The sequence below is a fragment of the Ranitomeya variabilis genome, chromosome 1 (assembly GCF_051348905.1).
Source record: "Ranitomeya variabilis isolate aRanVar5 chromosome 1, aRanVar5.hap1, whole genome shotgun sequence".
Taxonomy (NCBI): Eukaryota; Metazoa; Chordata; class Amphibia; order Anura; family Dendrobatidae; genus Ranitomeya; species Ranitomeya variabilis.
In genome coordinates, this window is record NC_135232.1 from 1,144,720,669 (window position 1) to 1,144,792,757 (window position 72,089).

The 72,089-nt window shown below is 43.5% G+C and overlaps 1 protein-coding gene across 1 annotated transcript; it reads right to left on the reverse strand.

Moving 5' to 3' along the window:
* Positions 1–9,943: 9,943 nt before the first annotated feature.
* Positions 9,944–34,837, reverse strand: LOC143800906 (vomeronasal type-2 receptor 26-like). The gene is made up of 3 exons (XM_077281219.1): positions 34,631–34,837; positions 31,297–31,420; positions 9,944–10,851 (listed from the first exon to the last, which is right to left on the reverse strand). Exons 1-3 carry the CDS (start codon positions 34,835–34,837, stop codon positions 9,944–9,946), a joined length of 1,239 nt encoding a protein of 412 aa, XP_077137334.1.
* Positions 34,838–72,089: the final 37,252 nt, after the last annotated feature.

The following is a 72,089-nucleotide window of genomic DNA, read 5'->3' on the forward strand; positions in this document are numbered from 1 at the left end:
GTATCAGTAATCAATTTAATACATTTTGATTCGCTATGATTTTGGTGTAATGTCTATTTAACACGCTTTATGCGATTTTAATTAATTATCTGGTGGTCAAATAAATATTATTGGCGCTATAGGTTTATGAAAATGTCAATAAAAAGAGAATAAATATTATTGGTACACTTTTGATATTATTATCAACTTGTTGGAAGCGTATCAGTAATCAATTTAATACAATTTGATCCGCTATGATTTTGGTGTAATGTCTATTTAACACGCTTTATGCGATTTTAATTAATTATCTGGTGGTCAAATAAATATTATTGGCGCTATAGGTTTATGAAAATGTCAATAAAAAGAGAATAAATATTATTGGTACACTTTTGATATTATTATCAACTTGTTGGGAGCGTATCAGTAATCAATTTAATACAATTTGATCCGCTATGATTTTGGTGTAATGTCTATTTAACACGCTTTATGCGATTTTAATTAATTATCTGGTGGTCAAATAAATATTATTGGGGCTATAGGTTTATGAAAATGTCAATAAAAAGAGAATAAATATTATTGGTACACTTTTGATATTATTATCAACTTGTTGGAAGCGTATCAGTAATCAATTTAATACATTTTGATTCGCTATGATTTTGGTGTAATGTCTATTTAACACGCTTTATGCGATTTTAATTAATTATCTGGTGGTCAAATAAATATTATTGGCGCTATAGGTTTATGAAAATGTCAATAAAAAGAGAATAAATATTATTGGTACACTTTTGATATTATTATCAACTTGTTGGAAGCGTATCAGTAATCAATTTAATACAATTTGATCCGCTATGATTTTGGTGTAATGTCTATTTAACACGCTTTATGCGATTTTAATTAATTATCTGGTGGTCAAATAAATATTATTGGCGCTATAGGTTTATGAAAATGTCAATAAAAAGAGAATAAATATTATTGGTACACTTTTGATATTATTATCAATTTGTTGGAAGAGTATCAGTAACCAATTTAATACATTTTATACTCGCTATGATGTCTATTTAACACATTTTATCCGTTTTTAATTAATTATCTGCAGGCCAAATAAATATTATTGGGACTAGTGGAGTGTTTGTATCTGCATCACAGAAACTCTTAGCATCTGTTAGCTATTATAGTACTAGAATCCTTCAAGCTCACAGCAGAATAATACTGTAGAAACACAGCCTCACTCTCCCTATCCGTGGATTATCAAACAAGACTAATCTTAATATAGCATATAAACATCTAATATAAAACAATTACTGGGATAATATTCACTGTATTAACAAATTAAACTATATCAAAAAGGGAGAGCCAGACATGGAGGACAGCTGGCTGACAGGGAGGGGTGGGGTACACACTTTTCTGACTGCAGCCCCTGCAGTCTGTACACAGACTCACCCAGAATTGAGTAACAGATTTTATTTCGTCAACATTTTCAAATTTAACTCGTTCTAATTGTAATTATCAATTTAATCAAAACTGCACTTGTCTTCACTGGTCTAAATAATTGTTTAAATTCTTAGAGGACGTTCAAGGGCGACAGCTGCTAGCAAATTCTGTGTTTGGTCAGCTAGTGGGAATTCTACCATGCTTTACTTCACACAGTAAACTATTTTTAGCCATCCTCTGCTTGCGCTGTTATTTGGGGTACCAGAGAAACAGCTGCGGGGAGCCCCACAAACATCGGTGTGAAGCATATGCAAACATTTCCCAAGCCCTGCGATCACTCACACAAAACAGGTGTGTGTCTGCATGACATACATTCGAGCCAAAGTTTCTGAGTTTAACAAGTTATAGCATCACTGATTTTACAAGTGTTCAGAAAGTGGTGATAGTGTGTTACATAGACATCTAATCATCGTGCTATTTAATGTGACTGCTTTTATACCCTGCAAGAATCATTGAAATGTCTCTGAGTTGTGCTTATTTTACAATAAATATCTTTTACTTTTACAATACCCTGTCTTTTGCTTTTTTATAAACGTATAAAACACCACGATTCATACCTGCGCTTGTTGTAATATGGTCGCACACATAATGCGCCCATTATAAATCACATATAAACATAAAACTCTAATATAAAACAATTACGGGGATAACATTCATGCTGTAACATGCCCCGGGGATAACATTCATGTTGTAACATGCCCACATACATAATGCGCGCATTATAAATCACATATAAATATAAAACTCTAATATAAAACAATTACCGGGATAATATTCACCGTATCAAATACAGTGATAATAATATTAAACTATATAAAAAGGGAGGGGGAGCTGCCACACAGCTGCTGTTAGAAGACAAGGAGAGGGGAGGGGTTACACACTTTGATACACTTTGATAGGGGCGTGTCCACCTGTCAAATTGAGTTTGACGAAACCACCCGACGCTACACTACTTGTGTACATTCCTGCAGCCAATCAGGGAGCAGAAACAATCCCCAGCATCCAGACACAAGGGCTTCTGTCACTGGCTCCCGAATTCACATGTCCCTTTCCACATGAAAAGTGAACATGTTGCTTTGCTGGCACCATTTTCTCAGTGTAACAGTGCAGAGAGGCTTCTCGTGCTGCTGTAAGTTGCAATATAGTTAGATAAGATTCTATTCTGTGTGAAATTGACCTTCCAGCATCTAACAAGCTTATGCTAATCCTATTTTGCAGGCAGCAGTCAACGTTTCCTACTCAAAATTGTTTGGGCTAATACTGTGTTGCAGTCAGGACTCAGGAGGTCACATTTGCTAATATAAATTGTTAGGGCTAATATTGGGTTGCAGCCAGGAGGCCCCATATGTTTATCAAAATCATTAGGGCTAGTATTGGGGTGCAGCTGGGAGGCCCAATTTGCTAAAAAAAAAACCTTTTAGGCTAATATTGAATAAGCTACAAAAAGAGGTAGCAGGTAAATTGACCTCTGACGAACTTAGCAAATTTTACCAAGAGGTGAACGTAGAGATGGAGAAATGGGAACAACACATCAGTACTGCAAAAATGAAAAAATATTTACGGGATAAGCAGGATTATGAACAGAAAAAGGTTTTCCGGTGGCAGAATAGATCTAGAGATGAAAATAAGTCCCATACCCGGAGTCCATCAGCTTTTTCAACCTCGTCTAGAGCAAGTAGTATATCTTCAAATCATGAACAAGAACATTATGCTTTCAGACATATGGGCACTAGATTTGGAGGTAAAAAAGGTAATCAAGAGAAACAAGGAACGGGTTCCAACAATAAAAGAAAGGATCACCTTAAGGTAATCAATCTGTCTTCTCACATTTTGTCACCTGAACATATGTCTTTTACTTGAAAAGGGTTTAACATTCTCTTCTCCACAATACCTAGACCCCTTCACGACAGTGAAAGATATTCAAGAGATTCCATGAGAAGACACACATGGGGTTGACTTTGAATACTGACGAAGAAATGGAGGCACTAGCCATCTTGTAGTCATTAGCGGAAGAAAGAAATTCGGCCGAGACAGTGAGCAACTTCCCTACCTTAGCTTTAATAAATCTAAAAAATTCCCAAACATGAATACATGCTTTGCGGTTGAGGTCTTCATGAAATTGGTTACCAAGGACATTGAGGACATCAGCCGCAGGCATTATTTAAAAACATTGGATATTAGAGATAGAGAAATTATTCAGGAATTACAGGGATGGAAAGACGTCACCTTCGAAATGGCGGATAAAGGTGGTAATCTTGTTTTCTGGCCTAATGAATTATACGAAAAACAGGCTTTTAAACTTCTCCTTGATGACAGATGCTACAAGAGATTAACATACATCCCCCTCCAGAAGTATCAAAGTGAACTTACTTGTATTCTCATGGAGGCTTTTACAGAAGGAATTATCCCCAAAAAACTACTTGAAACCATTGAAACACTCAAACCAAAACTATCAACATTCTATCTGTTACCTACATTACATAAGAACTCTAAAGATCCACCTGGGCGCCCCATCGTATCTGGTAAGGAAGGTCTAAACGAAATTATATGTAAAATAATTGACCATTATTTTAAACCCATTGTTACAACTCTGCCGTCACATGTATTGGACACAACAGCAGCTCTAAGGAGATTAGATCAACTCCATATAGAGGAGGATATGATACTCGTCACGGCAGACGTTGAGACTCTATATACCTCCATAAGACACACTCAGGGCTTAGCGGCAGTTGGGTGGTTTTTGAATAATAGTAATTTAGACAGTTCCCTGGTTAAACTCTTGTTAACTCTTCTTGAGTTTGTTTTAACTCATAACTGTTTTACATTCAAAGATCAAATTTTTCTCCAATTACAGGGTACGGCTATGGGGGCGGCTTGTGCCCCCTCATATGTCAATTTATTCTTAGGATTATGGGAACGGGATCTTTTTCGGTGTTCTTCCATCCCCGGCATTGAGAAAATACACAATTGGCTAAGATACATAGATGATATTATCTTTGTATGGGAAGGCACTATTAATGAACTCAATAGTTTGATGACCCATCTAAATAACAAAGACATGAATATCAGTCTAACGTATACATATGGACGTAGAGTCACGTTTCTAGATATTGAGATTTCAGTAGATCCTAATGGATCAATTTCTACAACTATTTTTAGGAAACCAACAGCAACAAATTCTATCCTACATGCCAGCTCATCCCATTTGCCATCTACAATCAAGTCTATTCCCATTAGCCAATACCTAAGAGCTAAAAGGATTTGTTCAACTGAACAAGCATATCAAGAACAAGCAAAAGATCTATATTCAAGATTCCGGGAATGGGGCTATGGGCATAGATCAATCAGACATGCCTACAATAGAGCACAAAGCTCAAATAGAAATCAGTTGTTATACCTCAATAGAGGAAGAAAGGTAACATCAGAAAATACAGATGTGAGACTTATTGCACCATATAATAACCAGTGGTATCAACTTACCAAAATTATACACCATCGATGGAATGTGCTGTTGGTGGATCCTATACTAAGAAGGACACTTACCCCTAAACCCCTAATTACGGCAAAAAGAGCCAAGAAATTATCTGACCTATTGATGAGAAGCCATTACTGCCCCAAAAAACAAAATGCTCAAACTAATGTCTTTGGAGAAGTTCAAGGCTTTTTCCCGTGCAAAAAATGTAAAGCCTGTGCAAATACTATTAAAAGTAAAGAATTCACCAATTTTGATGGCTCTAAGAAATTCTTGGTAAGGAGCTATTTGACGTGCACGACTCAAGGTGTAATATACCAAGCACGATGTGTGTGTAACCTACTATACATTGGAATGACAACCAGAGAGCTACGTATACGAATACGGGAACACGTATGAGATATAGAAAAATCAAGGGAAGCTAAAGAGGGAGAACAGCTCAAAACTCTTCCAAGACACTTTAGGGCAGTACATGGATCCGATGCACGTGGCCTTCAAATTATGGCTATCGATCAAGTAACTCTTGGCATACGTGGAGGTAATTTGTTCAAAACATTGTCTCAGGTGGAGAGTCAGTGGATTTACCGACTCAACACCTTGGTACCAAATGGGTTGAATGAAAACCATGGGTTCGGGTCTTTCCTATAAGCTGTGTAATCAATTCTGGGCTTTTAACATGTTAATGGCTTTTAATATTTGATATTGAGTTTTCTTGTTTTTAATTGTTGTCATTTATATTCTTTAGTGTTTATTCCTATTGTGTATACTATCTGGCGCTACTGGTCTGGCTGCTCCTGGATGGTGTCTTGTGGTTTCTGATGATGTCCTGCTGTTACCCTGTTTGAAATTGATGGACATAGCAAGAAAAGAAGAAGAGAGAGAGAGAGAAAAAAAATTTCTTTTAAAATAACAATTATTGTTTATAGATGTGTTGACTTCTTGTTCAGGACTTTTTAGTTAAATGGTTACTATTTCACTTTATATGCTTTTCGCATACACTATTTTTATTTCTTAAGAGTATATTATATTAAATGGTGTTATTATTTATTGTATTATTGTTTATATTCTACAAGGTCTCACTTACTATTCCATTTTCCCGTCCCTTACTAAGTACTGGTATCACATTCTCACGGTGGTTAATTCACTATGTCTCCCGTGTTATTATGTATATCTGTTAGATTCACACATTCCTTAATTATAGCCCTGATAACTAGATATGTACTGAGCATACTGTATGGTGGTGGTGAACCCTTTGGCCACTTTTTTATGGCTATACAGCCGAAATAACTGACCTTACATCTAATGCGCATGCCCGGGAGTTCGGCATATATACTCCTCCCCTCTTCACTATCTGATGGACATGTGATTGTACTTTCCCTCCTTGGCTAGTGCGCATGCTCGGGATCTCGACATCCGGACTTCCTGACGCGCCCTCCGCACGTGAGCATGGCGACGGCGGATTGCCTGCGTTCCATGGGCGCTGCGGGAAGAGCCCTGTGGGTTGCCGAGACACCTGCGCATGCGCCGCTCTTTAGCCGACTCACACCTGTAGCAGCCTGTCTCTTGTTTCCATTGGCCAGACATTACTATTTATAGTGACACAAGCGGTACTTAAGCCACGCCTCCTGACGAAGATCGGCGAAACGCTCATTGAGGCGGCAGGCTGGGGCTTCAGGTCTCTCACCGCATGTAGGTATTATGCCCTTAATATCCAATCAATTATTGCACTACATAGGCACTTTAATTCTATTATGCTGCTCGCACCTTAATAGTCATTTCTTTGCTTAGCACTCCTTGCACTTTGCAACTTATTGTATGTATATTTTCAATAGACATATTTGGTATGCTTTTAGCATTGGTATATTATGGGGCTCCTTATATATGTAGCCTCCTTTGGTGTATAGCACTTATGAGCTTTGAATTGCTAGCCCATATTGACATTACATTATAGTGCCATATAGTGCGTTCTATTTATTCAATTTTCATGTGGTCAACTTGTATTCTCCAGCCCTGCTTGGTTAGTGTTTACCCTGCTATGGATTATCAGATTTTATATTTAATAAATACTATTTCCTGAAATATACTCCTTTGGGTCCCTGTGTATTTAGAGTTTCTCTTGGTTGTGCTAATATTGGGTGCAGCCAGAAGGCCCCATTTGCTAATCAAAATTATTAGGACTAGGGTGTGTGGCCTGACTGCTCTGAGAAGATGTGTCTGACACAAGCTCCTGAACAATCCAGAGTAATCTAAGGGAAAAGTGGACCTTCAACTGTAATCTGATCCTCAGAGTCAAGCTGAACCCCTCTTTGCTCTTTTGGGAAAACTCTAAGGCTAAGGAGAGATGTCTGCCGTCCCTGCAGTGCTGAGGGACTGAACAGGCATATCCAGCATGGAGAAGATGGACGCCATCTTCCCGCCTCAAGTCCTTGCTGCAGACAGTGGTTTGGAGGCAGTTGTGACTACCACTGAGGTACTACCCCACAATGACTCTGACACCCCCGCTCCAACCGGAGTTAACATCCCCCATCAGCTTCCCTCCAGACTCCGGCGTTTACATACCCAGTGTTGTGGAGCATCTCCTGCGTGCCTCTGGCCCACCTCACCCCTCTGAGCAGGTGGAGGAGCACTCTTCATTGAGCGATGCAACCGATTTGCTCACCATTGTGAAGTGTGGCATCACCCCTCAGCTCCTTTTCACTTCCGCTCCCCAAAACGAGGCACTGACATACCCGGACTGAGGCTGCAGCTGCGGCATCCACGGTTTTCCTCTCCTAGCTGGCACCATATTGAGGACTGGGCTCTGCCATGTGCCTGAACACTGAAGGTCAGGGCATTGAGATCTGCTACCTGCCTGGAGCCAGCAGGGTAGACAGGGACGCTGCATATACACTGATAACACACAGAGTAGTGTCAAGGGAGCAAAGAAAGTCGATTGTGCCAAGTTAAAGGAGATAAAGCAAGGAAGCAAGGGAAGAAGGGGAATAAAATAAAAGACCCTACATAAACCCTAAATATGTACACTGTTTAGAAAAGAAGCAAACAACCCACTTGCATAATATCTTTAGAAGTTCTTATATTCTTGGATTCTTCTATATAATATCTTTGAATTCTCTTATAACCCCTCTATTAAGCCATGAAGGCTTGGAATTCCCTCAACCACTATATTATTTCATCACTATTATAGAAAGAGGGGAAAAGAAGAGACTAGAACTCTGCTGCAATCTTCTAACTGCTCTTTGTACTATGCCACAAACAGGACTGACGCAGATGCACTCAGTGGCTGTATAAATCTCCCTCTTTATGTGTGGGAGACAGCAGAAAAAATCAGGCCCACTGTATTACACTACACAGTTTCAGTGGCAGACAGTGGCTGGCAGATATATTAAAAAAAAAGGGACTGTACTACTATAACAATCTCCCTACAATGATCTCAGTCAGGACAAGTATGGCAGGCAGCAATAAAAAGGACAAATAAACAAGATAACTGTGCAGAAAGGAAGGAGCAACAGGATTTTTGCTTTTAAAAAAGCAGTTGGTTTGCACAGCGGCGTACACAGCAACGCAGCTATCAGGGAGCCTTATAAGCTACAGAGCTGATGCACAGAAATCGAGCCTCCACTGTCCCTGCAAAGAAAAGGTGGTGTTGGACAGTGGAAATCGTTACAGCACAAGCGGTTTGGGGGTTAATCTTCCCTCCCTAACTATGTCCCTTCTTCTGACGAAGCGGCAGCACCCTCTCCCTATGCTACGATCGGCAGAAGTAAGATGGCGGTCGGCGTGCACGCCCCTTTATAGCCCCTGTGACGCAACAGAAAGCAAGCCAATCACTGTCATGCCCTTCTCTAAGATGGTGGGGACCAGGACCTATGTCATCACGCTGCCCACACTCTGCGACCTCCTTCATTGGCTGAGAAATGGCGCTGAACGCGTCATATGAAACGCGACTTTGGCGCGAAGATCGCCGACCACGTGGCCGATCCCACACTGTGATCGGCTCCGGTTTCATGAAACCCGACTTTGCCGAAAGTCGGCGACTTATCAAATTGACCGATCCGTTTTGCTCAACCCTACTCATCACTATAAATAAGCGATGTACATGTGTAGATGGTAAGATAATACCTGAAGTGCCTCAGTATGACAGATAGAAGGGTAAGTGAAACCTCATGACATTGATAATATTAATACCATCCTATAAGGTTAGAATATATTTTGTGTCCCTGACATATCCTGGTAGATCTCTGACCAAAACACTACAAGTACACATGCACCCAGGAACTAAGTTATTCCCTTACACTATTAATACCCACAATTAGTGGTCTGAGGGTAGAGGGAAATAACCTTTGTGTATTTTGGAGTGATATGCTGATACCATAGCTACTTCCACAAATATATTATTCACTAATTTATCAGTGAGAACACCTCATAATAAACTTTCCCTTAGAAATAGCGAGATTATTTTGAAAAAAAAAAAACATAGGGTCAAAACTAAGTCTCTGACAAATAGTGTTTTGGAGAATAAACATATTGAGCTTCTCATCAAGACAACCACACCACCACCCTTGTCCGTTGGTCTGATGAGAAGTTCAATATTATTAATTTGTTTTTCAATGATTATTTTCTCTTGATTGCGGATAATATGAGAAAATTAATTGACAACAACCTTAATCTTAACAAAATACTTGTCTCATTGCATACAGCCGGTTCAACTAAGAAAATAACTAAATATATGAGCTCCTATAAAATTCCTTTAAAATTTGCACAAAAAATCTAAATGACAAATAACTAATTTAAAAGTTCTTAAAGATAGAAGTTATGCATGTCACCTTAAGATGTTCCCAGATAAGGAAAGTGTCACAATAAAATGCTTTAATACTTGGCATATATATTTGTTTGCATATTTATTTATTCATGTACATGTGTTATTTTATACGATGTGATTTCCCTCTAAATGGTATTACGCAAGTCATATTATTTTCTAATTTCTATACAATTTTGAAAACATTATTTTGTATTCTTACAAAGCAGGGCAGTTTTTGTATTCATTTCAGATTTAAATAAGATAATATAACATTTAGGCAAAAAGACGCAACCTAAAAGTCCACAGCTGGAAGCTAGAACAGCGAAAACCTCCACAGCCACAGTATATTTCCCCTTGGTGCTCAGATAAGCTGGGATCATGGCGATCCAGACACTTATGAACACCAGCATGCTGAAGGTGATGTACTTGGCCTCGTTAAAAGTATCTGGTAATGTCCTCACCATGAAAGCCAGAACGAAGCTCACAGCTGCCAGGAGCCCCATATAGCCTAATACAGAATAGAACCCAATAATTGAACCTTCATTACACTGAATTATAATCTTTCCCTGATAAGATCGAGTGTCCAGATCCTTGAAAGGGGGAGAGATTGATAGCCAGATAACACAGATAACAGCTTGGATTGATGAACCCAACAAAACAATAGAATAGGGCAGTTTCACACCCAACAACTTTCTCCAAGCCCTTCCAGGTTTGGTGGATTTAAAAGCAACGTAAACAATGATAGTCTTGGCAAGAAGGGAAGAGATGGCTAGAGAGAAAGTGATTCCAAAAGTGGTCTCACGAAGTCTGCAAGTCACATTAATTGGACAACCAAGAAACAAGAAAACAGAGAGGAAGCTGAGAATGATCGAGACGAGTAGAAGGTAACTCAGGTTCTGGTTATTGGCTTTAACGATCGGGGTGTCTCTATAAGAAATGAATATTCCAAATATCAAACTAGTGACGAGACAACCAAAAACTGAGAGGAATGAAAAAACAGCAGCAATTGTGTCATTGTGATAAGAAATGAATTCTATTATTTTTGGCTGACATTGGTCTCTTTTCTCATTTGGCCATTCATCACTTGGACATTTAATACAGTTGTCACTGTCTAAAGAAAGCAAAAACATAGAAACTTGTTAGTGTCATTTTCCTTAGTACCTTCGAACTATATTCATATTTACAGTAGGGGTATATTCACTTTTGGCCTTCTTCACACTTCCATTTTTTATGTCCATATATGTACCATTTTTAAAGGACTGCAAATATGAACATACACACACCTATTGTATTCAATGGTGGTGCATACATGTCAGGTTTTTCACATGGACCACGTGTCAATGTTAATAACCCACAAACGTGCTTTTTTTAATGCAGCATGGATAAAATGTGTGCTCCATATGAGCACACAGATGATACACGAATGTCATCAGTGTGGCACAAATTGGTGCCTAGGAAAAGCAGTACAGTTATTGCTGTTCCCAGCGCTGGATGGTGAATCTGACTCTCATCATTGTCGCCTGGTCTCCTTACGATCAGCAATGTATACGAGCGTGCTACATAAATAAATAATAAAAAAAACAGGTATGGGATACTTCGTAAATTTCATAACCAGCTGATGGAAAGCCAACAGCTGGCAGCTGATGTTAATATTCTGGAAAGGGACCAATGGCTGTATAGGTTCCCAGTCTGTTAATATCAGCTCACAGCTGTTTGCTTAGCTGTTACAGGTAACTATAGGGGAGATCCTCTAAAAAATTACATTGGGTCTCATCTAGCTATACTAACCAGCAAATGCTAAACAGACAGCTGAGGGCTGATATTAGAAGCCTGGGAAGGGGCTATGGATATTGGTTCCCTCCCAAACTAAGAACATTAGCCCTCAGCCACCCCAGAAATGACGCATTCATTAGATGCACCAATTGTGGAGCTTATCCTCTGCTCTTTCCACTTGTCGTGGTGCGGTGACAAGAGGGATAATATTTGTGATGTTGATGTCAGTCATTTTATGGCCGATGACATCAAGCAAAGGGGTTAATGGAGAGGCATCGATAAGAGATCCCCATTGTTAGTCCCATATCCATATTTAATAATAACACAGAGTAAAGTCCTTTATTTGAAATTAAAACTCCCTGACCCTCTTTTGCCCATTTAATCACTATAATTAAAAATAAAAAAGCAAACTTATACTCACCTGTCAATCGATAATCCAATAAAGATTCATGTCTCACATCCATCCGGATGGTTTGGTGAGTGGCCACAACAGTCATAGGACGTCTCACCAAGACAGCTGGAACATTTTGAGTATGAGAAGCTCCGCCTGTGGTTGTTGGTAGCCTTAATGACATCACCATCATTCACGCGCAGTCACATTTTCAAGCTCAGCTCAGTGTGTTCCAGCTGATATGGTGAGAGGTTGTATCACTGATGTCATCCCTCACGAAACCATATAATTGGATATACAGTGGGTACGGAAAGCATTCAGACCCCTTTAAATTTTTCACTATTTGTTTCATTGTAGCCATTTGGTAAATTCAGAAAAGTTCATTTTTTTCTCATTAATGTACACTCTGCACCCCATCGTGACTAAAAAAAACCCTAAAAATGTAGTAATTTTTGCAAACTTACTAAAAAACAAAAGCTGAAATATCACATGGTCATAAGTATTCAGACCCTTTGCTCAGTATTGAGTAGAAGTAGCCTTTTGAGCTAGTACAGCCATGAGTCTTCTTAGGAATGATGCAACAAGTTTTTCACTCCTGGATTTGAGGATCCTCTGCCATTATTCCTGGCAGATCATCTCCAGTTCCGTCAGGTTGTATGGTGAACATTGTGTGATGCAGCGGTAGGACCATACACAGTGAAATGGCAGTGACCCAAGCAAGTTCAAACAAAACATTCCTTTATTGTGTTACTTCACACAGTCTATTAGCAATACACAGTAAATGGCGTCTTCATCCAGACCAATGGAAAATACACAGTATACGGCTTCTTCACATAGTCCATTAGAAATACACAGTAAATGGCTTTAGTTTGCAGTCCCTACAAAGGCCAGAGTTCCCTTTGTCCAGTTTCCCTGGGGCGACTGCCCGCCGGTACCAAGTCTCTTTACTCACACCGTGCACCACACGCTGTCCTCCGGATTGCAGCCTGGCGAACGCAAGACAGTCTGGGATGAAGGGTGTCAGTCCCCTTGGTTCCTCTTACGCCTGTGTTGCACACAGAAAGAGCTCTGCAGAAAACTGCTCTGTCTGCCTCCAAACCACTACTAACACACCTCCCCTCTACTACAGGTCTTTTAATCAGTCACTGCTTCACCATTCTAATTCCAGCCACACTTGTGACTGCAATACACCCTCATGGCCTCAATACGCCTCTGTGTGCATTCTGGAGAGCACAAACAGCGCTCCCTAGCTGTAACAGGGTTCACTACCTCACAGTTGGTAGACAGTCATTTTCAGGTTTCTCCAGAGATGCTCAATTGGGTTTAGGTCAGGGCTCTGGCTAGGCCAGTCAAGATTGGCCACAGAGTTGTGCTGAAGCCTCTGCTTTGTTATTTTAGCTGTGTGCTTAGGGTCATTGTCTTGTTGGAAGGAGAACCGTCGGCAAAGTCTGAGGTCACGAGCACTATGGAAGAGGTTTTCATCCAGGATATCTCTGTACTTGGCCGCATTCATGTTTCCCTCAATGACGAGTCGTCCTGTCCCTGCAGCTGAAAAACACCCCCATAGCATGATACTGCCACCACCATGTTTCACTGTTGAAATTGTATTGGGCAGGTGATGAGCATTGCCTCTTTTTCTCCATACATACCACTTAGAATTATCAAAGGTCTATATTCTTTTTATCCGACCAGAGAATCTTATTTCTCAAAGTCTGGGAGTCCTTCATGTGTTTTTTAGCAAACTCTATGCGGGCTTTCATGTGTCTTGCACTGAGCCAAGGCTTCCTTCGGTCCACTCTGCCATAAAGGCCCAACTGGTGGAGGGCTGCAGTGATAGGTGACTTTGTGGAACTTTCTTCCATCTCCCTACTGCATCTCTGGAGCTCAGCCACAGTGATATTGGGGTTCTTCTTAACCTCTCACATCAAGGATCTTCTCCCATGATTGCTCAATTTGGCTGGATGGCCAGGTCTAGGAAGACTCCTGGTGGTCCCAAGCTTCTTCCATTTAAGGATTTTGGAGACCACTGTGCTCTTAGGAACCTTAAGTACTGCAGAAATTATTTTGTAACCTTGGGCAGATGTGTGCCTTGCCACAATTCTGTCTCTGAGCTCCTTGGCCAGTTCCTTAGACCTCATGATTCTCATTTGGTCTGACATGCACTGTGAGCTGTGAGGTCTTATATAGACAGGTGTGCGCCTTTACAAATCAAGTCCTCGCAGTTTAATTTAACACAGCTGGACTCCAATGAAGGAGTAGGACCATCTCAAGGAGGATCACAAGGAAATGGACAGCATGGGACTTACATATGAGTGTCTGAGCAAAGGGTCTGAATACTTATGGCCATGTGATATTTCAATTTTTTTCTTTTTTAATAAAATTGCAAAAATGTATACATTTCTGTGTTTTTTCCAGTCAAGATGGGGTGCACAATGTACATTACTGAGAAAAAAAAGGAACTTTTGTGAATTTACCGAATGGCTGCAATAAAACAAAGAGTGAAAAATGTAAAGGGATCTGAATACTTTCTATACCCACTGTGTATATATATTACATTTCAGTGCTTAAAATGGTAAAAGATGGATGGGGAGTTTTTATTTCAAATAAAGGACTTTACTCTGGCTAATTATAAAATATGAATACGGGTTTAGTAATGGGGGTGTCTTATAGAGGTGCCTCACTTATTAAACTCTTGGCTTGATATCAGTGGCCATAAAACAGCTGGCATTCACTCCACAAATATTAACCCCAATGTAATTTTTTTGGGGGATATCTTCTATAATAACCAGTAAAAGCTAAGCAAACAGCTGTGAGATTATATTAATAGCCTGGGAACCTTTATGGCTATTGGTATCTTCCCAGAATATTAATTTCATAACAACTGCCCCCAGCCATTGGCTTTCCTTCAGCTGGTTATGATAATTAAGGGGGACCCACCCCATTTTTTAAATTAATTTATTTAAAAAATAAACAGGTACAGAAATAACAAGCTGTTAGAATCTGTTCAGTTTGTGACTGTCCGCCATTTTGTTGTGGAGTTCTGGCTGCCGGTCTTTTCCCTCTGGTGCTGGGTTGTCTTGGGTCAGGTGATTGTATCACTCTTTATTAACCAGCACCTGCCTCCCAGTCCTTGCTGGACAACTGTGTTAATCTGCTTGTGTTCTGGCTTGGTGCTTTGCTTTGTCTTCTGTGTGTAATTTGTGCAGTACTGGGACCTCTGGTTCTATTAGTCTTAGTTTCTGTCTTCTGTTTGTATCTGCAGCCTTCTCTGTGTTTTCTATTAGGAGGTGACCCATTTTGTACCCAGTCCTTAGATCTTTTAGGGACCACTTTCCCCCGATCTATAGGTCTTTGCTTGAGATTAACTTAGGATCGTCGGTGGGTCTATTCGCAAGGAATGGGTCACCCACTCCATCGTAGGGTAGCAGCCTAGTCTCAGTGCAGGTTCAGTTTTCCCCCTTCTATCCTAGTTCTGTGTTACAGTTCCATAACAGTTTGTCCAGCCACACATATATTTAAAAAAAAATCCTCTCCTGGATTCCTTCAATATGATCAGCGTCCAAGAACTTGCTCAACGCTTGCAAGGGTTAACTTTGGAAGTAGCCAACCTGCAACAGCACGTGAGTAATTACCCTGGAGCACGCTCTGAAGAACCTAAGGTAGGATTACCTGAGGTTTTTTTTGATGAACGGCAGGAATTTTTTACTTTTAAAAATGCATGTCTACTATATTTTCGGCTTAGACCCAGATCCTCAGGGAGTGAATTACAGAATGTGGTGATTATTATGTCTTTATTGCGAAGTAAACCCCAAATCTGGGCATTTTCATTACATCCTGATGATCCTTGTTTGACATTTGTTTGACATCAGTAGGAGCATTTTTTTCTGCTATGGGGTTGTTATACGATAATCCTGATTGGGTCACATCAGCTGAGGCAGAGCTCAGATAGCTTAAACAGTGTTCTGTTGATGCTCAGAGGTATTGCACCCTGTTCAGATGATGGTCCGCAGAGATCAAGTGGAATGACCCAGCGCTTAAGAGTCAGTTTTTAGCAGGTTTGAGTGAAAGAGTTAAAGATTTGCTCATTGCGTATCCTTTCACATTGGAAACTGCTATGCCATTAGCTATCTGTGTGGATAGAAGATTGAGAGACAGACGGAATGAAGAGAAGGCTCTTATAATGCTGAACCCCGTCTCACAGAATAGCCCCATCGACAGCGGGGAACCGATGCAACTTGGGACGATGTCCTCTCGTTCCCAGGAGAAGGAGAAGAGGTTTTTGCTGGGGCTATGCTTGCATTGTGGTAAGGCTGACCATTTTATTAAGCAATGCGAGGTTCACATAAGGAAAGAAAAAAAAGGTCAATCAGAGTATCCCTCCCATTTGCATTGCATTTTTACAGTCGGCAGGAGTTTCTTTTTCTGGTAGTTCTACCTGTCGTGGTCATTCGATTGATTTTCAAGTGATGGTGGACTGTGGTTCTGCACTTAATTTGATTGATCAACAATTCATTGGCAAGTATAAGATTGATTCTGTACCTTTAACATGCCCTTTTCCTGTAGTGTTGATTGGCAACACTCCTCTAGAGCATGGGTGCATTTCTCGAAAGGTCACTGGGTTTCCACTCACTGTCAATATGGAACACCAGGAATCTTTAGATTTGTTTATACTTGAAAAATTGCCTTTTCCAGTTGTTCTGGGGTTACCCTGGTTAAAGGCCGGAGATGATGCGAACTTGAGTCCGAACCCCGAACTTGGACTTTACAGATATGGGATGGGCTGGGGGGCTGCAAAAGAAAGCATAAAATTAATAATGAACATATAATTATTCTTACTTGTCCAGCGACACGTCCTCCCGTCCCGCTGTCTCCCGGCCTCATCTGCTCCCAGGGCCACTCATTACCTTCCGTCAGCATTCACTGCACTCGGCAGTTTTCAACTTTTTTCCGGCAGATGCTGACAGAAGGTAATGAGCGGCCCAGGAAGCAGATGCTGCCGGGAGACAGCGGGACGGGAGGACGTGTCGATGGACAGGTAAGTATAATATTTATAATGTTTAATATTAATGTTATGTTTTCTTTTACAGCTACCCTGGATCCAAACTGTAACATGGGATTCCCATGGAAACCCATGTTCGGGACCTTGTGAATGAACACTATGTGTTCGGTAGAGTCCCGAACTTTACAATTCGGGTTCGCCCATCCCTAAGACCATGTATAATATGAACGCAGGTACTATTACTGGCAGTATTTCCTCTAACAAATCTTAATAGCAACCTGAAATGGTAACAAGTTACAGTATATGCTTTAGGCATAAAAGGAGAATGCCATGATATTGCTGCTTACCCGCCAGTACAACACGCGTTTCGCCAAAGCTTTGACCAGGTCAAATTGTGCCAGTAATAATAGCTGTATTCATATTATACATGTTACATTCTGATCATGTTTTCCTATTAGTTATGTCACTATTAATCAACTTTGTACCTCATTTTCTATCCTGCTTGATACATTTTCATACTTGCCCTCTTTCCATCCATATTTAGCTGCTATATTTATCTTTTTAATATTAACCAAATTAAAGGTGATTATTTAATATTTATTCTTACATACATTTTATTATTTAAAATAACCCTTCCATCTGATTTTGATGAAATTTGGGCATTATTGTGTCACAAAATTCTTGTTCCATTATGCTGCTATTTAATGTATGATTACCTGCAAATCTAATCCATGATAACCCCCCTCTCTCGCGTTTAGTTGCTGTCATTATGTTTCCTAAATTTTATTCATTAGTCGTTTTCAACATCTATAGTTTTCAGTATTCAAATGGACACATGACAATTTTGACTGTATTGTATATGCTAGTTATAAACAATGGGGATAGTGAGACGACTCGCACAAGCGCACTTTGCTCTGCCCTACTGCGTGACAGCGCTATAGAAATACATGCTGTTACGCTCAGGTCAGGAGATCCAGTGGCCAGTCCAAGCATTGCGATGCAATCATCATCAATGTTATATGGCCGTAAGACTGCACCTGTCATGCCGGACGCTGTTCAGACCAGGTCGTCCGACAGACAGCGGTAATTCCGCTTTTGTCCACTATGTGCTCATTAGCGTCGGCAAGATTTTATCTAGCAGGTCCGGGGTTAATTTACCTGGTGCTCGGATTGGAAGCTGGGCCATGCCCACTGCCTTTAAATAGTTCTCCTGAACTTTGGGCATCGCCGATTATAGCTTCTGTCTTGTGCGTGTTATCTCGGTCTGGAGTGGTGAGCTAGTAGTTGGAGTATTGTTGCTGGTGGTGTATTTCCCTTTGTCTTATTTGCTCCTTCCCATATTTGTATTTGTTTTGCCCTTTGCATTTATAGTGTATTCCTGAGTGACTGCGGCGTGGTGCTTATTTTTCCTTTATCCTTGTCTGTGCTAACTGTGGGTATTGGAGTGTGGTCTCTTTACTGGGTGGTGGGTGGTGGTATCAGCCTAGGGTTTAAACAGGAGATAAGGCGAGGGTGGAGGCCCAGACATGCACACCATCAGTGTAAACTCTGGGAGAGGGACAGTCAGGGTTTCCCTAGTCTGAGGGAAATCGCAGGGGCCCGGGTTATTAGCTCTTTCATACCTAGGTCTCCCGTGACAGCGCCCTTAAGGTGTTGCTGTAGCTTACTTCATCACATTGCTAACGTCACCCTGACCCAAAATTGCCAGTGATCATCCATCACTTCTATTGTGCCGTATATGAATATAGGGATTTGGTGTTTTACTCCTCCCCTGAGATGGCTGTCAGTTTGACAACAATTTTTACATTTCCGTTAGATTCACCAATACAGCTGTTACGGGGAGGCCATTCTTGCTTGTTTCTTTATAGTTTCCTATTTATCTGGCTGGATTCTTAGGACTCCCATGAATGAGCTTCATTTGGAACATGTGCAGAAGATCCCAAACCATTCTCTACATTTCTGAACTGCTGAATGGGATGGTTGTGGTGCATGCATATTAAAAATTCAACTGTCAGGTTCTGCTTTACAAAATAAATGGAATGTATGAGCAGAGCTCTGGTGATCACCGAGTATTTTGGCTGTGATTGGATATTTAGTTTGTGTCGCCGCAGTAGCATGATTTGCAGCTGCTAGACAGCCTGAATTCATGTGGGGATTTCCTATCAAACAGGCAACCCCCACATGTATTCAGGCTGTCTAGCAGCCACAAATCATGCAGCTGCGGCGACGTAAACTAAATCTCCGGGCACGCCCAAGATACTCGGAGAACACCCGTAAATGCTCAGAAATCTCGAGTAATGAGCACACTTGCTCATCACTACTCTAATGTTCATACTGGTGCTGATGGTGAAGCACCATACTAACAGTCCTTTTAATGGCTAATCCTGTGCTTTTCTGACTTAATTAGATGCATTCTGCATTTAGCCTAGGGATAGTTACAGGAGCAGGGAGAGTGGTGGAATATAGGCTCTAGTCAGAGCTGAGGGCTTTAAAGTATGTTGCTAAATATTTAGCTGCTCTACGTGACAAGATTTTATTTGGAATGGTGAAAAAATTGGTTATATTGTCATCCATCGAGTATTTTGTGCTTTTTTGGTACATTTCTTTGGTATATAACACTGTAAAAAAAGCATTGAACATTTTTTTCTGGATTCAATTACTTATCCATTCTGTACATTTGTGGAACATTACGGTGGGGTATAACACTCCCAAAAATCATTGCAAATTATTTCAATTACTCACCCATAGAGAATTGTATGCCTTGTGGTACATTTCAGCAATATACAGTGGTGTGTAAAAGTGTTTGTCCCCTACCTGATTTCCTATTCTTTTGCATGTTTTTCACACTTAAATGTTTCAGGTTGCCAAACAAGTTTAAATATCATACAAAGATAACACAAGTAATCACAAGTTGCAGTTTATAAATGAAAGTCTTTATTAATAAGAAAAAAAGAAATAAAAACCTACAGGGCCCTGTGTGAAAAATAAGTTCTGGAGCAAATTAAAAACAAAGTGATTGTGAGCTATTAGTCTGCAAAAGGTTATAAGGCATAGCTAAAGTTTTGGCACTCCAGAGAACCACAGTGAGAGCCATTATCCACAAATGGCAAAAACATGGAAAAAAGGTAAACCTTCTCGGGAGTGGCAGGCTGACAAAAATTACACCAAGATTGCAGAGACAACTTACGCAAGAGGTCACAAAAGTCTCCACAACATCGAAAAAACTGCAGGCCCCACCTGCCTTAAGGTCAGTATTCATGATGCCACCATAAGAAAGAGACTGGGTAAAAATGGCCTGCATGTCAGAGTTCCAAGATGAAAACCACTGCTGAGCAATCAGAATATAAAACCTTGTTTCAGTTTTGCCAGAAAGCGTCTTGATGATCTTGATTTTCTGCAAGACTTTTGGGAGAATACTCTGTGGACTGGCGTGACAAAACTTGAATTTTTTGGAAGATTTATGTCCCATTACATCTGGCATGGAAGTAACCCAGCATTTCAGAAAAGGAACATAATACCAACAGTAAAATATGGTGGTAGTGTGATTGTCTGGGGCTGTTTTGCTGCTTCATTACCTAGGAGCCTTGTTGTGGTAAATGGAACTATGAATAATGCTGTCTACCAAAAAATCCTGAAGACGAATGCTTGGCCATCTGTTCGCGAGCTCAAGCTAAAGCGCACTTGGGTTATGCAGCAGGACAATGATCCAAAACACACCAGCAAGTCCACCTCTTAATGGATTAGGCAAAATAAAACTAAGACTTTGAAATGGTCTAGTCAAAGTCTTGAACTTAATGCCATTGAAATGCAGTGGCATGACCTTACAAAAGCAGTTCATGCTCTGAAACCCTCCAATGTGGCTGATTTACAACAATTCTGCAAAGATAAGTGGGGCAAATTTCCTCCAGAGCTTGCAACAGACTCATTGCCAGTTATCACAAACTCTTCATTGTGGTAGTTGCTGCTAAGGGTGGCCCAACCAGTTATTAGGTCAAGGGTGCAATCACTTTTTCACATAGGGCCCTGCCGGTTTGGATTTCTTTTTGTAAACTTTGTGTTTACTTGGGTTATTTTTGTCTAATATTTAATCCCTTAACCTCCAATGGACGCTTCCCCTTGTTTGTCATGTGTCGGAAAAGGTGCAGGCTCATCGCCAGAGCCCGCACCTTTTCCGACACATGACAGCTGATCTGATCAGCTATCAGGTGCCCCTAACAGCCATGGGTGGAATCGCGATCTACCCGCGGCTGTTAATATGTTGAATGCCGCTGTCAAACTCTGACAGCAGCATTTAACATGCACGTGTAGGAAGCACATTATTAAACCCATCAATCGGTGCCTGTGTCACATGACCATGGGTTGTTGATGGGTTGGCATGACAACCCAGGGTCTGCAGGAGACCCCTGTGGTTGTCATAGCCGAATAGCTATGAGCACCACCAAGCGGTCAGAGCTCAGAGCAGTGAGCACTTCTGCTTCCTAAAGCAGAGATGCATCCCTGCTCTATGTAGCACCAGCGATCAGATATTTGTAGCTTCTAGTCTCCCTCGGAGACTATTGAAGCAACTAAAAAAGTTTTAAAAAATATTAACCCCTTCATGACCTTGCCGTTTTTTGCAATTCTGACCAGTGTCCCTTTATGAGGTAATAACTCAGGAACGCTTCAACGGATCCTAGCGATTCTGAGATTGTTTTTTCGTGACATATTGGGCTTCATGTTAGTGGTAAATTTAGGTCGATAATTTCTGAGTTTATTTGTGAAAAAAAACGGAAATTTGGCAAAAATTTTGAAAATTTCGCAATTTTCACATTTTGAATTTTTATTCTGTTAAACCAGAGAGTTATGTGACACAAAATAGTTAATAAATAACATTTCCCACATGTCTACTTTACATCAGCACAATTTTGGAAACAAATTTTTTTTTTGCTAGCAAGTTATAAGGGTTAAAATTTGACCAGTGATTTCTCATTTTTACAACAAAATTTACAAAACCATTTTTTTTAGGGACCACCTCACATTTGAAGTCAGTTTGAGGGTTCTATATGGCTGAAAATACCCAAAAGTGCCATTTAACTTTTTGAATGAAAAATTGGCTCCAATCTTTAGCGGACACCATGTCGCGTTTGGAGAGCCCCCGTGTGCCTAAACATTGGAGCTCCCCCACAAGTGACCACATTTTGGAAACTAGACCCCCCAAGGAACTTATCTAGAAGCATAGTGAGCACTTTAAACCCCCAGGTGCTTCACAAATTGATCCGTAAAAATGAAAAAGTACTTTTTTTTCACACAAAATTTCTTTTAGCCTCAATTCTTTCATTTTCACATGGGCAACAGGATAAAATGGATCCTAAAATTTGTTGGGCAATTTCTCCTGAGTATGCCGATACCTCATATGTGGGGGTAAACCACTGCTTGGGTGCACGGCAAGGCTCGGAAGGGGAGGCGTGCCATTTGACTTTTTGAATGGAAAATTAGCTCCAATCGTTAGCGGACACCATGTCGCGTTTGGAGAGCCCCTGTGTGCCTAAACATTGGAGCTCCCCTACAAGTGACCCCATTTTGGAAACTAGACCCCCCAAGGAACTTATCTAGATGCATAGTGAGCACTTATAACCCCCAGGTGCTTCACAGAAGTTTATAACGCAGAGCCGTGAAAATAAAAAAATAATTTTTCTTTCCTCAAAAATGATTTTTAGCCCAGAATTTTTTATTTTCCCAAGGGTAATAGGAGAAATTGGACCCCAAATGTTGTTGTCCAGTTTGTCCTGAGTACGATGATACCCCATATGTGGGGGTAAACCACTGTTTGGGCGCACGGCAGGGCTCGGAAGGGAAGGCACGCCATTTGGCTTTTTGAATGGAAAATTAGCTCCAATCATTAGCGGACACCATGTCGCGTTTGGAGAGCCCCTGTGTGCCTAAACATTGGAGCTCCCGCACAAGTGACCCCATTTTGGAAACTAGACCTCCCAAGGAACTAATCTAGATGTGTGGTGAGCACTTTGAACCCCCAAGTGCTTCACAGAAGTTTATAACGCAGAGCCATGAAGATAAAAAATAATTTTTCTTTTCTCAAAAATGATTTTTTAGCCCACAATTTTATATTTTCCCAAGGGTAATAGGAGAAATTGGACCCCAAAAGTTGTTGTCCAGTTTCTCCTGAGTACGATGATACCCCATATGTGGGGGTAAACCACTGTTTTGGCACACGTCGGGGTTCGGAAGGGAAGTAGTGACGTTTTGAAATGCAGACTTTGATGGAATGCTCTGCGGGCGTCAGGTTGCGTTTGCAGAGCCCCTGATGTGCCTAAACAGTAGGAACTCCCCACAAGTGACTCCATTTTGGAAACTAGACCCCCAAGGGAACTTATCTAGATGTGTAGTGAGCACTTTGAACCCCCAAGTGCTTCACAGAAGTTAATAACGCAGAGCCGTGAAAATAAAAAATGTGTTTCCTTTCCTCAAAAATATTTTTTTAGCCCAGAATTTTTTATTTTTGCAAGAGTAACAGGAGAAATTGGACCCCAAAAGTTGTTGTCCAGTTTCTCCTGAGTACGCTGATACCCCATATGTGGGGGTAAACCACTGTTTGGGCACATGCCGGGGCTCGGAAGGGAAGTAGTGACGTTTTGGAATGCAGACTTTGATGGAATGGTCTGCGGGCATCATGTTACGTTTGCAGAGCCCCTGATATGCCTAAACAGTAGAAACCCCCCACAAGTGACCCCATTTTGGAAACTAGACCCCCCAAGGAACTTATCTAGATGTGTGGTGAGCACGTTCAACCCCCAAGTGCTTCACAGAAGTTTACAACGCAGAGCCGTGAAAATAAAAAATAATTTTTCTTTCCTCAAAAAAGATGTTTTAGCAAGCAATTTTTTATTTTCACAAGGGTAACAGGAGAATTTGGACCCCAATATCTGTTGCCCAGTTTGTTGTGAGTACGCTGATACCCCATATGTGGGGGTAAACCACTGTTTGGGCACACGTCAGGGCTCGGAAGGGAAGTAGTGACATTTGAAATGCAGACTTTGATGGAATGGTCTGCGGGCGTCACATTGCATTTGCAGAGCCCCTGATGTGCCTAAACAGTAGAAACACCCCACAAGTGACCCCATTTTGGAAACTAGACCCCCGAAGGAACTTATCTAGATGAGTGGTGAGCACTTTCAACCCCCAAGTGCTTCACAGAAGTTTATAACGCAGAGCCGTGAAAATAAAAAATAATTGTTCTTTCCTCAAAAATTATGTTTTAGCAAGTAATTTTTTATTTTTGCAAGGGTAACAGGAGAAATTGGACCCCAACAGTTGTTGCCCAGTTTGTCCTGAGTACGCTGGTACCCCAAATGTGGGGGTAAACCACTGTTTGGGCGCACGTCGGAGCTTGGAAGGGCGGGAGCACCATTTGACTTTTTGAACGCAAGATTGGCTGGAATCAATGGTGGCGCCATGTTGCGTTTGGAGACCCCTGATGTGCCTAAACAGTAGAAACCCCTCAATTCTAACTTCAACACTAACCCCAACACACCCCTAATCCTAATCCCAACTGTAGCCATAACCCTAATCACAACCCTAACCCCAACACACCCCTAACCACAACCCTAACCGCAACACAACCGTAACCCTAATTCCAACCCTAATCCTAACCCTAATCCCAACCGTAACCCTAATCCCAACCCTAACCACAACTGTAACCCCAACACACCCCTAACCCTATCCGTAACCCTAACCACAAGCCTAATTCTAACCCTATTTCAAACCCTAGCCCTAATTCCAACCCTAACTCTAATTCCAACCCTAACCCTAAGGCTATGTGCCCACGTTGCGGATTCGTGTGAGATTTTTCCGCACGATTTTTGAAAAATCTGCAGGTAAAAGGCACTGCTTTTTGCCTGCGGATTTACAGCAGATTTCCAGTGTTTTTTTGTGCGGATTTCACCTGCGGATTCCTATTGAGGAACAGGTGTAAAACGCTGCGGAATCCGCACAAAGAATTGACATGCTGCGGAAAATACAATGCAGCGTTTCTGCACGGAATTTTCCGCACCATGGGCACAGCGGATTTGGTTTTCCTTAGGTGTACATGGTACTGTAAACCTGATGTAAAACTGCTACGAATTCGCAGCGGCCAATCCGCTGCGGATCCGCGGCCAATCCGCTGCGGATCCCCGGCCAATCCGCTGCGGATCCGCGGCCAATCCGCGGGCAATCTGCTGCCGATCCGCTGCGGATCCGCTGCCAATCCGCTGCGGATCCGCGGCCAATCCGCTGCCAATCCGCTGCAGATCCGCGGCCGATCCGCTGCCGATCCGCTGCCGATCCGCTGCCGATCCGCTGCCGATCCGCTGCCGATCCGCGGCCGATCCGCGGCCGATCCGCTGCCGATCCGCTGCCGATCCGTGGCCGATCCACTCTGTGTGCACATGCCATAACCCTACCCCTAACCCTACCCGTAACCCTAACCCTACCCCTAACCCTACCCCTAACCCTACCCCTAGTTCTAACCCTAGTTCTAACCCTAGTTCTAACCCTAACCCTAGTGGAAAAATAAAAAAAAATATTTTCTTTATTTTATTATTGTCCCTACCTATGGGGGTGATAAAGGGGGAGGTTTATTTATTATTTTTTTTATTTTGATCGCTGTGGTAGGTTCTACCACAGCGATCAAAATGTACCTGTAATGAATCAGCCAGCCGGCAGATTCGGCGGGCGCACTGAGCATACGCCCGCCATCTTGGAAGATGGCGGCGCCCAGGGAGAAGACGGACCGACTTCGGGAGGCTCGGTAAGTATGAGGGGGTGGTGGGGGGTGGATCGGAGCACAGGGGGGGGATCGGAGGACGGGGGAGCGGACAGGAGCACGGGGGAGCGGACAGGAGCACGGGGGAGCGAACAGGGGGACGGAGGGGGGTACCGGACAGAACGGAGGACTGGGGAGGAGATCGGGGGCGGTGGGGGGGGCCAGAACATGATTTCCAGCCATGGCAGATGCTATTGCAGCATCGGCCATGGCTGGATTGCAATATTTCACCATTTTCATAGGTGAAATATTGCAAATTGCTCTGATTGGCTGTTGCACTTTCAACAGCCAATCAGAGCGATCGTAGCCACGTGGGGGCAAAGCCTACCCCCCTAGGCTGAAGTACAACTCCCCCTCTCCCTGCAGATCGGGTAAAATAGGAATTAACCCTTTCACCCGATCTGCAGGGATGCGATCATTCCATGACGCCACATAGGCGTCATGGGTCGGGAAGGGGTTAAAAGAATAAGAAATATATAAAAGTTCAAACCACTCCTCTTTCGCCCCATTCAAAATAATACAATAAAAAAATCAAATATTCACATATTTGATATCTCAACATTCTGTATCGCCTGATCTATCAATATATAAAAAGATCCAATAGGTTAACGGCGTAGCTAGAAAAAAACGAAATGCCAGAATTACGGGTTTTTTTGCATTGCATTGCATTACACACTAAAATGGTATCAATAAAAATGTTAGGTCGGCATGCAAAAAGTAAGCCCTCACCCGGCCCCAGATCCCAGAGACGCTATGGGTCTTTTTTTTTTTTTTTTTACAAATTTTAGATTTTTATTCATCACTTAAATAAAAAATAACCTAGACATGTTTGGTGTCAGTGAACCTGTAATGACCTGGAGAATCATATTGGCAGGTCAGTTTTAGCATTTAGTGAGCATGGTGAAAAAAATCCAAAAAAACAATTGAGGAATTGCACTTTTTTGCAATTTCACCGCATTTGGAATTTTGTAACCTTTTTTCTTTACATGATATGGTAAAATCAATGATGCCACTCAACAGTACAACTTGTCCCGCAAAAAACAAGACCTCACATCGCCATATTGAGGAAAAATATAAAAGTTATGGCTGTGGGAAGAAGGGGAGTAAAAAATGGAAATGCCAAAACTTAAAAAACCCTGATCCTTAAGGGGTTAAATTTGTTTAGCGATCTGAAGCCCCACTTCCATTGCAGCAGAGCTCCAACAGGCCTGGTCACCTCAAATCCCTGTGTCAACTAGAACAGTTTGTAGGATTCTGTCTCGAAATGGCCTCCATGGTCGAATCAGTGCCCAGAACCAGCACTAAGCAAAAGGCCAATAAAAAACCGTGTGGCATTTGCAAAGTCCCACAGCCTGCTAAACAGATGGACGCTGGAAAAGTGGCAGAAGGTGGATTTCTCTGATGAATCTTCAATAGAAATACACACAGCCGCCACAAATACTGCAGGAGTCCTACTGGAACCCGTATGGATCCAAAATACACCCAGAAAACAGTTAAATTTGGTGGTGGGATGATCATGTCTGGGGTTATATTCAGTATGGGGGTGTGCGAAACATTTGCAAGGTGGAAGGCAATATCAATAGCCTAAAATATCAAGAAGTGTTAGCTACTTCTTATATTCCAAATCATAAAAGGGGTCAAATTCTGCAGCAGGATGGTGCTCCATCTCATACATCCATCTCTACAACAAAGTTCCTCCAGGCAAAAAAGATCAAGGGGTTCAAAGACTGGCCAGCCCAGTCACCAGACATGAACATCATTGAGCATGTTTGGGGTAGGATGAAAGAGGAAGCTTGGAAGACAAAACCAAAGAATCTAGATGAACTCTGTGAGGCATGTAAGACTGCATTCTTTGCTATTCCTGATGACTTCATTCATAAATTGTATGAATCGTTGTTGAACCGCATGGATGCAGTCCTTCAAGCTCATGGAAGTCACACAAAATCCTAAATATGACTCTAATACCACCACAACTTCATTCATCAATGTTATGCAACATATATTTGTATTTTAAGGTAATTATTTGTTTGAATACCACATTACTTTCTGTGGGCTACAAAACTTTTGTCTTGCCAAAATCTGACCATGCTGTGTCCATTAACTGATCAGTATTTCTGCATTGATGCCAATTTATTTTCTTAACCTAAACCACATTTTGGAGGGTTTCAGCTTTCAAAAGAATAATTGATACAACCAATGGATGAATTTAACATCAGGTTGGAAGCTTTTATTTACATAACATGGATAAGCGACATACCTTCTGTCAGGGTGTGTATACTGGAGAACTTGCTTTGTGTGCAGTTTCATTGGCTTGAAATAAAAACCAAAATTGCCCTTCTACAGGTGTACAAATTTGGTCCCTCTGTACTTGGTCCGAAGCTGCCACTATTTTTCCCTGTGTAGCATCCCTGCCTTGTACCAGCACGTGTCCAGGAACATCAACGCTGTCGTTATAACACCATTACTGGAATCATCATCTCAGCGATTGACATGTGGACAAGCACTTTTGGCTAGGGACTTTACATTTCACTAACGGCACTCTGGGTGAACATTGTGGAGGCTGGGGCTGAATGCCAGCCTTGCAAGACAAGTGCTACCATTGCTGAGGATTGATGGTCCTACCTCTATCAAGGTTTTCTAAACTTCCTACACTTGTCCCTGCACCCCTTACTGCTCCTTCTCAACCTCCATCTCAGATGTGCTGTCTCAAAACACATTATCCACATCAGCTGGAAACTGCATCACTGACACAGAGATGTAGTAACAGGCTCTGCTGAAGCCACAGACCAATTATTGAAAGGGATAACAGACCAGACAGATCTGTGGCTCTGAACCTACAACGTTGCATGTTCATGTGTGACCTGGAGGCAGCTGTGAATCTTGGCAGGCTCACACACATACTATGCTTGGCCAAAATGCTCAACTTGGTAGCTCAGAGGTTTCTAAAAACCTATCCATATTTGCCATAGATTCCAGCCAGGGTACACAGCATTAGTGTGATTTCTGCAAGTCAGCTACAGCTGCCACTTCTCTAGCAGTGCTGCAGCAGGGCATGCAAGTGCCAGCTAAACAACTGGTGTGCGATATCACCATGCACTGTAACTCCATCCTGTACATGCTAACAAGGCTTTGTGAACAGCTGAGATGAGTTGTGAAATGCCAGCTCCTACATGCCAGTTGGCATTCTGCTCAGCCTCCACACATAACAACTGAAGAGTGGTAAATGGATGTCTGACATTTGTGCAGTTCTCCAAAACTTTGAGAAATCCACAAAGATTGTAAGTGATGATGACCCCATCATTAGCACAATGATCCCGCTTCTGTGCCTACGTAAACAGTTGCTGCTGACAACTAGTCATGACGCTTTACATGCAGACCAGGTGGAGATGCAGGGAGACATGGGAAAGGGAGTCACTACCCAGTCCTGCCTCATCTCATCTGCTTAGCATGGATTGGGTAACAATGAGGAGGTGCAGGCTGAGGAGGAAGGGGAACTGTTGATTTACACAACATAGGCTAGTACCCACACAAGCTTTGTCATGTCTCTCCTTTGTGGATAGGCTGAAGAGGAAAATGAGGAGAAAGAGATTATGGAGGAGGATATGGAGAGTAGTCATCATGGTGGTTACAGGGACTTGTTGGCTGTAGGGACCTTGACACATTTGGAAGACTTTATGTACCGGTACCTTTCCTGTGCCCCTCGTATTGCATTAATCTTGGCCAAAAAAGAGTATGTGCTGTTCTCCCTGCTAGACCCACGCTACAAAGAGAACCTTGCATCTCTCCTTCCTAAGGCAGAGAGGACACTATAATGGTGCTATAAATAGTTGTTATTCTTCAATATTTGAATAAAGTAATACATTTGGTGTCCTCAGGGGTGTATGGATGACACTGCTTGTAATTTTTAGTCAGATTTTGCACTGTGCAGAACTATGATGAGTGCAGGAATACCACAAGTATTCTTTGTTCATGATATTTGAATGAAGTACTACAGTTCATGCTTTCAAGGGTCTATGGATGGCCCTGCTTGTAACTTTTGGCAGGCTTTGAACTATGCAGAACTATTATGAGTGTAAAAGTACCTCAACTATACTTTTTTCACAATATTTGAATGAGGTGCTATAGTTGGTGCCTTCAGTGGTGTATGAATGATTGTACTTGTAATGCTTGGCCGCCTTTCCACTTGTGCAAAGCCTTTATGAGTCTAGAAGTACCACTACATGACAATTTGAACAGTATGTGTATGAGGCCCTACTTTATGTGTAATATAGGGTAAATCTGAGTCTCAATTCCATCACTTTTTTGGCAGTTCTTGCTTCCTTAATGAATTATATGAAATTTCCAAGTTGCTACTGAAAATTTCAATTTTGGTTTACTTAAATTATTATTATTATTTTTTTAAAAAAATTCTGCCTGACATACGAGTCATTATACAGGAAAGAATGATTCTTAACATTTTTATTTCCTGTAAACTCCAATTTATCTTTGATTTTGAATGTTTTATTGTTACTCGTTAAAGTGGGATAAAAGTGTGACACCATTGTTCTCAATAAACCAAGAAGGGGCATATAATAAGAAGCTCCACCATAGAACACTGGGAAGATAACCAAAGGATAATGGACAACTGAGCTAAATCAACAAATAAGTTTTATTCACAAAATATAAAAGAAAGGAAATAAATACAATGATTGTAGAAACAATTGAAAACAGAAGACAACACCATAGTGCCACATCCATGCAGGAAAAGCACATCCATCATACTCACAAGTTACCACTACATTCATAATATAAGGTGCCTAGTGCCATAGTGCAAATATTAATAATATATATAAATAAATATGGATGTATATATAGGAATCCAAGTGACACATGAAAAACCTTTACTGCATAAAGATAGGGCATATCCATAAATGATAAACAATATACATCAGACAGTGATGTGGATAAACCAACCTGCTAAGTATGTGGGATGCAGAAGCCCCAACGCGCGTTTTGCACTTTGCTTCTACGTCCCCCGAAGAAGCAAAGTGCGAAACGCGCGTTGGGGCTTCCCATCCTTTTCACCTTCCATTCAGCACTAATTCCATCCACTTCAATAATCTCACTGCCCACAGACCTCTTATTAGAGTCTGCTGTAAAAATGCTCAGATTTTACATTGACTCCCATTATGCTCGTTACTCTAAATGAGCACCTAAACATTAGAATTTGCTCTGTTCGAGTAGCGAACATATTAGTGCTCGCTCATCTCTAATAATAAAATACTGGCTCCAATATTGGGCAATGTGAGACACAAAAGCTGAGCAAGAGGAGATACCCCAGGACTCGTTCACTCATTCAGTTTTTGGTCTGTATTTTACAACAGTATTTGTAAGGCTAAACCATGAGCGAGTCAAAAATGCAGAAGAAGTGAACATGATTCTATCATGCTTTCCATCTGATTGTTCCTTTACTGATTTTGGCTTACAAATACTGATGTAAAATACTGACCAAATATCGAATGTGTGAATGTGGCCTTATGCGCCACATTTACTATTATTATTATTATTATTATTATTATTATTATTATTATTATCATCACATAATATCATATACCGGTTATATTGGATATTTCTCCTTCTGAACATGGGACACAGTCATAGCAGCAGGTATGAACAATGTTTCCTGACATTTTTCTGCTTCCTGGTAAGCAAATATCTGAGCAGCGGGAGACTGGAACCTAAAAAAATGGAAAGAACATTTAAAGAGGACCTTCACTTTTAACTGGCTTCATTATGAAGAATAAGTTCAATACCTGAATAAACCTTAGTTTTAGAAATTTGTTTATTTTTTCTATTGCAGAGATGTAGTTTTATAAAGGTCAGGGAGCATAATATGAAAATTTGCTTTTTCCCAAGGGTGCATTAGTGGAGATACTTCTCTGGGTGTAGCGTACACTTTTTACCTTTTATTGAGCTGCCCATTAGTAGGCATAGAGAAAGAAAATAATGCTCCAGAGAAGCTCAGAACTGCATTTTCAGTTTGATATGATAAGACATATGCATATAACCTTATCACACTTACAGTGGGTACGGAAAGTATTCAGACCCCTTTACATTTTTCACTCTTTGTTTCATTGCAGCCATTTGGTAAATTCCATAAAGTTCCTTTTTCCTCATTAATGTACACTCTGCCCCCATCTTGACTGGAAAAACAGAAATGTAGAAATTTTTGCAAATTAAAAAAGAAAAACTGAAATATCCCATGGTCATAAGTCTTCAGCCCCTTTGCTCAGACACTCATATATGAGTCACATGCTGTCCATTTCCTTGCACTGTGAGGTCTTATATAGACAGGTGTGCGCCTTTACAAATCAAGTCCTATCAGTGTAATTACACACAGCAGGACTCCAATGAAGGAGTAGAACCATCTCAAGGAGGATCACAAGGAAATGGACAGCATGTGACGTAAATATGAGAGTCTGAGCAAAGGGGCTGAAGACTTATGACCATGGGATATTTCAGTTTTTCTTTTTTTATAAATATGCAAAAATTTCCATATTTCTGTTTTTTTTCACTCAAGATGGGGCGCAGGGTGTACATTAATGAGAAGAAAAAATGAACTTTTTTGTATTTACCAAATGGCTGCAATGAAACAAAGAGTGAAAAATTTAAAGGGGTCTGAATACTTTTTGTACCCACTGTATGTATGTGTATATATATATACACTCACTGGCCACTTTATTAGGTACACCTGTCCAACTTCTTGTTAACACTTAATTTCTAATCAGCCAATCACATGGCGGCAACTCAGTGCATTTAGGCATGTAGACATGGTCAAGACAATCTCCTGCAGTTCAAACCGAGCATCAGTATGGGGAAGAAAGGTGATTTGAGTGCCTTTGAACGTGGCATGGTTGTTGGTGCCAGAAGGGCTGGTCTGAGTATTTCAGAAACTGCTGATCTGGGATTTTCACGCACAACCATCTCTAGGGTTTACAGAGAATGGTCCGAAAAAGAAAAAAAATCCAGTGAGCGGCAGTTCTGTGGGCGGAAATGCCTTGTTGATGCCAGAGGTCAGAGGAGAATGGGCAGACTGGTTCGAGCTGATAGAAAGGCAACAGTGACTCAAATCGCCACCCGTTACAACCAAGGTAGGCCTAAGAGCATCTCTGAACGCACAGTGCGTCGAACTTTGAGGCAGATGGGCTACAGCAGCAGAAGACCACACCGGGTACCACTCCTTTCAGCTAAGAACAGGAAACTGAGGCTACAATTTGTACAAGCTCATCGAAATTGGACAGTAGAAGATTGGAAAAACGTTGCTTGGTCTGATGAGTCTCAATTTCTGCTGCGACATTCGGATGGTAGGGTCAGAATTTGGCGTAAACAACATGAAAGCATGGATCCATCCTGCCTTGTATGGAGCATCTTTGGGATGTGCAGCCGACAAATCTGCGGCAACTGTGTGATGCCATCATGTCAATATGGACCAAAATATCTGAGGAATGCTTCCAGCACCTTGTTGAATCTATGCCACGAAGAATTGAGGCAGTTCTGAAGGCAAAAGGGGTCCAACCCGTTACTAGCATGGTGTACCTAATAAAGTGGCCGGTGAGTGTATATATATATATATATATATATATATATATATATATATATATACACACTATACTTTTTATATGTATTCGTTCACATGAAATAAAAAGACATCCGGCTCATTTGTACTCGATGAGACCCTGGAGTCCAAATTTACCATCAATGAAAAAAGGTTTAAAGGGAACCTGTTACCAGGTTTGGCTGATACAAGTTATGGCCACCCCCTTTCAGGACTTATATACAGCATTCTATAATGCTTCATATAAGCCCTCAATCCGACCTACCAAATGGAGATCTCGACACCAAGATCTCGGGTGATGAGATCTCAGCGCCAAGATCTCCATCTGCGCATGCGCCGACCCCAGCAACCATTTTTCCGAAGTCCACTTCAAAGTAAACCATGGAAGTACGGGGGCTCCAGACATTCAAATAATGTCGGCTGAGCACCACTGAGCACCAGCAGCGTCGCACATCCGAATACTCCTTTCTCCCAGTCTGGGGTCCGCAGCATCACCCCACTCCTTCTTCCACCAGCAGTGACCCTGGGACCCCTCGTCACTGCAGCCACCACCCCCAATAAGCAATAAGAAGAATAGATTATAAGAAGCACCACCATTTTATTAAAAAAAAGTTTTTATCCTATTTTTCTCCTCAAAATTTGCGGTGCGTCTTAAAATCTGGTGTGTCTTATAAACCGCAAAAGACAGTAAGCTACAGCATTTCCCCATATACCAAACTAAGCGACTACACAGCTCCAGCACCTCACTATATATCACACGGTGACTGTACAGCTACAGCACTTTCCTATACATCATACTGAGAGACTATACAGCTACAGCACTTCCCTATATATGGTTACACCATCGTGAGACTTGAATTCACATATGTGTGCATTTTCTGTGACTGTCTCATTGGAGGTGCACAACTTTTAAAGTGCAATATATTGGTGCGTTGTATGCCGTGTAGAGTTTGAAACAACCAACAGAGATAATGGAAAATGCTGTTTTATTGCCAGCAAGTCCCAGTTGCATGTGGTTTAGAGTGAAGTCTGTGATTGAAAAGTCCTTTGGAAATTGCAACCAGCAATTAGCAATTCTAACACAATCAAATGATCAATCGATGACCAAAGTTGATCCACTGTAAGACAAACTTAACAATCCGTTAGTGCCATAATGACTGGAAAAACCACTGATCTTCTCTCTTGCCCTATTTGCCTTATCGGCATATATAAGGCTGTTAGTTTAGGTCAGGATACCCACATTCAGTCCAAGCATTATGGTCACTCACTACACAACACAGACCATGAAACACGGATATGTCAAAGAAGAAGAATAGTAGCGCACGCGTCTGACCTCAGTTGTATTCTTCCATGTTAATGCTTCGGCATCCATGTGAAGCTGTTGTCCATCTAAAGCCCATGGTGTAAAGTTCCCAACATGAGCATTAACGGTTAATGAATTTTCTTGATAAAACCAGTTAATTATCTTGTACTCATGGACAGTCTCTCCATATTCATCAAAATAAGGTAAAGAGTTCACTGAGTCATATGAATACTCCATTAATTTAAGGTAATGCCGTAACTGATATAAGAATGAAAGGATATAAATAAATAAATAAAGGAGAATATACAGAAATTGGTGAAAGAAACTAGTAACATTTGTAATAGAGTGAGGCACAGATGAACAGTTCACTGTACTAAAGGAACAGAGAAGTGGAGACTTGAAAAGTAAATCAAACACAATTCCAAACCTGACATAGTTCAGATTCAGCTCCAGACTGAAATGTTAGATACAGTTGTGCTCAAAAGTTTACACACAACGACAGAATTAATTGTCAAACTGCTGTGTTTCTTTCAAATCATAATGACAACTCAAAACATCCAAATGACTCTGATCAAAAATTCACATCCCCTGGTGATTTTGGCCTGATAACATGCACAGAAGTTGACACAAATGAGTTTGAATGGCTACTAAAGGTAACATCCTCACCTGTGACCTGTTTGCTTGTAATCAGTGTGTGCATAAAAGCTGAGTGAGTTTCTGGGATCCAGACAGACTCTTGCATCTTTCATTCAGCCACTGACTTTTCTGGATTGTGAGTCATGGGGAAAGTGAAAGAATTGTCAATGGATCTATGGGAAAAGGTAGTTGAACTGTATAAAACAGGAAAGGGAAACAAAAAGATATCCAAGGAATTGATAATGCCAGTCAGCAGCGTTCAAACTGTGATTAACAAATGGAAAATCAGGGGCTCTGTAAAAACAAAACCACGGTCAGGTAGAACAACAAAAATGTCATCCACAACTGCCAGGAAAATTGATTGGAATGCAAAGACAAACCCACAAATAACATCAGCTGAAATACAAGACTCTCTGAAAACAAGCGGTGTGGATGTTTCAAATGCACAATAAGGAGGCACTTGAAGAAAAATGGGCTGCACGGTCAAGTCACCAGAAGAAAGCCATTACTGCGCAAATGTCACAAAGTATCTTGCCTACAATACGCAAAACAGCACAGAGACAAGCCTCAAAACTTCTGGAACAAAGTAAATTGGAGTGGTGAGACTAAAATTGAACTTTTTGGCCATAACCATAAATGTTACATTTGGCGAGAGGTCAACAAGGCCTATGATGAAAGGAACACCATTCATACTGTAAAGCATGGAGGTGGATCGCTGATGTTTTGGGAATTTTTGAGCTAAAAAGGCACAGGAAACTTGGTCAAAGTTGAAGAAAAGATAAATGCAGCTCGTTATCAGCAAATACTGGAGGCAAAATTGCACTCATCAGCCTGGAAGCTAGACAACCCAGGAATTTACAGGAACTAGAGGATTTTTGCCAAGAAGAGTGGGCAGCTTTACCATCTGAGAAAATAAAGAACCTCATTCACAACTACCACAAAAGACTTCAAGCTGCCATTGATGTCAGAGGGGGCAATACACGGTATTAAGAAATGGGGTATGTGAACTTTTTATCAAGGTCATTTGGATGTTTTGGATTGTCATTATGATTTAAAAAGAGAAAACACAGTAGTTTGACAAAAAATGGCTTCACCCAATCACTAACCATGAGAGGAGAAAATGTTTTGGTGTTATCATTCATATTCTCTGAAAAAAGGCCGAGAAAGAAAAAATTCTGTCGGGGTATGTAAACTTTTGAGCACAACTGTATGTTATGTCTTGGACTGGAGATATCTGCTGCTTAATGTACAGCTCAAGCATTTCAATGAATTTTTAGTAAAAGCAATTACTATGATAGCATCATGTAAAGCAACACTAGAACTTGAAAGATCAAAGTAAACTTGGCATAATCTTAACAATACCAGAAACAAAAATGTTGCCAAATAAAAAAAATAATATTAATTAATTAAAAATTAATGAACTTTATTGAATACAAATATAATATATAAAAATATGCATTCAAAAGTCCAAAATATGAACACAAGGGCAAATTGGTGTGTGAGCCACTGTAGGAACCCCAATAGTATAAAAAGTCTCAATCATAAGGTGACATGTGTATATATAATAATAATAATAATAATAATAATAAAGTATGTAGATATATATAATATTAGTAATTCTCACATATAGTTAATCAATGATAATGACTATATAATAGTAACCCTGAAAAAGTTAAATATAATACAGCCGGGGCGTGGCCAGCTGCTGAAGGAGCAAGACGTGCGGACACATTAAGCTCCTCTGCTGGCCGTTCATATCGGACTTAATCCACACTTATCTACAGCCCATCTGCTGTTTATAACATATTGGGGTAACCCCACAGTGACTAAAGAGTCTTCTGTGCCCATTTGTTCCCAGAGACGGACTGTCATTTTCTGGATTGGTCCCTGAAGCCTACATGTGACCTTGGTCCCGCTGGACAGATCATCTCCCAGCTAGGAGCGGTGCTCCCGAATTGAAGTGCTGGACTAGCCTCCCCCTGTGAGCGGAGCGGCTGATCGGCGGAAGTGCGGACAGGGATCGCGGGACCCGAGATGTGAGTCGGAGAAAGGTGAGGGGACTTAAGGAGAAGAGGTGCCTTGCGGCCCAGTCACCCCGCCCCACAGCCGCCGAATCCACCGTGGACCGCTACAGCCGACCGTGGACCGGCGGGGAGACACGAGACCGCGCTGGCCTCTGACTTGCTCCAGAGGATTCAGCCGCAGGCGTGTGACGCCGCTGGGAACCGCTCCTGACCTCCTCGTCCCGGCTCGTTCCTCCCGCCTGCTTTCTGCTGACGCCGACGTACCTGGAACCCGCGAGCTCTGTGCCTGCGCCCGCTGTTCGACTCCCGATCCAGACTCCTGAGATATAGAGGTGAGGAGGGAGAGCGGGACGGAGCCGGGGGACTAGAACGCTTAAATACCGGATAAGCGCGGGAAATTTCGCGCCAGCGCCATATTGGAGCCGACCCGGCCACAGTGAGGAAGCCCTGCCATTGCTACTCTCTAGCTGTTCCGTGCCCAGTGCTATCGGGGGTTAAAAACAAGACAGTACTCCCACGCAGACAAATAATCAGAAGTACCTATAACGCTTTCATGCTCATAAATAGATAATATATTAAACTTTGGTGGATTAGTGGTGGGACAGATAGAGCCCCCCTGTATGGTGGCACCGAATGTACCATTTGAGTGTTAACTCACACACATCCAACTCTGCTTCATCCTATTGATTTCAGCAGGTAAAGAGCTTAAGGAACAAAGTCACAGTTCAACTCTGCCATCTTCTGGTGAATTACAGAATCTGCTACTATTATGCTCTTTTTACATTCTACAAAGTCATTCTGATGCCTAATATCTTTCTGCCTTGATAACTGGATTCAGCAAGGCATTTTCTCGCTTTCTTTTCTGATCTTAGAGCGACACCTAGTGGCCACCCTGAGATTATGCTTTTACTCCACTACAATATGTAAATAGTTGTTTTCTTTACGTCCAAGTTGTGATCGTTGCACTTCACGTTAACACGCAGACTCAAAATGGTTAAATCTCAGAAAGAACGTGAAAAGTCAGCAAATAAAACCATGGCAGACGAAGAGAAAAAAGGTGCTCATGGTGCTCTTGACTCATATCTGAAAAAGAAAAATGAGGTGTCTCAAACCCCTACTAGGCGATCTCTCAAAAAAGCAATCTCATCTGAGAACATTGATGAATCTGACCCCAGTGAGGCGGACTCTGACAGCGACTCAACTACAGGAGACATTGCCCCTATCTCTAGAGCCTTCATGAGAAAACTGATGGCCCAAAACATGAAGCCACTCATGGAGGAAGTCTCAGGTATGCGCTCAGACCTTCAACATCTTGGCCACAGAGTCGAGTCCCTCGAATCCGCAAATGTCGATATGGTAGAGGCTGTTACTTGCTTAAATGAACAAGCTCTTAAACAGCAACAACATCTGAACACAGCACTATTAGCCATAGAAGACCAAGAAAACAGAAGTAGGAGAAAGAACATCAGGATTAGAGGGGTCCCAGAATCCTTCGCCCGAGAAGCACTAGACAAGGTGGCTAAAGAAATCTTCGTTAACCTTCTGGGACCAGAGAGAGCCTCCAAGGTGACGATTGAAAGGATCCATCGTGCTCTAAGGCCTAAACCAAAGCCTGAAGAACCTCCTAGAGATATCATATGTGGACTGCTCAGCTTTGTAGATACAGCTGCGATCCTGGCAAGCGCTAGAGATCAAGACAAAATACCACATGAAAACTCACAAATTCAGCTCTTCCAGAACTTAGCCCCTTCCACTTTAGCAAAAAGAAGAATTCTTAGACCCCTCCTTGTAGCCCTGAAGGCCAAAAACTTATCATATAAATGGCTATTCCCATTTGGCCTCGCAGTGAATATCGCCAGTCGTCAAATTACGATCCGTACCCCAGAGGACCTTCAAAAAGCCTGGGAAACCCTAAACATTTCACCAATAAACATACCCTCCTGGATGCCAATTGACTCTGACTGGAACCTACCTCCATTGAAAAAACCCTTAGAATGGTCGCAAAGGAAGAAATACAATTCGCCTAAAGTGAAGAAACAAGACCCTAAGAAACACCCACCATGAAAGCCTTATTCCTCATTTGACCCTCCATTTGATACATTAGAGTAATTGTTTGAATTGTTTAGATCTGTTGATTCTTCAGACAACTACCTCAGCCTCTTTTAAGTTTCTATCTTTAATACACTAGATTGTACCTTGTCATTGCTATAGACCAGATCACAACTTGGACTAACCCTCGCCTATGTTTGGGTATTCTTCCCCCCCCCCCCCCCTGCGATGGGCGAGAATTTGAATGTATATAGTTTGTTATTCATGTTTTTCCCCTCTTCTCTCAGGTACCGTGATGGGATAATCTTCTCTTCAAGACATGATGAGTGCGAATAGTAAGGTGAGCCCAGGGTCCATCACAGTTGCCTCATTTAATGTTAAGGGCCTCAATACACCTGCAAAAAGAAACCAAATTCTTAATCTCTTAAAAAAAAAAAACCCAAGTAGCCTTCCTCCAGGAAACACACTTTAAAAGCGGTAGGACACCTAACACCTCCTTCTCCCCATATCCAACGTGGTTTAACAGTTGCAACTCTTCTGCGTCCAAGGGTGTCAGTATAGCACTAAAAAAAGGTTTACCGTTTTCGCCCAAGGATACATTGAGTGATCATGAAGGGAGATACATCTTTGTTAAGGGACACCTAGCCAACACCCTAGTCACATTTGCCAACCTCTATGCACCTAATAAATGCCAGGTTCAGTGGATATCGAAAACATTGGAGGTATTACAACTTTTCACCGAGGGGTTACTAATTGTGGGGGGAGATTTTAACATCACCTTAAATCCAGAGATTGATTCCTCAAGCGGACTGTCCTTTGTTTCTAAAAAACTAAGGCATAATCTCCTGAACAAACTATCTACTCTACATCTCATTGACCCATGGCGTATCTTTCATCCAACCACTAAAGACTTTACCTTCTTCTCCCCCCCACACTCATCCTACCATCGTATTGACCTCCTTTTGACACAATCGAGATCCTTAAATTTAATTAAGTCCGCTAATATTGGCTTAATTACAATCTCAGATCACGCACCGATCTTCATAGATATCGTCATCGACACATTACCTCGTCCAGCTTCATCTTGGAGACTTAATGAATCCCTATTAGATAACCCACAAAACTTAGAGAAAATAAAGTACGCACTATCACGATACTTTTTAGAAAATATCACAGACGGGTCAATGACACCCAACATATGGGAGGCCCACAAAGCGGTACTCCGAGGAGAGTTCATCTCAATCGGAGCCCACGAAAAAAAACAAAGAGATAAAGAGATGATGTCTCTTCTTCACCAAATCGCAACCACGGAGCGCCTACATAAAAAAGCTGGCACGCAAGGTCTTCAACGGGAATTAGTCGACCTTCGCACCAGATTAAAAGACTTGCTTAATGTCAAATCGGCTAAGATTTTTATGCATTGTAAACATCGATTCTATATGCACGGGAACAAAAATAGCAAGCTGACCGCCCACCTTCTTAAAAAACAGAGGGAGAGCAAATTTGTAAAACATATATACAATGATCTGAACGCGAAGGTCGACAGATCCGAAGATATTGCCGAGGCGTTTAGACGCTATTATCAATCCCTCTACAATTTGGAGTCCCCCGATTCCATGAAAGATTGTATAGCTGCGACAGGCAAGATCCATGATTTCTTGGCGCCTCTCTCCCTCCCAAAGGTGCAACTCAATGACCATGCAGCCCTTCTGTCCCAAGTTACCAGTCAAGAAATTAGCGACACCCTACAAAATATGGCGACTAATAAAACTCCGGGCCCAGATGGCTTCCCACTGTCATATTATAAAAAATTTTCGGACCCACTCCTACCGCATTTGACTTCCCTGTTTAACTCCTTCCTGGCAGGAATACCCCCAACTCGACAGACTTTAGAAGCACACATATCCGTAATCCCCAAAGAGGGGAGAGATGTCGGTCAGTGCAGCAACTATCGTCCAATATCTCTATTGAACTCTGATCTAAAACTCTGGGCTAAAATCCTTGCATCCAGGATCAATAGTGTCCTTGAATCCCTGATAAACCCCGATCAAGTGGGTTTTGTCAGAGGTCGTGAAGGAAAGGACAACACATTAAAAATCCTTTTAGCCATCTCACATGCCAGACGCTCCGGAATCCCGTTGACTCTATTATCAACTGACGCCGAGAAGGCCTTTGACAGAGTCAGCTGGCATTATATGGTATGCACTCTAAAGAAGTTTGACTTCCCACAACCTTTTATTGATGCCATCATGACTCTGTATTCAACTCCATCCGCTAGAGTTAGGGTCAACGGGGTATTTTCGGATCCTTTTGGGATAGGAAATGGAACCAGGCAGGGCTGCCCTCTCTCCCCAACGCTCTTTGTGTTAGTTATGGAGACACTTATACAGAAAATAAGACAGGAAGAATCAATAAGGGGTCTAACTGTGGATCACACAGAATTTAAAACAGCGGCTTTCGCTGACGACCTTATGTGTTGTGAATTCTGTTTTTGGGCTCCCTCTGGTGGTTACTGGTGGTACTGGTTGACTGGTGTCTTGTTTTTTCCAGTGCACCTGTTTCCATTAGGAAATTGGGAGTCTCCTATTTAGTCTGGCTTCCCAGTCATTGCAGTGCCGGCAATCAATGTTATCAGAGCACCTTGTTGCTTGCTTCCTGCTCCAAGTCTGCAAGTCAGCTAAGTTGAATCTTTGGCTTTTGTGTTTGTTTTGTCCAGCATGCATTTTCATATCTCGTGCGGCTGGAAGCTCTAGTGATCTGGAATTGCTACTCCGGTGTCATGAGTTGACAACGGAGTTAAGGTAATTCCAGGATGGCTGCTCAGGGTTTTGAGGTGACCGCGAAGTCCTCTTTGGTATATTCCGCTATCTAGTCAGAGGGCCTCGCTTTGCTGAATCTATATTCATACTGCGTTTGTGTTTTCCTCTTACCTAACCGTTATTATATGTGGGGGGCTACTATAACCTTTGGGGTTTCCCTGGAGGCAAGTCAGGTCTGTGTACTCCTCTATTAGGGGTAGTTAGTTCTCCGGCTGGCGCGAGGTGTCTAGAGACAACGTAGGCACACCCCCTGGCTATTTTTAGTTGCGTGTTAGGTTCAGTATCGCGGTTACCTAAGATATCATCCTTCCTAGAGCTTGTCCGTTTTTTGCCTAAGTCCCTGCCATTGGGAATCATGACAGTATTGCCGGCCTAATGTATTAAGAGTATTGGCTGAAGAAAGAGAGTAAAAAGAAGTTTCTGACACTTTTTTTTTTTTGCTCAGAAGTTCTCCTAGCCATAATTGCAGTCTGCTGTTTTTGTTTTTTTTCTCTCCTCTTAACCCCTGAATGGCTCAGATCTCTGCTGTTGAAAAATGGATATCCAGAGTTTGGCTTCAAACCTGAATGCTCTCGCTTCTAAGGTTCAAAATAAGAAAACCAAGAAAAAAATGCCAATGGAATCCTAGACAACTACACCAAACCAAAACACAAGGATTCCTAAAATATAACTTTTAATATTCAAAGTTAAAATACACAGTTCTAAAATTGAGGACAATGCAATGAAAAATATCACAAGGGAACTAACTGACCCCTGTCAAAACCCTACTCCTATCCACTACCTATTTGCGGGGGTAGGCACCCTAAGTTTCTGCGGTTGGTGCCCCCGCTCATCGAAGGCTGGCCCTATAAGCCCTAGACATACCCTATAAAGCCTAGAAAGGTAATGTCACAAATATGAACCCAAAACCAAAAATATCAGAAAAAATTAGCAAAAATAGTATAAATAAATAAGAAAAAATTAGAAAAAACAAACTAAACAAAAAAACACAAAAATTAGTGTTTTTTACCCAAGCTGAAGACCCTAAATAGGCTGTTCACATATCGTATACTTTTTGGGGTATATAGTACGAGAAAATAGAAAACCCCAATCACCTCATTTTCAATGATCTGCAAACCAAAAATATCATAAAAAATTAGCAAAAATAGTATAAATAAAAAAAATAGAAAAAATTAGAAAAAACAAACTAAACAAAAAAACACAAAAGTTAGTCTTTTTTGCTCAAGCTGAACATCCCACATAGAGTGTTCACATATCGTATATTTTTGGGGTATTTTGTACAAGATACGAATTGAAAAAACCCCAATCACCTCATTTAATGATCTACAGATTCTTCTTTAAGCAAAAATATCATAAAAAATAAGCAAAACTTGTATGAAAAAACATAATATAAAAAATAATCAGAAACATACAAAACAAAAAAACTGAAGAATAATTCAGTAGCCAACAGCTTGGATGCCCCAATAAGGTATATAGACCAGATATAACTGTTTTTTTGGGCCAATAGAAAAAGGGAAATATTAATGTCCCATTTATGCAAGAAAACTCAATTATGGGGAACCACTCAAATGACAAAAAAATATCTATATATGGTTCTCACACAGTGGTGGAATCAGCAAAAAGCTATGTCCATACACAAAGCCACCTTTAGTGTCATGGCTAGTTCAAAAAGGTCATTTCAAAAGAGTGGAAATACCAGAATATGCTACAATTCTCATCCCAAAAATGTGGGTATATCATATATCAAAAAGAGTCATTCTGATGGCAATATCATATATGAGCCAGATAAAGCGTTTTTTTTTTGACACGGAGAGAAGAGATGAGGATATGGTCCATCCAATATGTTAAAGTCCTTCGATCTTGTTGTACATATAAATCCAGCAGTCATCTATAAAGCCGCATATCATGCCGCAAAGAATAGTCATTAAGCCATGTCAGGCATATCGGTGCAGCAACCATTTAAATGGTCATATCATGTGCAGCAATACCAGTCATTAGGCCATGTTCGGCACTTTACTCATCTGATTCACAGAGATCCTTTCACCAGCTGCAGATATCAGTCCAGCCACCACGTCTCCAAAGTGTGGTCATCAGGTCAAATCACACCCTTTACTCATCTGATACAGAGAGAATCCTTCAACAACGCTGTAAATATCAGACCAGCCATCAGAACATCTTCATCCAAGATACCGTCCCTTACAATGCCCAACGCGTTTCCCCCCCGTGTGGGAAAACCGGGGGTTCATCAGGGGTGCTGACCGTCCGGACAATACAGACGATACAGAGATCTCTGTATCGTCTGTATTGTCCGGACGGTCAGCACCCCTGATGAACCCCCGGTTTTCCCACACGGGGGGGAAACGCGTTGGGCATTGTAAGGGACGGTATCTTGGATGAAGATGTTCTGATGGCTGGTCTGATATTTACAGCGTTGTTGAAGGATTCTCTCTGTATCAGATGAGTAAAGGGTGTGATTTGACCTGATGACCACACTTTGGAGACGTGGTGGCTGGACTGATATCTGCAGCTGGTGAAAGGATCTCTGTGAATCAGATGAGTAAAGTGCCGAACATGGCCTAATGACTGGTATTGCTGCACATGATATGACCATTTAAATGGTTGCTGCACCGATATGCCTGACATGGCTTAATGACTATTCTTTGCGGCATGATATGCGGCTTTATAGATGACTGCTGGATTTATATGTACAACAAGATCGAAGGACTTTAACATATTGGATGGACCATATCCTCATCTCTTCTCTCCGTGTCAAAAAAAAAACGCTTTATCTGGCTCATATATGATATTGCCATCAGAATGACTCTTTTTGATATATGATATACCCACATTTTTGGGATGAGAATTGTAGCATATTCTGGTATTTCCACTCTTTTGAAATGACCTTTTTGAACTAGCCATGACACTAAAGGTGGCTTTGTGTATGGACATAGCTTTTTGCTGATTCCACCACTGTGTGAGAACCATATATAGATATTTTTTTGTCATTTGAGTGGTTCCCCATAATTGAGTTTTCTTGCATAAATGGGACATTAATATTTCCCTTTTTCTATTGGCCCAAAAAAACAGTTATATCTGGTCTATATACCTTATTGGGGCATCCAAGCTGTTGGCTACTGAATTATTCTTCAGTTTTTTTGTTTTGTATGTTTCTGATTATTTTTTATATTATGTTTTTTCATACAAGTTTTGCTTATTTTTTATGATATTTTTGCTTAAAGAAGAATCTGTAGATCATTAAATGAGGTGATTGGGGTTTTTTCAATTCGTATCTTGTACAAAATACCCCAAAAATATACGATATGTGAACACTCTATGTGGGATGTTCAGCTTGAGCAAAAAAGACTAACTTTTGTGTTTTTTTGTTTAGTTTGTTTTTTCTAATTTTTTCTATTTTTTTTATTTATACTATTTTTGCTAATTTTTTATGATATTTTTGGTTTGCAGATCATTGAAAATGAGGTGATTGGGGTTTTCTATTTTCTCGTACTATATACCCCAAAAAGTATACGATATGTGAACAGCCTATTTAGGGTCTTCAGCTTGGGTAAAAAACACTAATTTTTGTGTTTTTTTGTTTAGTTTGTTTTTTCTAATTTTTTCTTATTTATTTATACTATTTTTGCTAATTTTTTCTGATATTTTTGGTTTTGGGTTCATATTTGTGACATTACCTTTCTAGGCTTTATAGGGTATGTCTAGGGCTTATAGGGCCAGCCTTCGATGAGCGGGGGCACCAACCGCAGAAACTTAGGGTGCCTACCCCCGCAAATAGGTAGTGGATAGGAGTAGGGTTTTGACAGGTGTCAGTTAGTTCCCTTGTGATATTTTTCATTGCATTGTCCTCAATTTTAGAACTGTGTATTTTAACTTTGAATATTAAAAGTTATATTTTAGGAATCCTTGTGTTTTGGTTTGGTGTAAGGTTCAAAATATCCAAGACTATGTTATGCATGCTCCTGTGTCTGAACCCAAGATCCCTATACCCGAGTTCTTTTCTGGAGATAGATCTAGTTTTTTGAATTTTAAGCACAATTGTAAATTGTATCTTTCTCTGAGATCTCGCTCCGCTGGAGATTCCGCTCAGCAGGTTAAAATTGTTATTTCCTTGTTGCGGGGTGACCCCCAGAATTGGGCATTTGCATTGGCACCAGGGGATCCTGCGCTGCTCAGTGTGGATGCGTTTTTTCTGGCACTGGGGTTGCTCTATGAGGAACCTAATTTGGAGATTCAGGCTGAAAAGGCCTTAATAGCCCTCTCTCAAGGGCATGATGAAGCTGAAATATATTGTCAAAAATTTCGAAAATGGTCTGTGCTTACTCAGTGGAATGAGTGCGCCCTGGCGGCGAATTTCAGAGAAGGTCTCTCTGACGCCGTTAAAGATGTCATGGTGGGGTTTCCTACGCCCACAGGTCTGAATGAATCCATGACTATGGCTATTCAGATTGATCGGCGTTTACGGGAGCGCAAACCTGTGCACCATTTGGCGGTGTCTTCTGAGCAGGCACCAGAGATTATGCAATGTGATAGAATTCTGTCCAGAGGTGAACGGCAGAATTATAGGCGCAAAAATGGGTTGTGCTTCTACTGTGGTGATTCTGCTCATGTTATATCAGCATGCTCTAAACGCACAAAAAAGGTTGATAAGTCTTTTTCAATTGGCACCTTACAATCTACCGTATTTTTCGCTTTGTAAGACGTTCCGGATTATAAGACGCACCCCAAATTTTGAGGAGAAAAATAGGAAAAAACTTTTTTTAATAAATTGAGGGGGCTTCTTATAATCCATGCGTCTTATTGCTTACCAGGGGTTGTGGCTGCGGTGGATCAGGGTCCCAGGGTCGTTGCTGGAGGCAGGAGTGGAGCATTGCTGCAGGCTGGGATGATGGGGTCTGCAGGGGGGCTTCGGTGCTGCATGGGGGCTGCTGTGCTGCAGGCTGGGATGAGGGGTGCTGCAGGGGGCTCTGGTGCTGCAGGGGGCTCTGGTGCTGCAGGGGGCTCTGGTGCTGCTGGGGGCTCTGGTGCTGCAGGGCTGTCTCCAGGGCTGTCTCCGGTGCTGCAGGGGGCTCTGGCAACATTTTGTGAAAGACCAGAGCCCCCAGCAGTTCGTCCATGCGTTCCTGTATGACTGACTCCGGGAAAATGGCCGCCGGAATCTCGAGAGATGAGATCTCAGTGCTGAAATCTCATCTCCCGAGATTCCGGCGGCCATTTTCCAGGAGTTAGTCATATAGAACGCATGGACGAACTGCCGGGGGGCTCTGGTCTTTCACAAAATGTCGCCAGAGCCCCCCGCAGCACCGGAGCCTCCAGCATCACCCGGGGCAGCAGCGGACAACCCCGGCAGTGGCGGCGGGTGACAGCGGCGGCGGACGACAGCGGCGGCGGGCGGTAGCAGCGGCGGACACCCCCTCATCCCAGCCTGTAATGGTAAGCGGTATATCCGCTTTGTTAGACGCACCCACATTTCCCCCCCAAATTTGGGGGAAATAAAGTGCGTCTTACAAAGCGTAAAATACGGTAAGTTTATTTTGTCTGTAACTTTGATTTGTTCATTGTCATCTATCACTGTGGATGCCTATGTGGATTCTGGCGCTTCCTTGAGTCTTATGGATTGGTCCTTTGCCAGACGTTGTGGGTTTAGCCTAGAGCCTTTGGAAGTTCCTATCCCTCTGAAGGGTATCGACTCCACACCTTTGGCTAGGAATAAACCACAATTCTGGACACAAGTGACTATGTGTATGACTCCTGACCATAGGGAGGTGATTCGCTTCCTTGTGTTGCATAACTTGCATGATGTCTTCATGCTTGGATTGCCATGGTTGCAAACTCATAATCCAGTCCTCGACTGGAAAACAATGTCTGTGTTAAGCTGGGGATGTTGGGGGGCTCATGGGGAAGTACCTTTGGTTTCCATTGCTTCATCTACTCCCTCTGAAATTCCGGCATTTTTGTCTGATTATGGTGATGTTTTTGAGGAGCCTAAACTTGGTTCTCTTCCCCCTCACCGGGATTGTGATTGCGCTATAGAATTGATTCCTGGCAGCAAGTTTCCCAAGGGTCGTTTGTTCAATCTGTCTGTGCCTGAGCATGCTGCTATGCGAGAGTATATTAAGGAGTCCTTGGAAAAGGGACATATCCGTCCATCCTCATCCCCTTTAGGAGCAGGTTTTTTTTTCGTGGGTAAAAAAGATGGCTCCCTGAGGCCCTGTATTGATTATCGCTTATTGAATAAGATTACAGTCAAATATCAGTATCCTTTGCCACTATTGACTGATTTATTTGCTCGTATTAAAGGGGCAAAGTGGTTCTCTAAGGTTGATCTTCGGGGTGCGTATAATTTGGTGCGGATTAAGCAGGGAGATGAGTGGAAAACTGCATTTAATACGCCCGAGGGCCATTTTGAGTATTTGGTAATGCCTTTTGGTCTTTCTAATGCTCCTCCAGTCTTTCAGTCCTTTATGCACGATATTTTCCGTAAATACCTGGATAAATTTATGATTGTGTATTTGGATGATATTTTGATTTTTTCGGATGACTGGGAGTCGCATGTTCAACAGGTTAGGAAGGTTTTTCAGGTTTTTCGGTCCAATTCTTTGTTTGTAAAGGGTTCAAAGTGCATTTTTGGGGTTCAGAAGATCTCCTTTTTGGGGTATATTTTTTCCCCTTCTTCTGTTGAGATGGATCCTGTCAAGGTTCGGGCTATTTGTGATTGGACGCAGCCTACTTCCCTGAAGAGTCTTCAGAAGTTCTTGGGCTTTGCTAATTTCTATCGTCGATTTATAACTGGGTTTTCAAGTGTGGTTAGACCTCTGACTGATTTGACTAAGAAGGGTGCTGATGTTGCCAATTGGTCCTCTGCGGCTGTGGAGGCCTTTCGGGAGCTTAAGCGCCGCTTTTCTTCTGCCCCTGTGTTGCGTCAGCCTGATGTTTCGCTCCCTTTTCAGGTTGAGGTTGATGCTTCCGAGATTGGAGCAGGGGCGGTTTTGTCGCAGAAAGGTCCCGATTGCTCAGTGATGAGACCATGTGCATTCTTCTCTCGAAAATTTTCGCCCGCCGAGCGAAATTATGATGTCGGTAATCGGGAGCTCTTGGCTATGAAGTGGGCATTTGAGGAGTGGCGTCATTGGCTTGAGGGTGCTAGACATCAGGTGGTGGTCTTGACTGATCACAAGAATCTGATTTACCTTGAGTCTGCCAGGCGTCTGAATCCCAGACAGGCGCGCTGGTCTTTGTTTTTCTCCCGGTTTAATTTTGTGGTTTCATACTTGCCGGGCTCGAAAAATGTGAAGGTAGATGCTCTTTCTAGGAGTTTTGAGCCTGACTCCTCTGGTGATTCTGAGCCTACGGGTATCCTTAAGGATGGAGTGATTTTGTCTGCTGTCTCCCCAGACTTGCGGCGTGCTTTGCAGGAGTTTCAGACTGATAGGCCTGATCGTTGTCCGCCTGGGAGACTGTTTGTTCCAGATGAATGGACCAGTAGAGTCATCTCAGAGGTTCATTCTTCTGTGTTGGCAGGTCACCCTGGAATTTTTGGTACCAGAGATTTGGTGGCCAGGTCCTTCTGGTGGCCTTCCCTGTCTCGGGATGTGCGTACCTTTGTACAGTCTTGTGATGTTTGTGCTCGGGCCAAGCCTTGCTGTTCTCGGGCTAGTGGATTGTTGTTGTCCTTGCCTATTCCGAAGAGGCCGTGGACGCACATCTCTATGGACTTTATCTCGGACCTCCCGGTTTCTCAGAAAATGTCCGTCATTTGGGTGGTGTGTGACCGTTTTTCTAAGATGGTTCATTTGGTACCCTTGCCCAAATTGCCTTCTTCATCGGAGTTGGTTCCTTTATTTTTTCAGAATGTGGTTCGTTTACATGGTATCCCGGAAAACATCGTTTCTGACAGGGGATCTCAATTTGTGTCCAGGTTCTGGCGAGCGTTCTGTGCCAGGATGGGCATTGATTTGTCTTTTTCGTCTGCGTTCCATCCCCAGACTAATGGCCAGACGGAGCGAACTAATCAGACCTTGGAGACTTATTTGAGGTGTTTTGTGTCTGCTGATCAGGATGATTGGGTCGCCTTTTTGCCGTTGGCAGAGTTTGCCCTCAATAATCGGGCCAGTTCTGCCACTCTGGTTTCTCCTTTCTTTTGCAATTCAGGGTTTCACCCTCGTTTTTCATCTGGCCAGGTGGAATCTTCGGATTGTCCTGGAGTGGACACTGTGGTGGATAGACTGCACCAGATTTGGACTCATGTGGTGGACAATTTGAAGCTGTCTCAGGAGAAGACTCAGCAGTTTGCTGATCGTCATCGTCGTGTGGGTCATCATCTCCGTGTTGGGGACTTGGTGTGGTTGTCTTCTCGTTTTGTCCCTATGAAGGTCTCCTCTCCTAAGTTTAAGCCTCGGTTTATAGGTCCTTATAAGATTTTGGAGATTCTTAATCCTGTATCTTTTCGTTTGGATCTACCAGCATCTTTCACCATTCATAATGTCTTCCATCGGTCGTTGTTGCGGAGGTACGAGGTACCGGTTGTTCCGTCTGTTGAGCCTCCTGCTCCTGTGCTGGTGGAGGGTGAATTGGAGTATGTTGTGGAGAAGATTTTGGACTCTCGCATTTCCAGACGGAGACTTCAGTATTTGGTTAAATGGAAGGGATACGGTCAGGAGGATAATTCTTGGGTGACTGCCTCTGATGTTCATGCTTCGGATTTGGTTCGCGCCTTTCATAGGGCGCATCCAGATCGCCCTGGTGGTTCTCATGAGGGTTCGGTGCCCCCTCCTTAAGGGGGGGTACTGTTGTGAATTCTGTTTTTGGGCTCCCTCTGGTGGTTACTGGTGGTACTGGTTGACTGGTGTCTTGTTTTTTCCAGTGCACCTGTTTCCATTAGGAAATTGGGAGTCTCCTATTTAGTCTGGCTTCCCAGTCATTGCAGTGCCGGCAATCAATGTTATCAGAGCACCTTGTTGCTTGCTTCCTGCTCCAAGTCTGCAAGTCAGCTAAGTTGAATCTTTGGCTTTTGTGTTTGTCTTGTCCAGCATGCATTTTCATATCTCGTGCGGCTGGAAGCTCTAGTGATCTGGAATTGCTACTCCGGTGTCATGAGTTGACAACGGAGTTAAGGTAATTCCAGGATGGCTGTTCAGGGTTTTGAGGTGACCGCGAAGTCCTCTTTTGTATATTCCGCTATCTAGTCAGAGGGCCTCGCTTTGCTGAATCTATATTCATACTGCATTTGTGTTTTCCTCTTACCTAACCGTTATTATATGTGGGGGGCTACTATAACCTTTGGGGTTTCCCTGGAGGCAAGCCAGGTCTGTGTATTCCTCTATTAGGGGTAGTTAGTTTTCCGGCTGGCGCGAGGTGTCTAGAGACAACGTAGGCACACCCCCTGGCTATTTTTAGTTGCGTGTTAGGTTCAGTATCGCGGTTACCTTAGATACCATCCTTCCTAGAGCTTGTCCGTTTTTTGCCTAAGTCCCTGCCATTGGGAATCATGACACTTATGATCTTGATCTCAAACCCTAAGTCCGCATTCCCCTCTATTTTAAAACTTCTCGAGGAGTTTGGAATTGTCTCCAACTTCAAAGTAAATATGCACAAGTCAGAAGTCATGAACGTCTCACTACCAGACGAGGTCGCCCTACATCTCAAAAAGTCTACCCCCTTCAATTGGCTTACAGATAAATTGAAATATTTAGGTGTCTTTCTCACTGCAAACCCCGACACTCTTTACAAACACAATTTTGAGCCCCTCCTGGACAACCTCCAAACACTCCTTAAAACCTATGACTTACCATACATTTCATGGTTTGGGAGGATAAACATAATCAAATCGTACATCCTTCCAAGGATATTCTATCCAATGAACATGATTCCTATTCCTCTCCCCAAGACTTTCTTCACAGCAATCAATAAAATAGTCAAAAGATATGTTTGGAAGGGTAAAAGACCTAGACTCCCATTCAAAATCTTCTCACTCCCGAAAAAGAAAGGGGGTCTCGGACTTCCACACTTTGAGATTTACTATCAGGCAATACACTTGGCCAGGTGGATATCTCTGACCAAATCCAGACTTTCCCAAAAAACACCTAACCTTGAACTCTTACTACTGGGAAGAGGGGCTGAGAAATACCTCTGGACTTCAGCCGTCCCCCCGAAAAATTCACTTGGAGAAATAACTAGCAAAACACTGTCCATTAGGAGGAAATTGATCCCAAATAACTGGCCAAACTGTCTCTTTTTGGATAGCATGCCTCTGGGGGTCGTACCTTGGCTCATCGATCCAAAATATGTAGACGCATTTGACCTCTGGGACTCATTACTGAATCTCCCAGTTTCTCATTTGCTTTCTAATCAAATCAACTGTATAAACAATTGGCCATGTGAAGCCAGGAAGCGTCCCCGAGACTTCATGCAAGTACACCACGTTCAACACATCATGTCCAAACTAAGGTCAAACATCCAACACAACTCAGATTGGCTTTGGCTCGAAATTATACTAAAACTTAATCCCACACCCCCTAAATTAATATCCAAACTATACCAAAATTTAATTTATCCAAACACTAAATTTAAACCTTTATACTTATCCTCCTGGGAGTCTGAGTTAAACATTTCTCTCTCCAGTAAGGAATCAAATCAAGTTCTAGGACACTCACATGGGTTCTCAAGATGTGTCCTGTTACAGGAGAATGCTTTTAAAGTCCTTTCCAGATGGTATAGAACCCCCGAATCACTCTATCACCTGGGCCTCTTAGACTCTCCTCTTTGTTGGAGATGCTTGAAGTCAAAGGGCTCGTTGTCACACATATTCTGGTCATGCCCAGCTATCACAAAATTCTGGACAGATGTTTTCGATCGACTCCGTCAACTGGGATTAATAACTCATAACCTAACACCCCAAGAAACTCTACTGTCACTTCCCACGACGTCATACAAACCGAAAAAACATGACCTTCTCCCTCTTCTAATAGCCGCAGCCAAACACTTGATTTCAGTGCACTGGAGAAAAAAGAACCCCCCTCGTATCGATGAGTGGACCAAAAAAGTCGAGGACATCTGTAGGATGGAGGAATTGTCCAGCTGGGATTCTCATTCACACGATAAATTCTTTCGGACATGGTTGCCATGGCTAATGTTAAATACCCCTTCTTCACTGCCTTCCACTAGCCTCTCTTCTTAGCTGTTCAAGTTTTGTTCTCCTATGAACTCATCGTGTTTATTGACAATGCACTGTGATGGACCCGGACACCATTCACTCACCTGATTACTTTAGTTTTACTTAAATATTCTCTATGACACTCAGCAATAGTTGGTTGAAACCTCCTGACTAATTTCTGCTGGTTCTAGGTTGTAGTGTACACGACCTCTCTAGACGAAGAACCTGTATTCAGAATTTTCTACATTAACCACTATCTCCCCTCCGGTACTTTCCCCCCCCCCCCCACTCTCTCCACCCCCCCCCTCCCCCCCTCCCCCTTTTTTATTGCAGTTCTTGTTGCTCTCGATTCACATGTTAAAGTGTTTTACTATTTTCTTTCAAGCTTCACGGGTTGCACAACCCGAACCTCGTGATCTAAAATTGTCACCAACAATTTAAGCAAAAAATCATAGTTATGATCACCTCGATGATCAATTTGCATCTGTATGGTACGTTTTATCCCATTCAGAAGTCTGTAACATGATTTCCTAGATTCATATGTACCATTTTGTTGTTAATGTAATTTGAAAATTTGAAAATAAAAAATTAAAAAAAAAAAATATATATAATACAGCCAACAGGTAAAAATCACAGAGCATAATGATACAAAATATAATGACTTGTACAAATGCTCAAACATCAAACACCCGATGCGTGTTTCACAAAAGCTTCATCAGGGGTGGTTGGTGAGAAGATAGACCAGCTATTTAAAGTGCAGACAGCCAATGAAAAACATACAACTAAATCATGAGCAGAGTGAATGTATTCAAGAAAATATATAGCATAACAAACACAACTAAAATGACAGAGGTAGCTTGCACAGTATGAACGCCGATGCATGCGTATCAGAAAAGTTATGTAGAGAAGTTATACAACTCTCCTGGTTATGAGGTGAGGTGCCCAAGTGGGGTTCCAACTGTAATGATGCTGGTGTCACAGAGAGGCAGCCTAAGGGGCGCTAGTAGGAGTGCAGGGAGAGGGAGGAATGAGGCACACAGTGCACACAGGACCTGAGCTAGGCAGGTCACGTGATCACTGCAGGGACGATGGGGGCGGAGCTACCGCACAAGAATGGAGGGTCTACCAAAAAACGCAAGACACAGAATACTAAGACAGAGACGTAGTCAAAGCACAAGCCGAGGGTCGGGAGCCAGACGGGAGTGAGGTACCAAGGGGTAAAACAGCAGATTAGTCAGAGACAAGCCAATGGGTCAGAAAGCCAGGACAGACAGAGAAGTACCAAGCAGAAAACTAGAGCAGTAGTCAGGGGGCAAGCCGAGTCATACACAACAAGGCACACACACACAGAGGCACAATGATTACATATGAATAACCTGGGGCAGCTATCTCAAACCGAGTAGACGGAAGTATAACCAACTCAGAACCCAGGAACTATCAGCATTAAATAGCCGCCCCAGAACCAAAGAGAGGCGGACTAATTTAACCCAGACCTGACCAGGAAGGAGCCAGAACCAGCCCATCCAGAGTCATGACACCAAACTGTAGATAATGCAACAAAAACCAATAAGGGTTAAAATACTCCCTTTGAAACTATTATCCCTCCCTATCATAATCGAGGGTGCCGATAGTTGCCATGGTACCTCAAGGTCATCTGATGACCCCAGGACACGATCCTGCTATAAGAAGTGTCTAACAGGCTGTGTCAGTGGGACATTGATAGGTCTTTTTTACTGCAGTACATGAGTACTGCAATGTATGAGACCAGTGACAAAAGTAAAAAACATGTGCATATCCCATAGTGGGACTTGATTAAAAAGTAAAAAAGTTACATAAAATGTGTAAAAAAGAAAAACAAAAACCACACAAAATATGAAAAAAAATAGTGAAAACCTATTTTGCAAATAAAAAATTAGCATTAAAACAAAAATAAACAAGAAAAAAACAATTAAAACCAAACAATTCTATCAAAGTCTGTGCTCCCAAAGAGCTCTTTCTTTTTAGTCCTGATGTGTGGACACTAGTTTTTGACGACACATAGCGCATCACCGCGTTTGGGAGAAATTGCGCAATAATTTTGGGGGTTTAGTTTCACCTATAAACCCCTGTGTAAAGAACAAATTTGCTGCAAATAAAAAAATTACATTTTTACCACTGAAATGTTTTATTTCCATGTCCCAATGTTATAAAATTTTGTGCGGCAACTGTGACAACTCAGCTTCAATCTGGCCATTTGTATGGGGGTAAATTATTCTTAATTGTGCCAGACGTACTATTCATATGTTCAGTAAGTAAAGGGATATGAACCACTGTTTCATATGCACTGTTTTGCATGCTAATTTGTGAAATGCCCACTGATTATGGATTGCATCAGCCCCCTGTGGTGTTGTAGTCTGTACCACTTTGAGGACAATTGTGCAGACAAATTAAACAATCGAACAATGATGGAATGGTCATGATTACCTCTCCCCCAATTATGTGGGAAAATACCCTGAAATGGGAGCTGAGGGTTATAAAACGGCACTGCTCCAGTCATTCTACAGGACGTCATTCTACAGGACATCAGTCCAGGGTGAACAGTTCCAGCTGGTGGAATACAGATCATCGTGACCCTGCAGGCACAGAGGCCATGTACAAAACCTCTGACTGTGAGCAAATTTCTATCTGAATACTTTAGGGCCGGCGGGACTCCAGGCAGTGATGGACTTCTAGCAGAGATCTTTGTAGCACTGGGAGACTTCATCTGCCCGGACATATATGAGGAGATGGTGGTGGAGGCTAGAATGCCTCCATCATTGAGGGAAGGAATGATTATGAATGATCCTGTACAAGCGGAAAGGAGGGAGGTGGACCTGAACAAATGGCATCCCATCATGATAGTGACATGAATGAAGACCATTATTGGACGGATCATCCACCCGGACCAGACCTGCGCAAACAATCTTGCTCTAGTGCGGGGTATAGCTGAGTACATCAAGGTCCCATGCACACTCGCAGCCCTGGTCTCCTTGGATCAGGAAAAGGCCTTCAACATGATTTCTCATAAGTTCATGGGCAAAGTTCTGCACCGGTTAGGTTTGGGTAACGTGTTGTTCATATATCTGTCTTATGTATTTTGATATCCACAGTTCGATGTTCTTGAACGGCTGGAATACTGACCCCTCTCCTGTTCTCTATGTGGTCAGACAAGGCTGCCCTCTATCATATCTTCTTTTTGTTTGTGTTATAGAACTCTTCATAGAGGCTATCCAGCAGAATGAAGAAATCAGAGGGATCACTTCATAGGGATGACATGAGGTCAAGTGCTCGCTCTACATGGATGACATAACTGTTTTCTGTGCTGATCAATGCCCTCATCCAGACGTGTGAGATGTTTGGTTAAGCTTTAGGAGCCAAAGTCAACTTTGAGAACTTGGAAGCCATGCTCTTCAGAGATTGGCAACTGGCCTCCTCCGCCACTTCCCCTTCAACATCCAGCCGGATTTCATCAAAGTTCTTGGAGTCTGATTTGGGAAGGAAGGAGCGGCCCTCAAGTCTTAGTGGAGCGCCCCCAGACGCAGGGCAATGGGGTACTCGGTACCGGGTCCCTCTGTCTCGGTTCTGGGGATGTCACGGTGGCCTGACCCGGTCCGTGGCCCTGCTAAGGGGCGTCCAATTAAAGGTGTAGGTGGTGGTGGTATAGGTCGCGGTAAATAACGAGGACACAATGTGTTAATGTATAAATATATGAGGGGACAGTACAAAGACCTTTCTGATGATCTTTTTAATCATAGACCTGAGACAGGGACAAGGGGGCATCCTCTACGTCTGGAGGAAAGAAGGTTTAAGCATAATAACAGACGCGGATTCTTTAATGTAAGAGCAGTGAGACTATGGAACTCTCTGCCGTATGATGTTGTAATGAGTGACTCATTGCTTCAATTTAAGAGGGGACTGGATACCTTTCTGGAAAAGTATAATATTACAGGGTATATATATTAGATTCCTTGATAAGGCGTTGATCCAGGGAACTAGTCTGATTGCCGTATGTGGAGTCGGGAAGGAATTTTTTTCCCCATGGTGGAGTTACTCTTTGCCACATGGGGTTTTTTTGCCTTCCCCTGGATCAACATGTTAGGGCATGTTAGGTTAGGCTATGGGTTGAACTAGATGGACTTACAGTCTTCCTTCAACCTTAATAACTATGTAACTATGTAACAAGGTTGCAGTCTCTTTACCTTTTACTGTAGACTTCGGCATCCACAAACCAGAGCACTGCTAACAGGGCGCGCTGAGACCGGCCGGTCCGAAGGCACATCCAGAGTTCCCTTTGAAGGTGGAAATCAGTAGCCTTCCTACTTGCGCCTGTGTGTTGTAGTACCTCCCTGCTGAGCACCACGGGATAGTCCTCACAACTCTTGTATCTGTTTCTGATGTTCTCTCTCTGTCCCCTGTTGTGAACTCTGTTCTCGAACTCCCTCCTGTGGTCAGGAATGGTATTTCTGTGAGTTCTGTCCGTGGGTTCCCTCTGGTGGCTGAAAGTGGAGCTGCTGGTCTGGAAGTGGCTTCCTCAGCTGCATCGTTTAGGACTGGGCTGGTTCCTCTATTTAACTCTGCTCAGATCGTTACTTGATGCCAGCTGTCAATGTATCAGTACTGGTTCAGATCTCACTTGGATCTCCTGATGACCTGTCTACTGCAACAGAAGCTAAGTCCCTGCTAAGCTCATTTTGTTGTTCATTTGTGTGCTGAATATATTTCTGAGTACCTGCTAAGTTCTGTCCAGCTGGCTATTATGATATTGTCTCGCTAGCTGGAAGCTCTGGGTTGCAGAGTGGCACCTACCGCACCGTGAGTCGGTGCGGTGTTTTTTTTGCTCACTCTGCGTGGCTTTTTGTAGTTTTTTGGTGCTGACCGCAAAGATCCCTTTATCTATCTTCTGTCTATTTAGTCAGTCTGGCCTCCTTTGCTGAAACCTGTCTCATTCCTATGTGTGTGCCTTCCTCTTAACTCACAGTCAATATATGTGGGGGGCTGCCCTTTTCCTTTGGGGAATTTCTCTGAGGCAAGGTGAGGCTATATTTCTCTTTAGGGGTAGTTACCCCTCAGGCTGTGAAGAGTCGTCTAGGCAGAGTCAGGCACGATCCACGGCTAATTCTAGTGTGTGTGATAATAGGATCAGGGTTGCGGTCAGCAGAGCTCCCACTTCCCAGAGCTTGCTCTATTTTTGCAGTTTGACTATCAGGTCATTTCAGGTGCTCCTAACCACCAGGTCCATAACAGTACAGCTGGCCTCAAAGTGTTAATGCATCTCAATAGAGGGATAAGAGAAGTTCTGAGACCATTTTTTTTTCTGCAGTGTGTTTTGTCTTTTTTTTTTCCCCTAAACCTTTGGGTGGTTCAGGACTCAGGTGTAGATATGGACATTCAAGGTCTGTCCTCTTGTGTGGATAATCTCACTGCAAGGATACAAAGCATTCAGGATTATGTGGTTCAGAATCCTATGTTAGAGCCTAGAATCCCAATTCCTGATTTGTTTTCTGGGGATAGATCTAAGTTTCTGAATTTCAAGAATAATTGTAAACTGTTTCTGGCTTTGAAACCTCGCTCCTCTGGTGACCCTAGTCAGCAAGTAAAAATCATTATTTCCTTGTTGCGTGGTGACCTGTTGTGAACTCTGTTTCCGGGCTCCCTCTTGTGGTCACTGGTGGTATGGTGTGACTTTTGCTTTGGGCTCCCACTGGTGGCTTTGTTTGTTATCCTGCTGGTCTCTGGCTATCAGCTGGTTCGTTATCCTCTGGGAGGTTCCTATATAAATTCCTTCTGACTACCTTGCTCCCAGTCCTTCCAGGACAAGCTAAGTTTTGTTTGCTCATTTTTTGATCAGCAGTGTTTATCATGTTTTCTTGTCCAGCTTGCTAAAATGTGATTCCCTCGCTCGCTGGTTGCTCTAGTGGACTGAGTTTCTCCCCACACACCGTTAGTTGGTGCGTGGGTTCTTGAAATCTCAGGATGGATATTTTGTAAGGATTTTTTTATTGATCGCATAGACCCCTGCTCTATTTTCTGCTTTCTAGTACTAGTGGGCCTCTTTTGCTGAATCTGATTTCATCCCTATGTATGTGCCTTCTTCTTACTTCACCGTTAATATTTGTTGGGGGCTTCTATATCTTTGGGGATTATTTCTCTGGAGGCAAGCGAGGTCTTTCTTTCTCTTTAGGGGTAGCTAGTTCCTCAGGCTGGCTCGAGACGTCTAGGAATTTTTTAGGCACGTTCACCGGCTACCTCTAGTTGTGTTGGATAGGTTCAGATTTGCGATCAGTCCAGTTACCATCTCCCTAGAGCTTGTCCTAAGTCTATTCACTTGCTGGTCTATTTGTGATCCTCAGCCACTAAGGATCATAACAGTGACCCTCAAGACTGGGCATTCTCCCTTGCGCCAGGAGATCCTGCATTGCTTAATGTAGATGCGTTTTTTCTGGCGCTTGGATTGCTCTATGACGAACCAAATTCTGTGGATCAGGCAGAGAAAATCTTGCTTGCTCTATGTCAGGGTCAGGATGATGCTGAAATGTATTGTCAGAAGTTTAGAAAGTGGTCTGTGCTTACTCAATGGAATGAGTGTGCCCTGGCAGCTATTTTCAGAAAGGGTCTTTCTGAGGGCCTTAAGGATGTTATGGTGGGGTTCCCCACGCCTTCTGGTCTGAATGAATCAATGTCCTTGGCTATTCAGATCGATCGGCATTTGCGGGAGCGGAAAGTTGTGCACCATATGGCGATGTCCTCTGAGCAGAGGCCTGAGCCTATGCAATGTGATAGGACTTTGACCAGAGCTGAACGGCAAGAGCACAGACGTCGGAATGGGCTGTGTTTTTACTGTGGTGACTCCACTCATGCTATCTCTGATTGTCCTAAGCGCACTAAGCGGTCCGCTAGGTCTGTCACCATTGGTACTATACAGCCTATATTTCTTTTGTCCGTTACTTTGATCTGCTCTTTGTCACCCTACTCTGTTATGGCGTTTGTGGATTCAGGCGCAGCCCTGAATTTGATGGACTTAGAGTATGCCAGGCGCTGTGGTTTTTTCTTGGAGCCCTTGCAGCATCCTATTCCATTAAGGGGAATTGATGCTACGCCTTTGGCCAGGAATAAGCCTCAGTACTGGACCCAGTTGACCATGTGCATGGCTCCTGCACATCAGGAAGATATTCGCTTTTTGGTGTTGCATAATTTGCATGATGTGGTTGTGTTGGGTTTGCCATGGCTGCAGGTCCATAATCCAGTATTGGACTGGAAATCAATGTCTGTGTTCAGTTGGGGTTGTCAAGGGGCCCTGTTATTATCCTAGTGGTAGAGGATCTCAGGAGTTGTAGCTAAGTCCGCAAACACAAAAACCAGCTCATAGGGAGGTGGTAACTTGGCTGACCGCATACCTGATCCTAGCACAACAACTAGAAGCAGCCGGGTAACGTACCTACGTTGGTTCTAGACGTCTCGCACCAGCCGGAGAACTTACTAACCCTTTCAGAGAAAATAGGACCTTACTTGCCTCAAGAGAAAGGACCCCAAAGTTAATATACAAGCCCCCAACAAATAATAACGGTGAGGTAAGAAGAAAAGACAAACGTAAGAATGAACTAGATTTAGCAAAGAGAGGCCCACTAATTAATAGCAGAAAATAGGAAGCAGACTTATGCGGTCAGCAAAAACCCTACAAAAATATCCACGCTGAATATCCAAGAACCCCCGCACCGACTAACGGTGTGGGGGGAGAATATCAGCCCCCTTAGAGCTTCCAGCAAAATCAGGAATACATTTTGTATAAGCTGGAACAAAATAAGAACAAATGCAAATAAACCAAAATAAGAAAGCAGACTTAGCTTATCTTGCAAAAAACCAGAGGACCAGGAGTCAGGAGAAAACAGACATAGGACTGATTACATCGATTCCAGGCACTAGACTGAGTTTCCAGGAAGTCTAAATAGGAACACCCAAGGCCTAACGAACCAGGTGGGTACCAACCTGGAGAAAGACAATCCAAGTGTAATACCGCTAGTGATCACAAGAAGGAGCCCAGAAATACAGTTCACAACAGTACCCTCCCTTTAAGGAGGGGTCACCGAACCCTCTCCAAGACCACCAGGGCGATCAGGATGAGCAGCGTGAAAGGCACGAACCAAATCGGCCGCATGAACATCAGAGGCGACCACCCAGGAATTATCCTCCTGACCATATCCCTTCCATTTGACCAGATACTGAAGCCTCCGTCTAGAGAGACGAGAATCCAAGATCTTCTCCACCACGTACTCCAACTTGCCCTCAACCAAGACCGGAGCAGGAGGGTCAACAGCAGGAACCACAGGCACAACGTACCGCCGCAACAAAGACCTATGGAACACATTGTGAATGGCAAACGAAACCGGAAGATCCAAACGAAAAGACACCGGATTAAGGACTTCCAAAATTTTATAAGGACCAATAAAGCGAGGCTTAAACTTAGGAGAGGAAACCTTCAGAGGGACATACCGAGAAGACAACCAAACCAAATCCCCAACACGAAGTCGGGGACCCACACCGCGGCGGCGGTTGGCAAAACGCTGAGCCTTCTCCTGTGACAACTTCAAGTTGTCCACCACATGATTCCAAATCCGCTGCAACCTATCCACCACGGAATCCACCCCAGGACAGTCAGAAGATTCAACATGACCCGAGGAAAAACGAGGATGAAAACCAGAGTTGCAGAAAAATGGCGAAACCAAAGTAGCGGAACTAGCCCGATTATTGAGGACAAACTCAGCCAAAGGCAAGAAGGTCACCCAATCATCCTGATCCGCAGAAACAAAACATCTCAAATAAGCCTCCAGTGTCTGATTAGTTCGCTCCGTCTGGCCATTAGTCTGAGGATGAAAGGCAGACGAAAACGACAAATCAATGCCCATCTTAGCACAAAAAGATCGCCAGAATCTGGACACAAACTGGGAACCTCTGTCAGACACGATATTCTCAGGAATGCCATGCAAACGAACCACATTCTGAAAGAACAAAGGAACCAGATCGGAAGAGGAAGGCAACTTAGGCAAGGGCACCAAATGGACCATCTTGGAAAAGTGATCACACACCACCCAGATGACAGACATTCCCTGAGACACCGGAAGATCCGAAATGAAATCCATGGAAATGGGCGTCCAGGGCCTCTTCGGGACGGGCAAGGGCAAAAGCAACCTACTGGCACGAGAACAGCAAGGCTTAGCCCGAGCACAAATCCCACAGGACTGCACAAAAGAACGCACATCCCGCGACAAGGAAGGCCACCAAAAGGACCTAGCTACCAAATCTCTGGTACCAAAAATCCCAGGATGCCCTGCCAACACTGAGGAATGAACCTCGGAGATAACTCTGCTGGTCCATTTATCAGGAACAAACAGTCTATCAGGTGGGCAAGGATCAGGTCTACCAGCCTGAAATCTCTGCAACACACGTCGCAAATCAGGAGAAATGGCCGACAAGATTACTCCCTCTTTAAGAATACCAGCTGGCTCTGAGACTCCCGGAGAATCAGGCACAAAACTCCTAGAAAGAGCATCAGCCTTCACATTCTTCGAACCAGGCAGGTATGAGACCACAAAGTCAAAACGGGAGAAAAACAACGACCAACGAGCCTGTCTAGGATTCGGGCGCTTAGCAGACTCGAGATACATCAAATTTTTGTGATCAGTGAAGATCACCACACGATGCTTAGCTCCCTCGAGCCAATGACGCCACTCCTCAAATGCCCACTTCATGGCCAACAACTCCCGATTACCAACATCATAGTTCCGCTCCGCAGGCGAAAATTTCCTAGAAAAAAAAGCACAAGGTCTCATCACAGAGCAACCAGAGCCTTTCTGCGACAAAACAGCCCCTGCACCGATCTCAGAAGCGTCCACTTCAACCTGAAAGGGAAGTGAGACATCAGGCTGGCACAAAACAGGCGCCGAAGTAAACCGGCGCTTCAGCTCCCGGAAAGCCTCCACAGCTGCCGGAGCCCAATTAGCAACATCAGAACCTTTCTTGGTCATATCCGTCAAAGGTTTAACAACGCTAGAGAAATTAGCAATAAAACGACGGTAGAAATTAGCAAACCCCAACAAATTCTGAAGACTCTTAACAGACGTGGGTTGAGTCCAATCATGAATAGCTCGGACCTTGACTGGGTCCATCTCCACAGGGGAGGGGAGAAAATGAAACCCAAAAAGGAAACCTTCTGCACTCCAAAGAGACACTTTGAGCCCTTCACAAACAAAGCATTATCACGCAAAACCTGAAACACCATCCTGACCTGTTTTACATGAGAATCCCAATCATCAGAAAAAACCAGAATATCATCCAGATAAACAATCATAAATTTATCCAGATACTTCCGGAAGATGTCATGCATAAAGGACTGAAACACTGAAGGAGCATTAGAGAGCCCAAAAGTACTCAAAATGACCTTCGGGCGTATTAAACGCAGTTTTCCATTCATCTCCCTGCTTAATGCGCACAAGGTTGTACGCACCCCAAAGATCTATCTTGGTGAACCACTTGGCACCCTTAATCCGAGCAAACAAGTCCGACAATAGTGGCAAAGGATACTGAAATTTGACCGTGATTTTATTCAGAAGCCGATAGTCTATACAAGGTCTCAAAGACCCGTCTTTCTTGGCTACAAAAAAGAATCCCGCACCAAGAGGGGAAGAGGATGGACAAATATGTCCCTTCTCCAAAGACTCCTTTATATAAGAATGCATTGTGGCATGCTCAGGCACAGATAGATTAAATAATCGTCCCTTAGGAAATTTACTACCAGGAATAGTGTTGAGCATTCCGATACCGCAAGTATCGGGTATCGGCCGATATTTGCTGTATCGGAATTCCGATACCGAGATCCGATACTTTTGTGGTATCGGGTATCGGTATCGAAACAACATTATTGTGTAAAAGAAAGAATTAAAATAAAAAATATTGCTATACTCACCTCTCCGACGCAGCCTGGACCTCACCGAGGGAACCGGCAGCGTTGTTTGCTTAAAATGCGCGCTTTTCCTTCCTTCCGTGACGTCACGGCTTCTGATTGGTCGCGTGCCGCCCATGTGGCCGCGACGCGACCAATCACAGCAAGCCGTGACGTAATTTCAGGTCCTTCTAGGCATTCAGCATTTTAAAATGCGCGCGTGTCCAGCCTCCCGTGACGTCACGGCTTGTGATTGGTCGCGTCGCCCATGTGACCGCGACGCGACCAATCACAAAGCCAGAACGTAATTTTAAAATCCTGAAGGACCTGAAATTACGTCACGGCTTGCTGTGATTGGTTGCGTCGCGGCCACATGGGCGACGCGACCAATCACAAGCCGTGACGTCACGGGAGGCTGGACACGCGCGCATTTTAAAATGCGCGTGTCTCCTGCCTCCCGTGACGTCACGGCTTGTGATTGGTTGCGTCGCCCATGTGACCGCGACGCGACCAATCACAAAGCCGGAACGTAATTTTAAAATACTGAATGCCTAGAAGGACCTGAAAATTACGTCACGGCTTGCTGTGATTGATCGCGTCGCGGCCACATGGGCGGCACGCGACCAATCAGAAGCCGTGACGTCACGGAAGGAAGGAAAAGCGCGCATTTTAAGCAAACAACGCTGCCGGTTCCCTCGGTGAGGTCCAGGCTGCGTCGGAGAGGTGAGTATAGCAATATTTTTTATTTTAATTCTTTATTTTACACATTAATATGGATCCCAGGGCCTGAAGGAGAGTTTCCTCTCCTTCAGACCCTGGGAACCATCAGGGATACCGTCCGATACTTGAGTCCCATTGACTTGTATTGGCATCGGGTATCGGTATCGGATTAGATCCGATACTTTGCCGGTATCGGCCGATACTTTCCGATACCGATACTTTCAAGTATCGGACGGTATCGCTCAACACTAACCAGGAATCAAATCTATTGCGCAGTCACAGTCCCTATGAGGAGGAAGGGCACTGGACCTGGACTCACTGAACACATCCTGATAGTCCAACAAATACTCCGGAACTTCAGAAGGAGTAGAAGAAGCAATGGACACCGACGAGAATCACCATGAATTCCCTGACAACCCCAACTTGACACCGACATTGCCTTCCAATCCAAAACTGGATTATGGGTCTGTAACCATGGCAGACCTAAAACGACCAAATCATGCATTTTATGCAGAACAAGAAAACGAATCACCTCCCGATGTTCAGGAGTCATGCACATGGTCACTTGTGTCCAATACTGCGGTTTATTCTCCGCCAATGGCGTAGCATCAATTCCTCTAAGAGGAATAGGATTTTCTAAAGGCTCCAGAACAAAACCACAGCGCTTGGCAAACGACAAGTCCATAAGGCTCAGGGCAGCACCTGAATCCACAAATGCCATAACAGGGTAGGAAGACAATGAGCAAATTAAAGTCACATACAAAATAAACTTAGGTTGCAAATTACCAATGGCGACAGGACTAACAACCTTTGCTAGGCGTTTAGAGCATGCTGAGATAACATGTGTAGAATCACCACAGTAAAAACACAACCCATTCTGATGTCTATGATTTTGTCGTTCGGTTCTAGTCTGAATTCTATCACATTGCAATTAGTGTTGAGCATTCCGATACCGCAAGTATCGGGTATCGGCCGATACTAGCGGTATCGGAATTCCGATACCGGGATTCCGATACTTGCCGCGTATCGGATACCGGAATCGGAAGTTCAATGATTCAAAATTCAGAAATTCAGCCAATGAGAAAGATTCCAAGTGTGGGCACATCCTGTTTAGCATGGAGGGCATGAAACTACTGGCAAGGCTGTGATTGGCTGCTGAAATGATGTCATGATGCAGTTTAAAAGTCGCTGGCGCCATTTTGCGATCACTCTGCTGTGAATTCAGTTAGTGACAGGACGCTGTTTGCTGACTGAGGGACAGTTTAGAGATAGCGATTTGCTTCTTTGTGCTTTCCAAAGGCTAATTTAGCAACCGCTGTGTTCACCTACTATTCACCTTCCTTTTGCCTTGTAGCGCTGTTTTCACAGCGATCTGCAAGGTCTCTCTGTGTGTGTGTATGTGAGTGCAGCCCACTCTCTAGTCTGAGTGCAGCCACATAGGCCATCCATAGCTGGTTGTATTCAGTTCAGGGAGGGTGGTTCATTGCCTCATACTGTTCTTTTTTTTTTTTTTTTTTTTTTTTTTTCAAGTAGTGTAGTCTGCTGCTAATTTATTCAAAAAAATCCTATTAGTGTCTTTCCACCCGTCTCCAGCTAATTTGTGGAAAAACACTACATAGGATAAAGTAGAGGAGGGTTTTTGGGCCTTGCAGCGCCGTTTACGGCTGTCTGCACGGTCTCCGTGTGACTGCAGCTCGCCCTGTAATCTGTGAGCAGCTATAGCCTGGTTGTCTCCAGCTCAGGGTTTTTCACTGCGTCATACCGCCAAATCAATTTTCTTTTTTTTCAAAGTAGTGTAGTCTGCTGCTAATTTATTTTAAAAAATCCTATTAGTGTCTTTCCACCCGTCTCCAGCTAATTTGTGGAAAAACACTACATAGGATAAAGTAGAGGAGGGTTTTTGGGCCTTGCAGCGCCGTTTACGGCTGTCTGCACGGTCTCCGTGTGACTGCAGCTCGCCCTGTAGTCTGTGAGCAGCCGTAGCCTGGTTGTCTGCAGCTCAGGGTTTTTCACTGCGTCATACCGCCAAATCAATTTTCTTTTTTTTCAAAGTAGTGTAGTCTGCTGCTAATTTATTTTAAAAAATCCTATTAGTGTCTTTCCACCCGTCTCCAGCTAATTTGTGGAAAAACACTACATAGGATAAAGTAGAGGAGGGTTTTTGGGCCTTGCAGCGCCGTTTACGGCTGTCTGCACGGTCTCCGTGTGACTGCAGCTCGCCCTGTAGTCTGTGAGCAGCCGTAGCCTGGTTGTCTGCAGCTCAGGGTTTTTCACTGCGTCATACCGCCAAATCAATTTTCTTTTTTTTCAAAGTAGTGTAGTCTGCTGCTAATTAATTTTAAAAAATCCTATTAGTGTCTTTCCACCCGTCTCCAGCTAATTTGTGGAAAAACACTACATAGGATAAAGTAGAGGAGGGTTTTTGGGCCTTGCAGCGCCGTTTACGGCTGTCTGCACGGTGTCCGTGTGACTGCAGCTCGCCCTGTAGTCTGTGAGCAGCCGTAGCCTGGTTGTCTGCAGCTCAGGGTTTTTCACTGCGTCATACCGCCAAATCAATTTTCTTTTTTTTCAAAGTAGTGTAGTCTGCTGCTAATTTATTTTAAAAAATCCTATTAGTGTCTTTCCACCCGTCTCCAGCTAATTTGTGGAAAAACACTACATAGGATAAAGTAGAGGAGGGTTTTTGGGCCTTGCAGCGCCGTTTACGGCTGTCTGCACGGTCTCCGTGTGATTGCAGCTCTATCCGTTGTCAGTTCAGCCCCAAAAAAAATAAATAAATAATAAAGTTCACCAAACACACCAGTTACACCACTTTACATTTGTGTAGGCCACATTAGCTCATATTCAAGTCTAGTCCACACTTTAGAAAATTAGTGTGTCTTATACCTGTTAGGAGGAGTTGCTCAGGAATAAGCACACAAAGCCGTTAGTACTTTTCTGCTTATCTTTATCAGTCAACCAAGATGAAGAAGGCAGTGAGTAAGGCACGTGGGCGTGGGCGTGGGCACGGAGCAGGGAGGGGACGTGGGGATTCTGTGCCTGCTGCGGGCACCGGTGAGTCATCAGCACCCACTTTCACAAGGGAACAGTCGTTCATGCGCAGCTTTGTCGCCGAGCGCCGTACACCGCTGCTGCGTGAAGACCAAATTGAAGCCGTTGTGGGATGGATGGCAGCTAATGCATCAACTTCCATTAGTGCCACATCCTCTCAGACACAGAGCACTGGAGAGCAGCCATCTGTCTCTTCACCACCTGCAAAATTGCCCAGGCAGACAGAGATCCCAGGACAGGAGCAGTCTCTACTTCTGTTCTCTGAATCATCTCTTGGCTTGGAAACAGGGGGCCAGCCAAGCAGCATTGGAGAAATGGAAGAAGAGGCAGGGTGCAGTGATGCCCAACAGCTTTTTCTGTCTTCCTCTGAAGAGGCGGGTGGGCCAGTGGCTCCGGTCACCACCTCGCAGGCCGCATCAGCTGATGATGACACTCAGGTGCCACTTACTGGTGCGTGCTCTGCTGCTGAGACTACCCAGGAGGAGCAGTTGGGGGCAGAGGGTAGTGTAGATGATGAGGTCCTTGACCCATCTTGGCGTCAGGGACAGGAAGGTGGTGGGAGCAGCTCTGAGGAAGAGATTCCCCGTACGGCCCAAAGAGGGAGAGGGAGGGGGAAGACTGCGGATCCTGCAGCCTCCGCTTTGGCACCCGTAAGGAGCATGTCTCTTCCAAAAGTCAAAAGGGGGGCTCCCAAGACTTGCAGTGTCTGGTCCTTTTTTGACACAGTTGCAGATGACATTTGCTATGTCAGATGCAAGGTGTGTCATCAAAAAATCAAAAGAGGTCAAAAAGTCGCCAACCTCAATACCTCCAACATGTGGAAACATGTGCGCAACAGGCACCCGGCGGAGTTAGACAAACACACTGAAGAGCTAGGCCAACCAACAGCGGCAGCTACCACCTCTTCAGCTCGTGTTGCCTCTTCCTCTAGCTCACACGCAGCTGGTTCGGCTTCCTCCCAGGATCGCCGTGGAAGAACCTCTGGCCCTGTTGTCCAGAGACCCGCTGTCATTCCACCCGCAGCGCCACTTTCCCAGTCATCCACACACTCCCAGCCCAGTCTACAGCCATCGGTAGTACAGGCATGGGAGAAAAGGCGGCCTTTCTCGTCAAACCACCCACGAGCACAGGCTCTGACTGCAGGCATTGCCAAACTTCTGTCACTGGAAATGCTGTCATTCAGGCTGGTGGAGACTGACAGCTTCCGTGACTTGATGTCATTGGCAGTCCCACAGTACAGTGTGCCCAGCCGCTTTTACTTCAGCAGGCAAGCCGTCCCTGCCCTGCACAAGCATGTGGAGGGACACATAAAACACGCGCTACTGAACGCCGTCAGTAGCAAGGTCCACCTCACCACCGATGCGTGGACCAGTCACCATGGACAGGGGCGATACCTTTCCCTCACTGCCCATTGGGTTAATGTCGTTGAGCCGGGTACAGACCGTGCGAGTGGCGCAGGACGTGTCCTGCCCACTCCAAGGATTGCAGGAATCCATTCTGTACGCATTGACTCCTCCTCTTACACCAGTTCCTCAGAATCATCGCTGCAGGAGCCGTCACAGTCCACCTCCACATGGACCCGTGATGAACGTGTACCTGTTACGACCGACATGAGCACAGCCGTGGCCAAACGTCAACAGGCCGTCTTGAAATTAATTTTTTGGGGGAATCGTAGCCACACAGCGCAGGAGCTCTGGAATGCCATCAAGCAGGAGAGCGATGTGTGGTTTGAGCCAGCGAATCTCCAGCCAGGCATGGTAGTGTGTGATAATGGCCGAAATCTGGTGGCAGCCCTGGGCCTCGGCAACCTCACTCACATCCCATGTCTGGCACATGTGCTCAATTTGGTCGTGCAGAGTTTTTTGAGGGACTATCCGGATCTTGATGCACTGCTGCACAAGGTCCGCCTAGAGTGTGCTCACTTGCGGCGTTCCAGCACGGCAAAAGCGCGCATTGCGGCTCTGCAGCGCCGACACCGCCTGCCGGAACATCACATCATATGTGACCTACCTACCAGGTGGAATTCCACGTTACATATGTTGGAGCGGTTGTGTGAGCAGCAGCAAGCTGTAATGGAGTACCAGCTGTATCAGGCGCAAAAAAGTCGCAGTCAGCGCCGTACAGACTTCACAACCACAGAGTGGGCCACTATGAAGGATGTCTGCCAGGTTTTGCGTCCCTTTGATTATTCCACGCGGATGGCGAGTGCAGATGATGCACTAGTCAGCATGACTGTCCCCCTTATCTGCCTGCTTGAAAAATCACTGCAAGCGCTAAGGGATGATGTTGTGGAAGAGGTGGAGGATGAGGATTCACCACTTCCATCATCTTCTGGACAGTCAGCGCCACGTGGTTCCTCACAAACGCGTAGGCAGGGGACAGTTTGTGAGGAGGATGAGGAGGAGTCAATGGAGGAGGAAGACATCCGTCCAGAGGAGGGAGTTCCCGAATTGTCCAGTACTCAGTCTGTACAGCGAGGGTGGGGTGATGACGAGCGGGCAGAGATCACGCCTCCAGCTGGGGACAGCGTTTCTTGGGCAGTTGGCAGTCTGCAGCACATGGTGGATTACATGCTGCAGTGCCTGAGAAACGACCGCCGCATCGACCACATTCTCAACATGTCTGATTATTGGGTGTTCACCCTCCTCGATCCTCGCTACCGGGACAACGTAGAAAGCCTCATCACACCGTTGAATCGGGAGCGAAAAATGCGGGAGTACCAAGACACACTGGTCAGTTCCATCATCTTCTCCATTCCAACTGAGAGAAGTGCTGCTAGTGCATTCCAAAGCAGCTCAGTGCGTCCAGGCAGTGGTGGAGGCTCTGCACAAAGAGGGAGCAGAAGCAGTGCCTCTGCCCAAGGCAAGACCAGTATGGCCGAACTGTGGCACAGTTTTCTGTGCCCGCCACAAAAGTCTACACCATCACAGACGGCTCCAGTCAGCAGGAGGCAACGGTTCCGTCAGATGGTGACAGACTACATGTCTTGCCCTCTTGCTGTACTCCCAGACGGCTCTTCCCCTTTCAAGTTTTGGGTCTCAAAGCTGGATACATGGCCAGAGCTAAGCCAGTATGCATTGGAGGTGCTGTCTTGCCCTGCGGCCAGTGTATTATCGGAACGTGTCTTTAGTGCTGCAGGTGGTGTACTAACTGACCGTCGCATGCGACTATCCTCCGATAACGTTGACCGGCTTACTTTCCTGAAAATGAACAAGGCCTGGATCTCGCAGGAATTTGCCACTCCTCCTCCTGATTAAATAATTAGGTCACTGTATACGTTATCCAGGTCTCCTGTTGTGTTCATCTTTCTACCACCTGAACTTAAATTCCTGGGCTCCAACACCGCCAGTTGAGGCTCAGATGTGCCGTCTGCACAGTCAAAACATACGACCCAGTGTTATTGGGTTTCAGTAACGTCAGCTGATCCCCAGCTGTGTAGCCGGCAATGTGTCATGCGACCGCCATGCTGACACAACAACTGAAATGTAAGGGAATCTGTCCCCCCCCCCCCCCAAGGCGTTTGTTACTGAAAGAGCCACCTTGTGCAGCAGTAATGCTGCACAAGGAAAAAGGTAGCTATTTTGGTTTTGCTCCTTGCACACGCAAAACTTAACACTTATAAAATTGTGTCCACTGATACCGTAAAACCGTCCCGGAGGTGGGACTTTCCTTCGTAATATGACGCAGCACAGCCGTCATTCCTACCCCCCCGGCGCCGCGCCCCGGCTCCTCAGCGTTGTTTGATTCCGTCCCGGAGCCTGCGCTGTTATGTTATCCCGTGGCCAGGCACACTTAGCGCTGCCCGTCTTCTGGCATCATTTGGTGTCAGGCTGGCTGCGCCTGTGCGGCCACGCTGGCCGAGAGCCCGCCTCGCAGTGTCTTCTGATTTAATCCCACTGGGGGCCTGGGATCTATGGACATGCGCAGTGCATATCTGAACCTCCACCTCTCACTCATCTCCCTATGGCTTCTTCAGACTGTTCGGTGTCAGCTGGTCCCTAATAGCATGCCACGGCCGTGACACTGCACAGTCTGAAAAAGAAGCCGTAGGGAGGGGAGTGAGAGGCGAGGA

Bases quoted from the DNA above. Each gene is read 5' to 3' on its own strand.
- LOC143800906 (XM_077281219.1), bottom strand. From the start codon at position 34,837: ATGGAGTATTCATATGACTCAGTGAACTCTTTACCTTATTTTGATGAA. The intron at 31,421-34,630 runs GTCAGACGCGTG...CCATTTTTTTAG, and splicing joins CATGGAAGAATACAACTGAG to GTTCCAGTCTCCCGCTGCTC. The intron at 10,852-31,296 runs GTATATGATATT...TGCTTTCTTTAG, and splicing joins AGAAATATCCAATATAACCG to ACAGTGACAACTGTATTAAA.